General features: G+C 47.7%; 2 protein-coding genes across 3 annotated transcripts; one reads left to right on the forward strand and one right to left on the reverse strand.

The window, feature by feature from the left end:
- The first annotated feature begins 7397 nt into the window (after positions 1-7397).
- On the forward strand, positions 7398-55736 carry clybl (citrate lyase beta like). 2 transcript variants are annotated; one of them, XM_040200926.2, is made up of 8 exons: positions 7398-7791; positions 33337-33550; positions 42568-42756; positions 47343-47444; positions 48511-48604; positions 49409-49576; positions 52745-52869; positions 54021-55736. In XM_040200926.2, exons 1-8 carry the CDS (start codon positions 7727-7729, stop codon positions 54123-54125), a joined length of 1062 nt encoding a protein of 353 aa, XP_040056860.2. In that variant the 5' UTR covers positions 7398-7726; the 3' UTR covers positions 54126-55736. The 2 variants fall into 2 exon arrangements, with proteins under 2 accessions (XP_040056860.2, XP_077946922.1); XM_078090796.1 differs by lacking the exon at positions 7398-7791 and adding an exon at positions 28326-28541.
- A 10662-nt stretch (positions 55737-66398) lies between these two features.
- Positions 66399-70581, reverse strand: zic5 (Zic family zinc finger 5). The gene is made up of 2 exons (XM_040200922.2): positions 69067-70581; positions 66399-68108 (listed from the first exon to the last, which is right to left on the reverse strand). The coding sequence occupies exons 1-2, from the start codon at positions 70121-70123 to the stop codon at positions 67639-67641; spliced, it is 1527 nt and encodes a 508-aa protein (XP_040056856.2). The 5' UTR covers positions 70124-70581; the 3' UTR covers positions 66399-67638.
- Between the last annotated feature and the right edge of the window lie 821 nt (positions 70582-71402).

The raw sequence follows: 71402 nt of genomic DNA on the forward strand, positions 1-71402 counted from the left end.
CAGTTGCCGTCATTGGAGTGATCAGTCCGCTCCTCGGACCCCGGCCCCGGCCATTTGATGTATATTAACAATAATTGGTGCCACCGCCACAATGATGTTTGGTAAACCTTTTGTGCTATTTTCCAGAAGGATGCCCATGAGGAATTCCTGAGTGGCTGCCTCGTCTACGCAGACGCCTTCGGAGTCAGGACAGATGGGGAGGACCGCTGTCCTCTGCAGATCAGAGACACCGCGACCTAATCATCGTCACATGCGGGACATACGGTCGTCCTCGTTGTCTCGTTGTCTCTTCCGATCAACAGTATCTACCACGTGCGCTCCAGTTCCATTACTGTAACGGCTTCATCTGCGGGATAACACGCAGCGGGTTGAAGACAACGTGCCGTTTGTTATCATAAACAACAGCACGGACATCTATGGGGGATCATTTGAGACACCCGTCACACGACTGACACATGCTGGGAAGTCATACTCATTAACAAATTGGGTCATAAAGCAGATGATAAATGAAGGAAATATGTTTTTTCTACAATGAATAATGTAATTGGTTTGCAATCACAAGCAAATGAATACTAGTAAATGCAAAATGCAAACATCTCGACACCTTTTTGACGTTGACTGCAGTCAAGTTGTTATTTAATACAATTTGACATTTTGAAACAGTCTTTAGTCAATAGAACTTTTTTACTACTTATTTGAACTTAAATTGTGTGTTCGCTGTTGTCACGTTGGATTCAGTGGTACAAAGTACAAGTTGTTCTGCTCTCCTCCTTGTGATCCTGGCAGCCGGGGCCGCTGCAGCGAGGTGCTGGAGTCTCCGGTTCCAGCATGTAGCGGAGACTCCAGCAGGTCTTGAGTGTGCCAGATCCTACAAGTGAATGAGAGGCAGATGTGTGGTGACAGCGCTACGCTCATTAGGCCGAATCAGTGTCACGCTGTGACAACCGGCCAACTTGAAGCTTCTCTCGTCGCTCTGAGCTTCATGGCGTTCAACTCGGACTCAGACCTCATTTGGAAAGCATCCCCTGCTCGGGCTTCTCTCTTCTGCCCCCCTAAAACCGCACCTTTTAGGGTGAATCCCAGTCTCGAATCCTCTGAATACGCCGTCACAAATCAGGCGTTAGGTTCCTCTTCGACCTTCGACCAACTTCGTCCCTCTACCCACCTTCGATCCCAGTGGTGTCCTCTGCGACGCAACCCCAGCCGTGTGGTCAGCTACGGGGGGGGGGGGGGGGGCCTCCGTCCCTGGGCTGAGGTTGTGATATCTATTTCAGTCCACCGTAGACGGAGACAGCCGCGGCTCCAGAGTATTCCCTGTCCGCCGATTACTGATGGTCGCGCTCCGCTCATATGCTTCAGCATCTCCTGTGTCCAAACGGCTTAGCGTCTGACGGGTCGCTCCGAGCCATTAAGGCCAGTTCGCAATTATAGATGTGTGGCTGCTGGACACAGAAACAGATGTGCTTTGATCTATTTAGGGTAGGTTGAATTAAGGGGGGGGGGGGGGGGGGGGTGTTCATCACAGCTTACTAGCTCGCGTGGGTCAGCTCACGCACCTCTGACATCCCTTGTCTTTCAGTTCACTTGTCATGCGCTTGTGTTTTTCAATCAGCAAAAAGTTTGGTGATGAATGGCCACTGAGAGAGAACGGCGATAGCAGCAGCTGTGTGTGTGTGTGTGTGTGTGTGTGGGTGTGTGGGGGGGTTGGTGTGTGTGTCGCCACACATAATCAAGCACGTGTGAATGTACCGCGTGTGCGTTTATGCCTTCAATCTGCATCTGCCAACCGCGAGCGAGCATGTGTGGAGGTGAGAGCTTACTGAATGGAAATTTCGGACGACCCTGTTGCACTGAATAAAAAAGCGAACCAATTGGAGTCCCATCTGTTCGAGCCCCTTCATCCACCACGGGGCAAAATAGTTAGTGTTGCAGTACATTTTTAACGCCTTGTCTCCTTTTTTTACATTTTCCTCCCCCCTCAGCATGAAGTGCTTTGGGTGGTGAAAAATGGAAAACAAATGTTCTGTTGACAGCTTTCTTATGCCCAGGGTGTGTGTGTATTTATATCATAAAGGTGCCAACACATCCTGTTTTTACAGGCTGACCATCGCCAGAGGGAGAGGAGAAGGGGGACGAGGGTGGGGGGGGGGGGGGATGTTATCCTGTAGCTCATTCGGGTAATTACTAGATCAGTGGTGAACAGGCCTCAATAAGCCTGTGAGAAAATACAACTAGGTCCACTGTGGTGTGAAATACGGGTTCATTAGCAAAGAATGCCGCTTTACGAGCCGAGTACAGGACATCTTCAAGTGGGAAATAAACGCAGGACACTTGGGACCTGGACGGCATCGAGGTGGAGGCTGAGGGTCTCCCGTGGCGCTCGGGGCGCAGTAATAACGCCGGCTCGTTGCGTGTAAAGCGAGACTTGCCTCGGTGATATTCACTCATTCTTCTTCTCTGTCACTTGTCTTTTTGTCGCCACTCTACTCGTATTAAAAAATTCAAGAGTCACTTGCTTGTCTCCAGCGGGCCTCGCGCCCGCGCTAACTAGTCAGTTGTGACCACTTTGCACAGCGGCGGCAAACGCCTTGGGCGAACCCTAATTTCATAAATGTTTATGGTGTCAGCGGCGAGCCCGATGGGGGGAAATGGTAATAACTCTACCAAATATGAATAATGAATGAGCTCATATCGTTTCATAAATCTGACGGGAGGTGCAACATATGGAAATGAGCTTTGCCGCCACGTCCCGCCTACAAACAACAGCGGCACATTTTGAGCCGCTTTGCCCGCCGCGGTGGCCCGGGCGCCTGCGCCGCGGCATCAGCGTCCGCCGTCCCGCCACAGAGGCCGCATTCAGCCGAGCGCACGGAGGGAGTCCGGCATGGACGTTGTGCCGTGGGGAGGCCCTTCCCCGAGGTGAAGCGTGTGTACGCAGCTTTAGGTCCTCTCAGACGCAGGCGTCCCTCAGTGAGTTCTGCACTCTGAGCATTTATTCATAAAGCTTGCCAACAGACTGGAAGGCACAGATCTCGAGAACACTGTTGTTGTTTTTGCGTGCAACCTTTCCCGCAGCACACGCGAGTCTTTTTAGACTTTGAGTAAACATGCTTATCGATTGTAGGATTATCCCCATAACCACTCAAGTGCGAAAGCTCATTCCCTCAACAAATTGACGGGCGCCCAAAAAGTTAATATTCCTGGCTGGTCCTGCTCATTAAATCAGTTAAATGAAGTGAGAGAGGTGGAATCGGGGTTAACAGAACAGGGATAAAAGCCTTTAAAACCATTTCCGGCCATTTGGGTAACGTGCAAGTCGGAGGCTCTGTGTTCGTCGATCCTGTTTTTTATTCTGTCTCCTTTTTGTGGACGCGTGTTTGTCTTGTTGTCCCTCATTCTGGTCTAAAATGGTCTGTCCACAGCATTGCTCCATCCCCTTTTTGTTTTTGCCGTGATTGCCGGGTCAGTAAATGGCCGGTGGATTGGATCAGGGGGCGCAGTCGTGTTTGGTCCACCAGCTTTGGGTTGTGAAGGCTAATGCCTCCTGACACTCTCAGCTCCATCAGTCCCGGACGCATCATTCCAGTAATGCAGAAGTCATCGGGGCCTGGGATTGCGTGAGGGCTCTCATCTGGAAACCCAAACAACCTTAACCTCATTGAATTCCTGTTGAAGAATGCAAAAATTAATGAAAGGATTAAGTTGCTGCTTTGTCTCGTTGGATTAAACAACATTGTTTGGGATTGATGCGCTCCTCCAATGTAGTGAACGCTGAGGAATATTCCGACACGTTTGCTCACAAACGTCCATAACAAACTCCACAGACACACACCACTGAGTGTGCGCATGCCGTTTCGCAATGTATGTTCAAAGGGCAAAGTTTAATCTGGATTGTGTGGCCTCTTTAGCTGGTGCACTGTTCCTTTCCAACCATACTCCACTTCCTTTACAGGCACTCAACTGAATTGTTGCTTAACCTGCGCAGTGACCCTGCCACATGCTATCTGCATCCTTCCACGCCGGATCCAGCGCTGCACCATTCCCCTTGTGGGCAGGGGCTGTTCTCTACGCGACAACCAGAGCCGCAGCCGCGCGGAGGGAAATCCACAAACCGTGTGTGTGTGTGTGTGTAGGGCAGAGAAGAAAAAAAATCTGCGCCAGTGCTTACTCATCTGTTAAAAACGGAGTGATCTGCAAAGTTTGTATGAGAGGGTTTTTGACGGTGCCCTGCTGCTTTGTCAGTGCAGCACATGCTGCAGGCACTGGCATCCCCTATTGCCTTCCAGGTCATTGGCCAGGCTCAGCGGGCGGTGGGCTTCCAGCCCCATGACACGTCCCCGGCTCACAGCTGGATCCGTTACAAGGTATCATAGCAAATGAGTCGGTAAAACATCACTGGTTTGAAGAGCGTGAAAAATTGTCATGATATCATTTGTAATTCCTGATGTGGACCGCCGTTGGTGAGGAGAGGGGGAGACACAGAGCGGGAGAGCGAGGGGACGTGGTAATCATGGGGCTTTATTCCACTTCGCCATCTCCACCAGTCTCGCCTCCCCAAACACACACACACACACACACACACACTATCATCCCCGCCACCGCACACCTTATCCACAAAATTCATGCCTAAGGGGTACGTGAGGGGGGGGGATCCAAGCTAATGTAAGGCGGCAATAATTAAAGATCTGGTGATTCTAAGCCAAGTGCGTTTTGGGTGTTGGACTCGTAACACGGGAGCTTCGTGACACATTGTCCGCTTCTTGAATATGGATTTTGCTCCTCATTGCACTTGACACGGGGTAGTTGTGGAGTGTCAGGTTGGGGGCTTTCTACCGTTGGTGGCAAATATTTGGGGAGATTGGACAGAGCAGTTGAGGGAAATGCTTTGAGTAGCAGTGAAGCTGCTGCAGAAATGAACTGCAAACATGCAAATACAGTGACGGACATGTTTAGGATAGAGAATATATGCTGTATAAAAATGGAGATTTAAAAAAAAGGCCTTTTTTAAGTCATGTGTCTGTTAGTCAATAAAAAACATTACACTTACTTGTTTTATTGCAAAACCATTGTTTGTAAAGAGCATTTTAGTCATACTTCAAAATCTTGTATTTTGTCTGATATTATTCACAAAGAAAAACCCCTCATGAAAAAAGAAAATGACACAAACGCCACTGTATTATGCAATGAAATTAGACCCATAAAGCCTTGATCTTTAACCTTTCAGCATTGGGAGCATGGCTGTGAGGCTGTGTACAGGTTTGATGGATGCAAAAAATGGACAAACATCAGCTCCCTCTAAAACCACAATGGAGACCTTGGATCTAAATGTCATGGTTTCATAACGGATACACTGACATTTGTGTGATGGGATTTAGCCATGGGTTAATATAGCCATTGCTGGCACAACGCATTGATGTCCATCTCACTCAGGCTGTGAAGTCTATCTTACCATTTTTTTTTGGTGCCCTCACAGAAGTTTCATTCAAAGGGAATTGGATTGGATTCTATGCTGGTTAAAGCCAATTATTTTATCAGAAAACAAACCTGTTTGATATTGTACGTTTCTTTTATATGATGATAATGGGCCTCAGGAGCAGTTCAGATCCTTCTTTTTTTGTTGAGTGTTGGTACAGGCGTGTAGGCGTGTTGTGGGGGGGTCGTGGGGGGGGGGGTAGCTGTCGGGGGAAGGCGGGCGATCAACATTAAAATCAGAGCCATGTAAATCTAATCAATTATACAGTTTTTCAGATAAAATGTTAGTAAATCAAAACACATTTACCCAAAAGTCACAGTATAATGAGAAATTTAAATTGGAAACAGAAACCATTTGTTTATTATAAATGCCAGGGTGAGGTGGTGACTCGCCATCCATAAATTTTGTTATCCTTTCATATTGCTTTTATCTATGACTACAGCTTTGGCACTCGTTCAAGATTTTAATGAACCCGGACTTCTGAGGCATCAAGGCCTAGTGATGCATTGTCCATTTGGATCAGGGAGTACAGAGGGGGGACAAGGGAGAGAGGCTTTTTGCCTTTGACATAATATTTTATATTCTATTGCCTTACAGGGGGGTCATTAAGTGATTGCAACATTTAACAAAATAACAGATTGACAAGAATGGACACATATTCAGCATATATCTGGAATTACCAACCAGAATCATTATCGTGTGTGTGTGTGTGTGTGTGTGTGTGTTTGTGTGTGTGTATGTGTGTGTGTGTGTATGTGCATGTGGCAAAGGGGGGGGACTTAAATCAAAAACACAATTTTCTGTGCTTTACAGGGATACAGAGAACCCCCCTGCTCTGGCGCGACCTGGTGTCGGCGGCTTTCTTGAGCTCAGAGGTTCCTAGGGGAGACCAGAATGGAAGTTGAGCATCTCGCTGTGATCCAAAGAAAGTGTGCCAAATGCTATCAAAACTGGATTAGCAGACAACAATTGTGATGAACGGGGGGGGCGAGGTAGTTTCTAAGTAACCCGGGGATGGAATTTTCCAACCGCCTCATATTTATCCCACGTAGGAAAGGTTGCACTTGTAAAATATCTTTGTTTAGGGATAAATTCAAAGCAAGGTTTCATGATGATGGATTTACCAGTTTCTGACTGTAAAAAAAGTGATTTTTGTAAGTTGAACTCATTTCAGATTCTTTGAGGCTTGCAATTGCTTTGGAAGACATCAAATATATGCCTTTTTGTCAAATGACAGCAAATAGTCACATTACATGCACTGTCTACACACAACCCCTTGTTACATGTTCAACCAAAGACAAATGTGTCCCTCGGAGGTCGTTTAAGTTAAATCATTTCACCAGTAATTAAAAAAGAAACATACCACCGATAAATGGTACCAAGGATTTCTAGCAGAATTGTGTCCTGATTTTATTGAAAATAACCCCTGACACTTATTCAGTGACCCATATGTGCTGGCCGTGACTCAAAGCATTGGGAAAATATAGCTACTGCCTCAGAGTACACTTTCTGGTCAGAACACAAAAGTTGCATTTCATTACTAAAAAAAGAAACCTTTTGTGATGTCAATGCAGGACCACTCCCACTGAACCCAACCAAGACACGGTCACCATGGCCTTACGGGCAACCTCCAAACACACTCCACAACCTTGGCCAGCAAAAAGAACCACAAAAGATGCATATGCGCATCCTTCGTAGGCCCTTAGAGCACAACGGCTGACATTTGCAAATCCCCTGTGGACTTAATCATGGTGAATATCATGTGTCGTTTGTGCAGCACACTTGGCCCTGGCTGACGTTAGTGGTAGTAATTCACCACCACTTGTGTTCAAACATATCTTCTCTCTTTCCCTGCAATCCTCATCCCATTTTTCTCTGTTGCAAACTTTCACCCTGTCCCATATGTCTCACAGAGCATATGGGGAGCCGAGTTGCTGCAGACAGAGACCATGTGTCAGGCAAATAGTCATGTCACTATTTGCCTCTTGGAACTTTAAGAATTTTAAGTCTATTACACGTATTGAATTATCCTTTTTTTAAAACATGTTGTCATAACTGACTGTTTCGCTAATCTCCCTTTCAAATCCTCCTCCTCTCTCGGTAACAGCGTCACATCAATTGCTACAACTCATTGTTTACCGTCCCATGTGCTATGAGTCTTTGGTAGCCCGCCCCCTCTCCACGCTCTAGCCAATCACGTAGCTCCCGCACGGTGACGGACCTGCTTCTGCAGCCAATTGCTGCCTGCTCTGAATGCGCGTCATCGAAGGAAACATGGCGGCACACATCATCAGAGCCGTCAAACGGCTAGCTCCTCAGTAAGTCACCTAACGTTTCCTTCCTTCCCTTCTCTCTTTCTCCTTAATGTGCCACCTGTCTTGTCAGGAGCCACACCTGTAAAAACGTAACGGTGCTCATTTTGTTCAAACTGTTTCCGCCGTGTCACCCTAACAGCTGTTGATCCAATGCCACTTGTTTTGCTTGGCTGGGCAGAAGGAGGCTAACGTAACTTCCAGGCGTTTGCGCCGCTGTTTTTGACGTTATGCTGGTGTGTCATCGCCGTGACGTCAGCTCAATGGACGAAGTGGAGCCGCGGTCGTGGCTGCGAGCCTCGATAGTTATGCACATAACTTGTGTCGTTGACCACAGCGGCTCGAAGGGGATTCGATGGTGTCCCGTGCTGCGGGGGCTCGGGATAAAGAGGACGCGCTAATCGATACTGGTACCAAAACACACCCCGGGCACCGCAAAGTGACACGCGACAACAGAGCAGACGAAACGCGTGCAAAGGGGGACGCAAGTGTGTGTGCGCATGATTGCCTATGCGTGTTTGTGTGAAGGACTCTTGTTGGTCATTTCTGGCCAAAAGGCCAATTATAGTGAGATGTGCTTGGATTATCAGCCAGGATCTGAGCCTTCGTTTAAAAATCAGAAATGAGTTATTTATATATACATCACTATGTACCCGTATGTCAAATGGGGAATAGACTGCTCAGTATGGAAGGACTAACCATTCTAGTTTTGGAGCTCACTGTTCCTCTGGAGAACATACCTGAGGAGGCATGTGGAGCAGAGCACTAAGAATATGAAACTTACGAAGTAACTTCCCAAAGGATATTGCAGTATAATAGGTGAAGATAAAACAAGCTATTATTTGGAGTGAATAAACACTTCTGATGAGCCCGACTATGGATTTTGCCAACAATGCAAATGAATTTCTAAAATATTTTATTGAAAACAATTTCAATATGACCCTTTTTGCTCTTGAGTGGTATTATTAAAATGTAAGCAGTGTTTCTCATATATAATCTAAAAATATTCAATGCTAAAAATCGGCTAGAAAATTCTGAAAACTATTTCTCTGTGGTACAAAGGTGGTACATTACAAAAGCTATGTTGGCGGCATCCTCCGATTGAATGTGATTATGATAATTAAGTTTATTGAAATCCTCAACACATGAGTCTGTACAGAAATGCAAATATAAAACCAATTCAACAACTGAGCCAAACAAAAGCCAATTACACGGTTTAAATCCGTAACTTAACGGCAAAGGTCAGTGCTTGAATGGTAGGGAGTAGGCCTGTTGGTGAGACCATTATAAATAATACAATCTACATGTATTGTATATTTATACCATTTCATTTTTTCAGTCATTCACACAGTTTTTTTTGTCTTTCAATCCCAATCTTCTCCAAGTACTTGATGCAAAAGAAAAGATAGAACCAGTCAAGGAGTCTCAGCACTGTGAAGATGTACTGAGGCACAGCAGCGGCTAACTTTAGCATGCTAATATGTTCACAAGGACAAGGCTATCGGGCTGTTTAGTGTGTTAGCGTGCCCACGTGCACTAGACACAAAGGACGGCTCGGGCGTGTGGGACTGTGATTAGTTTTGTCATAAACCAAATGATTGAAGGCGTGTTAACTAATGATGCGTTTACACAATATGACCGACTGCGACAGGGAATTTACGTTCCAGAGCAGCGGTGTCAAACACATTTTAGGGCCACATACCACCCACTGAAATCACAGGCGAGTGTCCTGTCGACGGGGCGGGGGGGGGGCATTGGGGCGCGGATGGTCCGGTCGGGTGCCGGAAATCTCAGTGACTCTGTTGAGTGCAACGCATGCGCTAAATCATACAGTGCAACACCCAGTGGACTGATTATTATTCTCACGGTAAAGTCATCCGCCGGGCCAAACTGGAGCCCCCCCCGCCCGGCAGGCCGGATCCGGCCTTGAGTTACACACCCATGTTGTGGAGTATTCACTAGTGCGGTTGCTCCCAAAGTCCCCTCCTCCTTCATGTGTCAATCATCCCAGTTTGCCTCGTCCCGGTGACTGGAACAAGTTGTCAAAAAGAGAAGCCAAAAGTACACTTTCATTCCTACCCAAATGTAATAACACGTTTCTTATGCACCTGCTTTTCATTTTGCTTCTCTGGAACAAGGTAAATAAATATTTCCTGCTGTAGTGTAATGTTTTAGTTTTGTCCAAAAGTTCTATCCATCTTTGAATGTCTTGTATCGGCTTGCCTTCTATCGCTGCTTCTTGGCCACGTCTTATTTGTTATTAAGAATTGGTAGTCAATTGACTTAAATAATAAGGTCAAATAAAAATGGATTTAAAAGTGATCACTGTGGTTATCGTGGTGCAATGCGGCTGTGATCTATCTGAGACGTTAAGGCATAGTTACTAAAATGGTATTGGCCCTTAGTGTAGATGAATTAGTCATTATATGTCAGGGACGCAGTGTTTTTAGAAACATAACTTATACTGATGACTAAAAGTTGTAATTTAGCGTTTGCTGCTTTTGATTTTATTTTGAAAATCTCAATTCCCCCAACTTAATGGAACTGCAAAATGCTTCTGCTGGACTACCTCTTTGAAAACCAACGAGCGCTCACATTGTGCATTAGTCTTCGCCATGGGGTTCAACGGCAGATGGTCAGCAGTCAAGGTGGCCTGCGGTGCTCTTCTACCTTTTCTGTGACTTCTCACGCAGGTCTCATTATCTGGCATAATTAGAAACTTCCGGCACTCTGAGTGCCACAAAGAAGAACGTGAGCGGGTTTGATATTCCAGCAACGTGTCCGCACCGGTCAACTGCGTTGTGACATGTGGCTCTAATTCAGGGCGCAGGAATCTCCAGAGGCACAAAGCTGATGATCCTGCCAAATTAGAGTGTGAAGTGATTGTCACGCCGGTCTGGTGTGCTGAACAGAGAAGAAAAAAAAGACACAATGTGTTCTGACCTCCGTAATCCCCCTCAGTGTCTCTCATTGTTCTTGTAACATTTACCAATTCTTTGCAGTGCACATGAAATGTCTTTACGGATGTCCTACTGTATGCAGAACCCGTATTGCTGTAGCAGAACCCAACAGGAATCCCATTAGCGGGGTTGAGATTTCATATGCCCCACGCATGAGAAATCTCCACCCCCGCTAATGGGATTCTTGTTGAGTGTCTGTGGGTGAAGCGGCGCCTCCCTGGTTAAACGTGTCTCTCTCAGAGGGCTGTGGGACCAGGGGAGGAATGTGTGCGCTCGTTTTATGGAAAAGCCTAGAGCCCTCGCCCTGGCATTGGCGGCAGACTGCTCTTTGTCACAAACACCCCCGTGTCAAAGATGCAACGGCATCCTGGAGGAAGCATTGACTGCCGCTATGAAGTCGACAAGTGATGAAAGTAGCCTAGAGGTTGTCAATTAAGCGAGCCGAGGCCTGGACCTTATAAGTTAATGGGAAGTTTCCCCTTTCAGGGCCTGCTAGGACTTTATAGCACAGCTTATAAAAAAAAACAAAAAAAAACCTAGCGTAATGCTCCCCTATAACGTTTTCAATTAAGAGAAGGCGCATAAAGCAGTGCAGACACTTGGCAGTCATGCTAGAATGTTTTTTAAGTGGCATTTGCCATAAATTGGGAGGGGAATTTTTCAATTCCCTCAGTTGTTTTAAAGCAGCAGCTACTGTGCAGAGTCTTATTCTGATGGTATTTCCTGCTGACTGGAAGCATTACAGACTTCCTGGTGTCTCCCCATTACCGGCTCCTTCAGCTCGCTCACATGGCGAGTTTTAAAAGCTGTGTGTCTTCGCAGTTGTAAAGACATTAGAAACAAGAGGGAAATTTAATATACTTATGTTAAACACTTTATTTTTGTCATAAATCCCAATGTAATTTCACAGTATATTGGGAAATTACCACTTTAACCTTAAGAGGAATTTCCATGTAATGCAATTAAAGACAATCAGATAAGAGTATTGTTTGTTAACATAATTGCCACTTGAACAACACAGAGCTCTTGTTTGTGAGGCAAACAGAAATAAGCAATGCTTTCAAATGCCCCCCCCCCCCATCATCTGGTGTCCTCTGTGGCGGCGCTTGCTTGGGCAGCTTCCGGTAGATAAATAACTGAGTGTTGAATAAACAGCCGTGTGTTGACACCTCATTTCCTCATTGATTGGTGGTGGAAGCCAAAGCTTGAGGTGTGTGGCCATAATCCAATCAAGCAGGAAAACAACCGCGGCGACTGTGTAACCAGATTCTTCAGGCCCAGTAGCCTCGAACCTCGCGCTCGCTGTCGCATCGTTTTTTGTGATACCTTTTTGAAAAGCCCATCCTCCTATTCACTTCGTAACGGCAAGGCGAAATATGCAAGACTGGCAAAACACACAATGGGAAAAGTAAAGACACGCCTCGATGTCGCCGCCTGTGGGTGTGTCCAACAGGCTTTTTCAATTTGAGATGTTCTGTTGGACTCTTTGAGCCAATTAATCAGTAAATCGCTCTATTACCTGTCGTTGACTCGGCTACAGTCCTGCCTTTGAAATGTGTTACCGAGCATTAAGCTGACACATGTTGCCGTGTGAAAACAAAGCGGGTCGTGGAACGCCAGCTGAGTAAACGCGGCCCTCGGGATGGCAGCGGAGAGAGCGAGAGGCCTACGCTTGTCCTCGGCGCCGACGGAGGCGGGACACACACACACACGGCCAGCAGATGGATGCGTTACCCCGCATCCCCAAACCAAAACAAGTGTCTCTGCTCCAGCACGGAGCGCCTTTGATCCGCGGCGCATGGCTTTGGGCTTCGGAGCGGGGCTTCTTTTCAGGACCCCAGAGCGCACATGGAACCGCATCTGTATAAACAGGGGAGGAATGTGTGAACAATGCAGCGAAAGAATTCGGTTCCAGAAACGCGGGGTGTGCTGGACCGAGGGGTGGTTTGTGTGGTTTGGGAGACGGAGCGCGGTGGTCGGGGTGAGGGAGAAGCTGGGGAAATATGCTCTGTTTTTTGTGATAACACGAGTGAGGAACCATCGTGCCAAGTGCAACGAAAAGATCCTTCTCGTACGTGTGGTGCGTGGCGTCAAAAGATTTTGACACAGCATAGGTGACGATTTATTATGTTGCATTTGTAAATGCATTTTTTTTGTTTCTTGCACGAGCTGCTGCGAGAGGTGTCGTGGTTATCCAAGGCACCCGTCTTTAATGACTCACACGTCATGGTCCTTATCTCTTGGCATCAAACTAATAAGACCTCCTGTGAGACCACCCAATATCTTCCTGATTGTCTTGACAACTTGTAGCCGGTGTTGATCTATTTATTGAACTGTATATTAAAACATTCACCGTAGACAAGATTAACAATTTCTCATAAAGAGTGTGTTGGGGGGCTGCTACAGTTCAGCCCATGCAGAATTAATTGGGCAGCCGTAAGAGTTTTCTGTGTGGGCAGGATATTGCTTCCAGATTTGGAGTCAGCGTCACCGTCAAAAGGCCGAAGGGGCTCTCGGGCTATTAAGCAGATACTGATTTGGGTTCAGTTTACACCTCAGGAGCCTGTTGGGAGGACACTCCCGTCACCGACACCGGACCGGTGTCATCAGTCGCTCTTCTCCTCGTCCGCCACAGTGGTGTTGTGGTCTTTTCCCGCGGCACCGTAGGTTGGCCCATCGCCATGGTGACGGTTGTTCCTGGGCGATGAGGTGTAATTTACCCAGCATTTCCTGTCTGATACACAGCACCTTAATGAGAAAGAGGCCTGCTTTTACAGCAGCATGTTTGTTAACCAGGCACAGCGGGGTTTCTGTCTGTGTGTGTGTGTGTGTGTGTGTGTGTGTGTGTGTGGTTCTCTCTCTGCCACTCTGCCTTGGTCGTTTAAGCGCACGCACACCTACGGGACGGTCCGCACAGGGGCGCGCGCTGTGGGCACACGGCTGCAGTTCCTGCTGTGACCCCTAGGTGTCAGTGTTGACAGTAACGGGGACCTTGAAAGCAGCTGAAACTGTTTGTACAGCACCCAGTGAAGTTTCACCCCTTAGATGTCCCTCATTAAACAGTCCCACACTGTCACTAAGTGACTGCCAAGGAAACTTCATTGGGAACATTAGCAACTGCGTATGCAGGAAAAAAAAGAAGTTAAAATGACTTGGTAGGATGCATCTTTTTTAGTAAGTAAAACTAGTGTGTAAAGTGGTAATACTGTTACAGCAAATTGAATTTACATTTAATTGAAGATCAGTGAAAGGATTAATCAGGCTCATGTAACAAACAATAAGTCTAGTTTTACAAAGTTTGTTATCTGCCGAGTTTCATGTCATTTGCCCATTGATGGTATTGACCTTATTGATGCTGATCCGATCATTACCACATGAAACACGGCCCCTCTGAATTGACGGTGCGATCCGGTTTCTGATTCGTCGCGGCGTGTTCAGAGAGCAGTCGGCTGCTTCTCTGCTGGTCTTGCCATGTTGTGGAAGTGGCTCACGGCACGAGTTGCAGACCGGCGGCCTCGCTGTCAGCTCAGGACTTCATTAGAGCCGGGCTGCAGCGGTACCACACATCCACTCTCCCCCAGCATCAAAGCACACTCTTTTAATATGAAGGCTCGTCTTCGTGTCCGTCTCCCCATCAGCGTCTGCTAATGATGCACGCCGCACACGTTTTTCTAACATTGACTTACTCATCTGCCCGTCACTCATTTTGACACTCGATCTCTGCCTCCCTTTCTCTCTCCCTCCCCCACCTCTCTCTCTCCCTCTCTCTCTGTATTTGTTTGGCTGCTGGGTTTTGTTTGTTTATTGTTTCCAGATGGCAGACGCAGACTTCATTTGTGCTGCTTTCAAGTTTCCAGAGAGCTTTTTACTGCTTTGGCTCAAGCGCTTATCCTGTTTCCTCTCGTCGTGCTTTATGACGGGCCTTTTTTTAATACGTAGCAACTGGAAACAACTGTCACTACCAGTCTGAGAGCAGGAGAAATCAACGGATAAAAGCCACAACTCTCCATCTGAACATCACCTCTGGCGACATGAGCAGTCGATCCATAGCCGAGAACCATAGTCCATAGTGTTTGCTGCTCCCAACTTCAGCATCAGGGGTCCCACAGGGAGAAAGGCAGTGCACAAAAAGTGATTGTTGACTTGTGTGTGTGTGTGTTTTCTTTTAGGACCTTGCCGAGTCTAGTCTGGGCATCATTAAGCGCTGTGACATCACCTATTTACAGGAACACAGGAGGTCCACCGGCCTCGTAAATGTGTGGGGGAGGAACCATCGCGCGTCTTTACTCATCGGATGCGGTTTTTAGGACGGAGCAGTAATCAAAGCTCTCGGCTGTATTACCCCCCCACCACCACCACCCCCCCTTCTCCTTGAGGAGGCCTTTTCTCCACGCTGCTGTTGAATGAGTGATTACTCTGGCATTCCAACCTGCTTAATCACATTTAGAGCTGTGATTTAACACAGAATAGCGGAGGCCAAGGTGCCCCCTCCAGGCCCCAAAGAAATACTCGCTGGAGGAAAACCAACCTGTTTGGTTTCATATTTCTGGAGCAAATAAGTTGACCAAGGAGGACTTTTTTTTATCAACCTCATGTCCATGTCCATGCAGAGGAGTCCAGGGTTGTTAGCTGTGTCACTGTTACATGAAGTCCCGCAGTGTCTCCAGTGACATCAGCCCTCATCACAATGTCACTTCCGTGCTCGGTTAGGACCCACCCGGCTCCACGGCGTGAAAACCCAGGGAGCAGATATGACGGGAGTCACAGCGGCACTGTCCTCCCCCTGACCCGGCCATGACCCCTGCACGAGGGGATCCGAGCCGAAGTGTGAGGGGATCCGACTTTAATGTCCACCTAATCGGTGGTGTTTATGCTTTGCCACCACTGAGCGCCTGCCCGGACGGCTAATCCCATCAGCATTTGGGCTCCTGTGCCGGGGTGAGGGAGAGGACAGCCTGGTGTGACCCACATCTTCGTGCCAGGACGGCTAACAACACTCGGGCTCCACCGAGCAGCTCCGTCAGGGTTTACTACGAGGGCCTTTGCCAGGGTGTTTACTACTGGACTGTCTGGCACAACAAGATAATGCCCCCTAAAGACACAGCCACTCTCACTAAGGAGGGTGTGCGCTTTTGCATCATGTCTTTGCAACTACATAAGAACAATCTGGAGCAACATCGATGCTGTCGAATATTATAAACAAATTGACAACCAATTAATAAAATGCATTCAGTGTAATTCCAGTGTGCAGATATGCTTTTGAAATTATGTAATTAACCAATCGTCATCTTGTGAGGAGCTATACGGGCGGCTGTGGGCGCGGCCCAGAGAGGAGACTGTCGGTGGCTCCTAAGGAGGTTAGCCTAAAATGTAGCCGCATCAGTGATATCTCAACTAAAGAGGATCTCTGTGTCCTGACTGGCTTCTGGGAGAGTTTGATTGACAGGTCTGACGGGGATTTGTTGATTTATGATTGTTGAGAAAAAAACTGACCTTTTACATTTTCCTACACCGTTAACGTTCCAGTGGCGTGCAAACTGTGAGCGATGGATCAGGGTCGCTAACGGTGCTGAGAACGTGCGGCTGGGTGGTATGGCCGAAAATTCAATTCACGGTATTTTGTAACCACGGTTATGTATTTTGCACAGCGATGAATAAAGTTTATGTTCATTGTCAGCTTGTTTTCTTTGGTAGAGAAATTCCAATTGAGCACAAATGATTAACAATAAACTAATTTACTGTTAGACGATTGTGTAAAAGTCCGGTCGCTTGTACTGCCATCATGAAATACTTTACTTCCACCGTTGTTTCAGTGAACTGACACCATTGCACTCACTCTGCTGCACCCAGAGGAGGTCAGAAACCTGCTCGGTCCACATCCAACCTCTGCACACACACACAGGAAACAAATGAGCAGCTGGCTGTTTGATGGTCTAATTTAAACCAGTGGATATTTTTGAGCCGTTTCAATCCCCTGCCCTGTGTGTGTGTGTGTGTGTGTGTGTGTGTGTGTGTGTGTGTGTGTGTGTGTGTGTGTGTGTGTGTGTGTGTGTGTGTGTGTGTGTGTGTGTGTGTGTGTGTGTGTGTGTGTGTGTGTGTGTGTGTGTGGACACAGGGGCATAATAAAGGAAGTTGCTTTTATGCGAGGGATGGATAGTTTTCCTATTTTGCTGTTGAGATTTATTCTAAATATTTAGTTTTCCATTTAATAACAAGGCTATTCATTGATATGGATGCCAGGAATGGCTGCACCACCCTTTCTGTGAGTGCCTCTTGATCTGCAGTTCACATTTTACGTCTGTTTCATCTGCCCCGCTTTCGCCTCCAAGAAAAGCACACAGTCAGTATCTATTCACACCCCCCCCCCTCCACACCAAAAAGTCAAGAAAATCTTTGGACGTATTACAGTAAAGATTCAGCTTTATTTGTGAGACCTGCTTATTAAACTGTCTGATCCACATTGCAGAGGCTTAATTGGCCTTTAATTTGCAATCGTAATTAATGCAGGACACTAACATCCATCTGGGATCATGGGTTCACATCAAACAAACCTTTGAAAAGAGTTAACATCATTGCTGGGGCCTAATTAGCACCTAATAGGTAATGTGGCAACAAACAATTACTATCTCCTTTTGCTTCTATTAGCCCAGCCAAGGACTGCAGACACCTCCAGCTTTGCTAATAAAGTAGTTGGTGTTTGCCAAAATTGGCCACGGGTGCTAAATGCAAAAAATGATTTCATCAAAACCTTCAACTCGGGAGTTAGAATTTTGGTCCGACGTTGGTCTTTGCAAGTACTTACTCTCCCTCTTCATGATCTAACCTAAAGAAAAAATAGTTTGACTTGCATTTAAAAAAAAGACAAAAAAAGCATTGTCTTTCTCAGCAAGGTCTCTAGTGCTCCTCTAGCTTTTTCTCAAACATGCACCAGGTTGTTGGGCCGGGGGCTCATTTGTTTAGCCGGCTAAGCTTATTGAATCAATACACGTGCGCTCGCCTCCACACAGACGCTGTGCAAAGTTTGGCTTAACTTTGATGTGTCTCAGTTGAAGAAGAGACCCCCCCCCCCCCCCCCCCCCATCAAAGGTTTGCAGATGGACTGATGGACGAAAGGTGGCCCGCGTTCCCTCCGTCTATTTGTTTGAAACAAAGTCTGCTGTGAATTACTTTGCGTTTCTGCCTCTGATCTAAATGTAACACATGAGGGCCAGTCCTTCTTTTCCGTTAAAGACATCCTCCCGGAGTGGTGTTTGCTCTGGTGGATGTTGCCATGAAGGTGTAGCCCAATTAGACAGGAGCAAATTGCCAAAAGGTGTCGGAAGAGGTGCTTTTAAAAACAATTCAAAATATAAAGCGAGAATAGAGACGATTCTTAAGTCCCATCTTCGATGATGCGGCACTTCCTCTGGCTTTTGTCTCCAGTCTTTTTTTTGGGGGGGGTGCAGCTGTCGGGGAGATGCGGAGAGGGGGGGGTTGAAGGTGCTATCCACACTTCCCCCTCCCCGAGGAAAGAGAAAACCTCAGGCCACGCGCCACTGCACCCCAAACACTAAATAGGAGCATTAGACACACCGTGTTAGCGGCTGCTGGTGTTTGGAGCTGTGGTCGTGGGTGCGTGTCTAGAGACGCCCGCATTACCGCAAACACACACACACACACACACACACACACACCAACAGCTGCACACCACACCGCACAGGTCCTACGCCCTCCACACCCACCTACAAAGACAATGGATTTATTCTTTTGTGCCCCATCGACGATTTCTGCTTCTTCCTTTGCTCGTTGACCCCTCTCGGCTTTGAGTACCCCCCCCTGCCCCCCCCCCCCACCCCGCCTGCTACAGATCTGCACTGTGAAAATAGCCACAAGGCCTGTTTTCTTTTTTAACCCATATGTAGCGTAAAGGAGTCTTGATTGTGTGGCTACTTGACATCACACCTCAGCAGGGTTCATCCAAACATGAAAATGAATTCACAGCTAAATGCTGCTATATGCAGCTGTGTTGAGAGGAAAAACCAAACACAGGTTTACACCGGGGAACGGCCTTGTCATTAACAAATAGAGCCTGAAGGCAGCGTTCATTAATGTGCAAAGCAAATGGACCCCCCCCCCCCCCCCTTCCCCTCGAACGCAACACACAAGTACACAATATGAATGCAATGGTCATTCCAATAAAATTAAGAGCCTTTTGGATCGCGGGGAATTTCAATTGGCATAACAGGGATTGACCTAAATAAAGTAGATGTAGAATATTCCCGGTGCTGCTTAAAAAAAATCCAGTTATTGAAGGAGGCAGAATAAAATCAGCATAATGAGCTGTAATTGTAAACAGAGCCCGACACTCACAGGAGAGCCGCATTGATCAGTCTGAAATGAGAAGCTTGGGTTCCTGTTGCTCGCCATGTTTGCGAAGCGAAATGCCTTTTGGGCTTGTGGATGTTGTTCACCAACTTAAGTTCGAAGTACTTGGAATTATTGAAAATGAAACCGTTTGAAAGTATTGTGGCCTTTTTAGCTGCAGCCACGGCGTCCTTTTAGACTGTTATGAACTTCAGCACAAAAGTACTTTGGCATGACTTTGTCTCGCAGCAATGCAAATGGAATTGCCCCCTGATGCTTTTGGAATGCACCCAGCTGGCCTTTAAAAGGTGATAATTGGAAAATACAGGATGAAGCCACAGCCGAAGTGGGGACCTTGTGTTAGACTGGTTAGCCGTAGCAAGGGTGGAGAGGAGAAGACGGCGGAGGTGTTGGAAGAGATGCATTGTCTTTCTTTTCTGATTCAACTGCGAGCAAAAGGCAAAGAGAAGCAGACGCCTTCGACAAATTGTGGTTCAGGTCTTCCTAAAACAATTGTCAAACTGATTTGCCATCGGTGGCAACCGCTTTGCAAGCAAAATATAACCAGAGAATATTGTTATGATCCTTGTTGGCTAAAGGGTCACTGCACATGCAACATAAGCAGAATCCCCCCACTTAGTTCAGGCAACAAAGGGCTGATGGCAACCACTCATAGACGTCAGTAGCGGTTCGATGCAACTGTGTCCATTTTGATATTTAACAGCGGAATGAGACCGAATTGAGCATTCAGGACAAATTGAATGTAGACTTTCCCTTCAAAATACCGCTTGATCACTGTGGGCAGCAAACGGATCATTGCAGAGCTTCAAATTGTTGCTGCTGGAAATGGTTTTGTATTTGGAAAATTGTCTTTTGGAATTTGGGAACACCTGGAATGTCCCGTCCTCATTTCTAAATCCTGACAGCATTCCTCTGCTTTTTGGGAAGGAAGTGTAGATGGAAGGTCAGGAGGTCTAAAAAGCAGCTCTTCCCTGTTTACAAGGCAACATTCGGAGCACGTGGTCCGTGGTCTCCCTGTGTTGGCCTAACATAGTGTGTAGGGCTTAGAGGATGTGACGGTGATATGAGAGAGAGAGAATCACGGTGAAAACAGTCTGCATGTCATACGCCATCCCCCCCCCGTGTCATTCAGCAGACATTTCCAACGACAATATGCCAACACCCCTCGTGCCCTCTGTTCAGGAAACCTTTTACTAACTCCAGATGGAATGTCCTTAATGACTTCCCGTACCCGATGCCCACGACACAGTCTCACACACGCGTCAGTAATCGCCATTCCCACCAGCACTGGGTCCTCAGCTGTACCTCACGAATCACTGGTAGACATTAGAATTAAACAAGGCTCTTTCATTTTCGGGTATTTTGGCACACTTAACATACAGTTTGAAATCTTCAATTACATTTTTTATATTTCTGTGGAAATTCTCATTACATCCCCAATGTGAATGTAAATTCTATGCATACGTGCCAACAAATGGAGTTGTCGTGATCATGGATCCCAGGATGAACTCTACATCAGCGTGAAGGGCGGTGCGTTTATATCTGTCTGTTAGAACACAGCTCACTCTGGAGAAAGTACCCATCGCCTGAAAATGTCCTCCTCAAATAGGTATCAGCCGCTTCCATACGCGGGTTCAGTCTGGTCCTGGATCACCGCGCCGCCAGACACATTTCCACGATCCTCCCGGGAAGGAAAGGAAGGGGCGCTGGTTAGTGCCTGGTAGCCGGCCCTTGCCCACGCCACACCCTGGGTGGAGAAAAAGGCCACGGTGGGGTCCTGCTCTCTCCCGTCACTTTCCACAATGTGGTCGGGTCTGTGTTTATGTTTCTGAACATTTCAGCTGCGAACGCACGGGAATGTCACAGGAAGTGTGACGGCACAACACCCTCTTTTCATCCTTACACCAACATCGATCAACCTTTCTAAAGCTATCACACTGCACGGGATGGACGCGAATAGTCCATAGTGTGGAAAACACAGGAGTTGTTATCTGGTGCCACTGTATAATTAAAAGCTCTAATTTGCCTCAGTAAATTGGAGACCTGCAAACTTGTTGCTTTTTGGCGAAATCGGCCATTTTTAAATCAAAATATGTCATCCATAGTAGATCTGAAGAGTTTTTATTTGGGCGTGGGGTCAACTGGCCGCGAGCGTGTCTGTGATTGGAGTGAGACGAGGAGAAAAGGTGATGTTGTGATCTCTGATGTGACGTGACGAGCGTTTGTCACTCAGCGTTCAGATCTCCTCAGCGGCTTCGTTTGCCTCCAACATTTCATCCGTCACTCCATATCAGTGTTGAGCTACCAAACCCTCTTTTTCTGTCAAAAGGGACTTGCAAACAAATGTAGTGATTCCTTTCTGGTGTTATTGGAGCCTTTTGGGGTGTCTGACGTGAAAGCGTGTGTCGTTCTGCAGTTACTGTCCTCGCGTCAAAATGGAGCGCGAATGCCTCAAAGCTGCAGCTGGTCCTACAACGTCCATTACAGTTATTTCAGCGTTCGGTGTCACGTTTTTCACCACTCATGAGTTTGCAGGTCTACAATTAATAGTTTCAAGTTCTTTTCAATACAGCATGATGTTCATTTAGTAAACTACGGCTCATTTAGACCCTAAAGCAGCTTATGGTTTGGGGCGGGGCTACCTTGTGATTGACAGGAGTGTTTTACAGGAGTTTTCAAATCGTTGTTGAAAATTTTGGCAGCCTAAAAAAAACAAAACTCAAGACTTCAAATTGGTAGTCCAAAAACAAATGAGTGACTACATCCACTTATTATAAACAGACGATGATTATAACACATTTTAAATTCCGTAGTTAGTGGTTTTGTTGTCCTTTACCACATTATCTTGTAACATAAGTGTAATGTAGGATTCTTCAATAAGAAGTCAATTTACTGGCCCAGAGGACCTTAAAAACACTCGATGGAAAACGCCTCCCCAGGAGAAACAGCAGCTGTTGATCATACGACCCGGGACTGTTCCGTTACTCCGCCGTGGTTTTTGGCCTCTGCCCAGGTTGAGTTTTGTTTTCACGCACAACCTCCTCTATCGGCAGCACCCGTTAACACCTCCATGGAATCCTCCTGGCCCTTTCTGGAGACGGGGAGACCCGTAAAAAGCCAGCCAGTGTTTGTGTAGCTTCCACGGGGCTCACCGGCTCGCCGCGTCAGCCGTGTTGCGGTGAAAGCCGCTACAAGAATTCTCTCCATGTGGCGTGCAACAGTCTGACAGCCCCAGCCTCCTACTCGCATCGCAGCTTTTGCCACAGGAAATGTGTTGTTGATTTAATGATGTGTGTGTGTGGGGGTGCGTTTGTGGTGGAGACCCGTTTACAAAGTGAATTTAAACTCTGAGACAAACAGCTCTACATAAGTAAACTAACATGAATATAATTACTGATGTCGAGCAATTTTGTAAACGGGTACACATTTATTGTGTTTGTTTACGACGCACAAAAGGGGGATAGGAGTGCATTTTCCCCCCCCCAGCAGCGCACCTCCTATAATGCCGGGTAATTCATGTAGAGTTGTGTAGCAGCTAAGGGTTAAAGCGCGATGCGAACAGGCATACCTCAATCCTGTAAGGCCTCATGGACCGACTAGAAGGGGCTTTGGACTTCCAATCCCTTCTTTTTTCCCTTTATGTGGGCCGTGGGGAGGGGATCTGGGCTCTGCTATGGGGGGTTGTGGCCTATATAATACTTCCATGGTTTTGGCAGTGCGATTTTGGAGAAACTTCCTGGTGTGTCAGGATCAATCGGGCCTAAGCCAGTCTTAATTAAAGGCTTGGGGCTGGGCAGAAGTCGAGGGCAAAAGGCAACCCTGTTGGTTAGAAGAATGAAGCTTCTGTCATTACGACACTATAGGGAGCATCAGCTTTATTAATTCAAATTCCTCCTGCAGCTCAGTGACGAAGCGCAAATCCGGGTTAGATTCTGTTTGTGTCGCCCAATAGGAATTTAGAGGGGAAAAAGGAGAACTCATTTTTTTAAAAGTGACCGCGTATTTAGATTACGTTCGGTAAACCTCAACAAATTCAGGATGGACAGATTGCTCAGCAGTTTGTCAGCCCACAGATTTGCTTTCACTTGATAGATACAATTAACTGTAGTAATTAAAGAGCCAAATATCCATTCTTTTCAGCTTGCACAATTTGTGTATGTACTTGTTTTGAAACAAAAAGAGGGATTTGATGAAGGACACCATCAAGGCATCACTTATTTATTGTCATCTACTCACTGCTCGTGAAAATGTCCAAAAAGTAGGTTTAATAGCATTAGAAGCTTAATTTTAAATGTAAATTTAAAAGCAGCTGTGTAACAAGTTTTAAACTGCAGTTACTGTTTTCAACCACTCGGGGGCACAGGCAATGTACAGGGAAGAGAAGAGGAGCCCTGGGCTGTGTGTGTGTGTGTGTGTGTGTGTATTTATTAAATGGAGTATGATCCAAAAGGGGCCACGCTCACTCGTGACACATCATGTAGCACATGAGAGGAAATAAGACGAAGGCCACAGATGTCTGTTTCTCCCTTTGCCTCCAAATCCAAACGACAGACAGACAGACAGCGCCTTAGTATGTTTTAGTCTCCCGAGCGGATCTCTCCAGCACACCCATCTGTCGGATGGTTTTTAGCCTTTTTGTTTTTTTCGCGTGGGTCTGAGGAGGGGTACGGGGGCGGTGTTTGTGTCTGTGCCCGGCTGGGTGGTTGGCTGGGTGGGGGCAAGAGATCAGACACGGGCGCATATCGCATCGCGGGCCAAATATCCTAATAGTCTGATGTACCATCTGATCTGCTGTCCCGGTCACATCCATATCCAGGACTCATCAACCTAGATTGTCCCATCTAGTGCAAGTTAAAAGCCGTTTTTATTCCTTTTTTCTCCTCCGGCCCGTTCCACACTTTCTCCCTCGATCCACTTCCGACTTAATCACTGCATCTGCAGTGACCTGTTTAATCCCCTTCGTCCACATGCACCTTCTCTTCCCCACCAGAGGACCCGTAACACCTATAGAGGCAACCAGACAGGCCTCACGGGCTTCTACTCTCAATCTAGAATTAGGTGGATTTTACAGTTGTTTTACACTTGGAAACAAAAAAAAAAGAAAAAGCGTTTATTAAAAAGGTACTTGTTGCATGTGTCCACCCCGGATAATTACCCACGGGGTCCAACGTTGTCTGCTGTGTAAATGCGAAGGCCACCGGTGAGCAGTGAGGAGGGTTCTCACCTGCAGGCCTGATGCCGTTAATGCATTCACATCGCTGAGGGTCATGTACCTGTGCCAGCCCCCTCGCTAGTTCTAATGCATTCGGGCCTCACGGTGTCAGATGGGCCCCCGGTGATCCAGCTGGTGTGTGTTTGTGTGGGCGTGTGTGTGTCCATATGGTTCCGTAGCAGCATGTTGGAAACGTTCTGGTCTTGTGCCAAATGAATGCAATGGACATAAATGTGTGTCTTTATATTGAACCCTCCCAAACTGTGTGTACTGGCGGCGAGGTCACGTGATCTATCCACTCGATGGCGATGGCGAGAGGGAAGGCCGGGGCCCACTGCAGGCCATTGGCGGAGTTGTTGCTTAAAAGTAAACACAGAGCAATCCTCCCCCAACCCTCCCTCCCCCTCTCCCTCCCCCTCTGCTGCCACAGACGCAGCTACTGGACTGGAGGAGAAAAGCTCCCCGTTTAACTCCGACGTGGAAAGCAACTGCCCCCCAGAGAACAAGTGTCAGCCTCAGAATAGAGCGCTGGTGATATTGCGTGGCCCCCCCCCCCGGTTTTATGGTTTGCATGTTAGCGAGTGCTGGTGTTGATGGAGGTGACAACTAAGCATCCGATGATCACAGGCCTCGCAGCCATCGCTAAAGAGATAAGCGATCTCGGCCGGGCAGACGGCGGCGGATAAGTACATAAAGGCCCCGTTGCTTTCTGTGTACCACAGTGTTGGCATCCCCCCCCCCCAGATGTTCTGCAAGCTTTATGCTTCATATTTGACTTGCTAATGTCACCCAGCCTGTTTTTTAGTCCCCGGTGGTGCTTTTTGACACCCAAGTAGAGTTCTCATCTTTGTATATCATCAACAATCTCTGCGTTAAAGGCAATTCGTTCGGAACGTTTGAACTGTTAATGACTTGCGTTTGGGAATGGGGGACCACCTGAGATATCAACTGCCTCTTGCCCCCCCCCCCCCCCCCCCCGAAAAAAAGATATTTGCATGAAATGTTTATGTTTATGCTGCTTTTGATTTGGTTGAAGGGGGTCAAGTGGTCCCTCCACCCTGAGCAAACGGGGACAGTGGGACAGCCGTTGGGACAACAAGCCTCCACCAAAAACGGCCGTCCTGCCAACTGCTCCCTGCCGGCGAAAACCCCCCCACCCCCACCCCTAAGCCCGGGACTGTGATCCGTAGCCGGCATAATGAAGCCATATAAGCCTGTTATTTGCCACTTTACGGCTTGTTTTATGAAGGTGAGCCGACAAGCAGCTCCAGAATGGTTCCTGTCGCTTTAACAGACACATTACCAAGAGAAAAGGAGCGTTTGGGGTTTGGGGGGGGCGGGCGGCCGGAGAATGGGCCGGGGCTTTGATGGGTAGCGGTCTGGCTGGAGGCTATCACTGGTACATTTTATGTCTTCCACCTTTTGTGTGTTTGTGTGTGTGTGTCTGTGTGTGTGTGTGTGTGTGTGTGTGTGTGTAGGGGGGCGGGGGGGGGGCCCTATTGACGTTTGACCTATGTTCTCATTCCCGCCTCCTCCTCACTAATCAATTACCACATCGATCCATTAATCAGACCGGGTGATGGCCAGTGAAAGGGGCCCGTGGGTATGTGTGAAGAATGGTGGGATCGGCCCCGGGCTGTCGTGGAGGAGGCCCTTCACCTGTGGAGTGCACCGCCGCTCGGCTTATTGCACGTTATTTTTATTCACCCGACAATGTGGGTTTTTCCTCCAACGTGGACCAGAATAAGCTGATTTGTTACATTTTTTTTTCTTTTCACACTAAAATCCTCTCCTGTGTGAGCAGAATGTCACGGATAGATGAGAAATCAAGCCCATCCGTTTCATGTATCACACACACACACACACACACACACACACACGTGTGCCTATTGACATGTTTTCTACAATTGTAAATAACTCGTAAAACAAAGGGCCGTTGTCCTGCAGCCCAGAAGCCAGCAGCAGGACAATCGGCAGGAAGTGTTCTCGCTAACGAAGCTTTATTCGCCGTGACCTTGGCACAAACGCCAGCAGCCATTACAGTGTGTCAGTAAAGGCGAAGGAGGCCTCCTTAAATCACAGCGAACGTGTCTTTTGTCCGGCGGACGGTTTCCATCGGCGGTGCGGCGGGAGCGCACAAACAGGAACAGATCAGACACACAGATGGCCAGCAGATCACAACGGAAGCTGCGGGAGCAGAACCCACCGCGCTCTGATTAGGTTTGGTTTGTTGTGTTGTTCGGTTTGGCGTCTGCGGACTAAAGCCGCCACCCGAGTCCACAACCCACCCCCCCCCCGTGCCCTCTGCCAAGTGGCGCTGCCAAAATCAGGCCAAGATTTGGGGACGAAAGTACGAGAGTAAGCGAGACAGAGAGAGGGGAAAAAGCTGTGCCCCCCCCCCCGCCTCAGACTGACTGACCAGGGCCCAGCCGACAGTCACACAGCTCTTGTGGGTTTAGTGAATTGAGAAGACACTTCTTGTGTGGATTTTTCAATTCTTCAACTTGTCATCTGGGCCCGGGACTGCCATTGTCCCCCCCCGGGCCTTTTCTCCCTGCTCCTTCTGCCGAGACGAGTCGTGTCATCCCCTCGTGATCAGCACTTTTGTTGCCTTTGTTTTTGGCCCTACCTCAGAAGTCCATCTTGTCTTTTATGTCCCTGCCTTTCATGCATAAGGGAACAGTTGTGGCCTGTTGTGGGGCTGTTCCACTGCATTTCCACCAGTGGGGTTTCCTTTCATTCTCTTCAAAGTACTACAATGGGGCTCTGAGGGCCTGAATGGCCAATGCAGAGCGCACAATCCTACAGAGCCCGCTCATTTTGTTTTGCCAGAGTCAATAAAAATGCTAAGTTAAGAGCTAACCCCCTTGTGCCCTCCTCGAATGGAGCGACTTGTTTGACCTCCCCTCTCAATTAACTTTTAATGATAAATTCATTGATTTTCTTTTTTCTTTTTCAAGCTCTCATCTAAAACATATTATTCTGCACACATTTAATGCTTATTATTATTTATTTGTTTATTTCAAAGTAATATATAGTAGTGTGTGTATATATATATATATATATATATATATATATATATATATATATATATATATATATATATATATAAATGTATATGTGTAAATACACCCACAGCTTGACCTCATAAATTTGAGTGGATTCATAGAGCGGTGTGCAGAAAGGGAGACATGGCTGGACATTCAACTACAATGTCAACATAAAAACGACCTCTCACAAATGATATCTTTTTAATCTTTTACATTCTAACCCCCCCCTCGCACCCCTTGGTCCTGAGATGAAGACATTTCCATCCTCCTGCAGAAAAGGGATTAAACTAGTTTTATGTTGAGGGATGAGAAAAGAAAAGGGGAAAAAGTCTGCCGTTGTCTCCGGGCATCACGGCGGAGGCCTTGCATAAAAGCATTGTGTGCCGATTTGTGAGCCGCGAGAAAGCCGGGGGACTTTGGGAAGGATTACAGGTAGGCAGACATTGGCTGCCGAAGATATCCGCCATGACTTCATCCTCATTGTGTAGATTAAGGCATGAAACCCAAACTAATGAGACGGGAAAGGGGGGAGAAGATGTGCACAGGGGGAGAAGTGAGGGGTATTGTTGATGCTGAGGGACATCATTGTCGCAGGAATAAGCTTCTTCCTTTTTTCTTTCCTTTTCTTTAAAGCGAGAAGAGGAAGATGTGGGCCCAGAGGTGAGTGTAATCTCAGGAAGTGAGCTGAAAAAGAACTGATGCTCCAAACCAAAACGCCACATTAGGTAAAACGGCTGTAATTCAAGTCCCAAGGATCTCCTCGGCAGCTGGCGTTGCTGTGACGGCGTCAGAACCCACTGACGGAGGCTGCGCGCTAGTTTTAGTTTAACTAGTGAATCAACAGCTTAGCTCGGTATGGTCAACTCTGCATGAATGTATCAAGGTCCAGTGGGCTCGAGGGACCAGGCCCACCATCTCGTCCAATGGCAGGGTTTGGTGGTGGCGAGACTGGGGGCAGAGAAGAGAGACACAAGTGTTTGATTCTCTCCTTTCGTGCCTCTGGTTAATTTTTATGCATTTCTTCGCCGTCCAATTGTGTCCTCAGACCCGAGGCTGTGTGAATCCAACAGCAAAAAAACACAGCATCACGTTCAGTTCCCCCCCCCCCCACACACACACACACGCACACACAAAAAACAAGACAAGACAGGCAGGTGGACACAAAGGCAGGTAAATATTGATGACTTTTTGACCATCTTATTTCCCACCCGTGGACAGCTTTCTGCAGACTGTTCACGCATCAGGAATTATCGATTTTCCCACCTACTCTTTATTCATTCTTTATTTTCACCAAATTTGATTTGGATTCTTATGCAAACCACATTTAGTGGTATGCGGCGCTTGGTAAGAGGCAGCTGATTATTGCGGGGTACAAAGCCAGATCTTTAATTTTGTGCATTTTGGGCACAGCTTCGGCCTTGGCCCGCCACGCTGGAGATAATTGTGGAAATCTACATATTGAGAGGGAGGTCGTCGTCGGGGTCTGTTTTTGGAGTGGGGCCTCTTGTTATCTGCTGTAATTCATGTGGTACGATGAATATTACCACTTGAATTATACGCTATTATGCTGCCTGGTGGAGGCCAGCGGAGTTACAGGAAATGATTATCATCGTGTCATGATAATGGAGCAATTACTAAAGGCTATCGCTGGTACGATATTGACCACCAGGCCGCGATCAGCGGTGGCTAGATGTGACAGTGGAATATTTATTAAGATGTAATTTACTCCTCCTCCCTGTTTCTACTGGACAGACTGTGGTGCAGCCGAAGAGGCCTGAAGGCTTTCTGCCTAAAACCCCCAAAACATACAAACTATGTCAATATATTAGTCGGTTACGTTCCATAATGACTAAAATCTTCATATAATTTCCACCCTCTACCTAATCTACCGTAGTTTACGCATACACACACACGCGGTTGTGTTAATAACAAATCATGAGGCTCTATAGTGCGCTGGCTTCCTCGGCTCGAAGAGACACTGACTAGGTTAAAGTAGGTGTTCTTCACCAACTGTTCCCTAATTGTTTGGTGCTCAGTGCAGCGAGCTGCTCGTAAACAGTAAATATTACACATACTGCAATGTAACCCGATAATATTATTATTGCGCTGTGCAAAGAATGCTTCTAAAAGCATTGGCGTGACTCACTTGTTTTACTCAGTAAAAACTCTCCATTTGGAAATGTGCTGTTGATGTGATCCAAATCCAATTCACAATATGGTCTTATTCCGAAGGATACAGGAATATGAGCGTACTTTTTAACTTAGTCATAGATAGACACCCGAGGGCTTCACCATTCACGCGCAAACCGATGTCGCACTGTTCAGCGCCATTCACAAGGCTTTAATTTAATCTGTTTGCAGTATCTGGACCATCTAACCTGCATCATGGGTTTCCCATATCGCGACTTATAGCTAAGGTATGTCTGTGGACTGCGAGAAATAACTCAATGTTACATTTTGTGGATTCAAGGAAGCCTGAAAATGCCAGGAAGCACGCGTATTATAGGTTCAAAGTCCTAGATCCTTAGCGACAATAGCTGCTACCTCGAGGAAGATCGGTGCACCTCTCTGGATTACATGACAGGGGGATTTCATAGATAAGACTCGTGGCAGACGGGAGCTGAATATTGCTAAAGTTGTGTGACAGCGGCAGAGATAAGACGTGCACTTGAAGGAGATGTGTCTCAAGGTGGATTTATTGTAGTCGGGCACTACAGAGGACGGCGCAGCGAGTGTCAGATCATCAGAGGCCGTTGGGTTGGATTGAAGATCAGGTGATGGCTCCTCACCAGGCGACTCCTTTGTCCAAGACTCTCACACATCTGCATGTACAAGAGAGCCGGCGCGTGGAAGTCACTGCTCGTGTTCTGTGAAGGGGTGTTTTGTGAAACTCGATTTTCAAATCGCATAAAAAAAATCCTCACCAACCTCCTTCCGCATTCCAGCCCGCCTTTTAATGCCATTGGGCCCGAGTCTACTGCTGCCTCCCTGCTAATGAGAACCAGCACCATATAAACCCACCAACGCACACGTGCCTCTGATCTCAGACCAGTAAACGTAGTCACTGCGGCCAGATCCCACCACTTCACGGCTGCAGGCTCCGCCACACGGCCCCGTGTTATCATAACCTTTCATGTAAAAAGAAAGGAGAAGGAGCCGGCAACGTAGGTGCATATGGCACCTTGGGGACCGTTAACTATGTAGAACACACATATATATTGTGATCTAATAATGGGGAAATGTCCACCAGCTGTGGGACGGTGTGAATCCATATCCATACTGTGTGTATTGTATGGAAGCGGTGTGTGTATTGGTGGTCTCGGCAGGGATCCCGGGGGGGTTCCAGATCGATGTATCTGTGACGTTTATCGCTGCGTGGCTTCGCAAACTGCTCCTTTGGGGTTTTGTGGGGTTATTTAAATGGTTTAAATTAGCCTTTTTCCATTTAATCTATAATTTGGGAAATGCCAATGCTAAAACAAGTAAGATTAAAGTTAATTAATTAATTAAATGGAAAAAAAACAAAAAACTTCATATAGACGTTTATTTACTATTGACCAGACATGTACACACAAGTATTATCACAGTATCATGAAGAATTACGTTGGTATTATTACTCTGTCAGTAGTTATTTCCTTGTGTTACCGATTTAATGATATATTTATTATTTATATCAGTGAAAACAGGAACACATCCATGCAGGAAAAGAAATCAGCAACTATTTTGACGACAATCTGAAGATTCTCCGGTTGCAGCGTCTCAAAATGTGACGACATGCTGCTCGTCCTCGTCTTAGTGTGAAGACGTCTGTGGGGTTTCTGCAAAACGTCCCCCATTTCTACACGTTATGACGTGAGAGTTGGAGGTCCGGGATGCAGCGTGTCTCATGCTGTCGTCCTGCCTGCACGTCATCTTTCCAGGTATGAAAAGTTATTGACCTCTGCTCCTCGTGTCTCTTCTCTAACATCAAGTCGCCCACGCTGCCATTCTCATCTTTCCTCATAATAAAACCTCGTCCTGGATTTCACCCGCCTTCTCATTGTCTGTGCGTCAATCACATTCTAGTATATATTTGCCTTTCTAAGTGGCTTTTTAACGTTTTCCCCCTGAGCGCTATTCTCTCGTAAAAAAATGTATTTTCATTTATGTCAGCTGTCTCGACACTCTGTCCTCCCACCCGCTATTTTCCTTCCTAATTTAGCTGTTTACTTTCTTTTTTTCTCTCTTTCATAGCTGAAATAACAATTGCGAGCTCTTTTTTTTTTTTTCTTTTTCCCTCATCCATCCATTTCCGATGGCGACCTTTTTGCTGCTTTCCGTCCCGAGGCCTCCAGCAAGCCCTGTCCTCGGTCTCCATTTACTCGGAAGCTCTCAAAGGCTGGGCGGGGCGAACCGAATGAGGTTTTAACCGTCCGCTGCAACCACGACATCTCAGCGCAGATTAGTCCCGATGGCGGCTGGAGGGCGCGTGGAAGCGTAGTTGACGGGATTAAGTGGCTATTGAAGTGACTTTCTGCTCCTTTTTTAAGACAAGACAAGAGACCCATTCAGCCCACCCTCCCCTTATCTCAACAAAAGACCCCCCCCCTTCCTCCTTTTCTCCTGTCTTCCTTAGGAGGACACTAATTACAAATATGGTCCCTGGAAGGGCTTCCGATACCCGGTGAGAGTTTGCTGGTGGGAGAAGCTGCTCCTCGCTGTAATTAGATGCATCTGATGGAAGGAAACTGCCGGTCGAGCCGGCGTTTTATTGTGTGCGGTAAATACCACTTTTATTTTCATGGACGCGAATAACTTGATGCCCGTATTTTGTGCCCCCCCGCAGCTCAGTTACCGTCCTCAGCTCCAACAAGAAGAAATAGTTTGGTTTGTATTAGTTTCTGAACTTTTCGGAGGTATCTGCCGAAGAGCAAAGACAGTAGAGCAAAGCACGGGAATGGAAGAAGTATAAAAGGCTTTACTCCGAGAGGGGATGTTTTAACACACTGAATTCAAAGGTTGAAGGTGAAACGTTTTCAGGCTGGTCCAGCGTTGGTAGGTACGCTCATGAGAAAGACTTTTAGATATCCCCACAAAATGATATAGACCGCCAAAGAGAAGCTGTCTGGGTGGATCCCACATCTAGAGGTCTTCCAGCCAGGAGACCACCATTCATTCCACATCAACGTTGACTATTCATCAAGGAACTTCCGTACCTCTCTCACAGCACTTCTGTAGTTGGTTTAACCTTATCAAGGATCTTTTGACCAAGTAGCTCATTTCTTGGTAAGACGGGAGTTTAACAGGCGTGTTGCTGGCTCTCGGAATATATCATATATAATCCTGTATGAGGATATGTTGAAGTTGCTGAAACTATATGGCTCAGAGAAGCTCTGAAGGCAACGTTGAATTACTGTGATACTCACACTCGACACGTTTAGAAATGCAGCAATTTGTTATGATGATGTTTAAAAGTGGTGTGCATGAAAGCGTCTACGGATAATAAGGTTCTTCTCTCTCATGAATGTACAAAATGTGGCCTTTTTTTAAACGGGAGACTGTGACCGTTTGAATGACTCGGCACCTCACTCGCTCACTTCCTGCCCTGCCAGGATACTCGGCAGTGTGGCGGCATTAGCATATGAGTGGCTCGGCGTTTGGGTGAGTGTGTCTTCGACAAAGGCCGCCGAAGCGCAGGTCAGCGTCTCTCTCACACACACTTCAATGGACGGCTGGAGGGCAAATGAAACGCTTCCAGACTTTCGCTCGGGTCTGGAGGAAGCGCGCCTCCTCTCTGGATCCCCCCCCCCCCCGCTCATGATCAAAACACTGCAGACATATTATGAAGATGTATGCAGCGGCCACCTTTTGATTATTCTCCGCCCTTAGCCCCGCGCGTCCGTGCACACGGTCCCGGCGTGAAACGCACCTGAACTTTATGCAAATGCCCGTGTGCTTGTGTGTGTCTTTCTCCCGGTGTTGACAGGGAGAGCGGTGGCCTCCTGCCCTCGGCCCGGTGGGCGCAAGCCGAAGCGCGACGCCCTCGCCATCGCTCGGCGGGCCCCTCGCCGCGCTACACGCCCCGCCGGGCGGTTCTCTACTGCCCCGGCAACGACGAGCGGAAGCTGAGGAAGCTGGCGTCGCTGGATGTCGACTGCGCCGTCCTGGACTGCGAGGACGGCGTGGCCCTGGGCAAAAAGGTACAATGCGCACATGCCAAAGATCTTTACCTGAGAGGGAGATGTTTGACATAAGCACGTTTGCCACTTATTGTCATGTGCATGAAAGATAGCGTTTCCCACCCCACCCCCATCAGTCCTTTTTAAAACAAGGTGACCACGTCCTGCAGGGCGAGCAGCAGGAAAGCACCAGATGCAGCAGGTTAAAAGCATTCCCCCCCCCCCCCCCCCCCCCTCACTGGACCTCCTCATGAAATCAGGATTGGAAAGTGGGATAAAGAAGGAGGTCCCGAGTAAAAAAAAAAAAAAAAAGTCCAACAAAGGTTTTTAAGTCATGATAATAAAGATGATTGATATAGCTGGAGGCCGTTCCTGTAGGGGACAAAGGCAATGAGACGGTGGCCCCGTGTGACTGACGGGCTAAGGCTGTGAGGGGGGGGGGGGGGGGGGGGGGTGTCAGGGCCCCTGTCTCGTGTGTGAGAGGTGGAAAGGTGGAGAAGAATGCGCCGCTGGAGGAGAACTGGTGACGGGTCCTCATCTTGTTCCCGCCAAAGGCACCCTGCTCCAAACCCATTAAAACAAAAGAAATCCTTCACATTTGAGGTATAGGAAACTATTTGAAAATATGATGAGATTATATAGTTTTCTTTTCTATGTTGGCTTGTGGTCTGTGCATGTGGAGGATGCCATTTAGGCCCTGGAGCATGCTTTTAGAAATAAATGGTAAAATTACATAAGCAACATGCGCCTTTTTAAAGTGCAGAATGTCCCTCAGCGGGCTTGCTTCTCCCTCTTCCACCGGTAGCAGTCAAACAATACCAACAACACGTTCTCGTAGTAGTTGCACCATCAGTTATCCGCCGGCGTCCATCACAGCGCGCAGTAATCCTGTAACCTTTCATGCGCTCGCTGCGTCACACTGCGTAATATAAAAACGAGTTATCAACTCAATAACGTAATGCACTCTACCTACTGGCCCCCTGTCTTCACTTCCCACACCCGCAGCAGCTTTCTCCTTTGGAAATCGGTGGGCTTTGTTGTATACCTGGTTTCAAGATGGTGTTTTTAATTTGTGTGTGACATTTGCTTTGGATATCAATCATCAATTATTATTATTATTTTTAAGGCAACTTAAAAAAGGAAAATGTCTTTATTGTCTCCTTTGTTAGATATGTCTTGTGAGATATTTACAGATGCTTTAGCTGCTAAACACTGCATGTGTTCATATTCGCAAAATTCAATGCACTAAAAATAATAAGTATTTTATATTGAATGTTTCCCCTATTAGGAAATGCAAATCGGGAGCAAGGGAATCACAATGTACACAATGTTTGCTCCACCTGATTAGTTGAGTGTCTAGAATTATTCCCTCAAGTCACGCGTTTGCCCGTTGACCCCTGACCGCTGATAAAGACTTGAGATTAGTCAAATACAGTAGGTGACCAGTAGGCTCCCTGGTTTGACGTGCTCCAAATTAGTCTTATCTCAGTGTCTTCATTAAGGACATAAGTGCCCAAGGGCTCATAACATGCAGCCATTCTTAAGCGTGTTGCAGTGACAACATCCTCTCAATAGATGGAGTGGAGACAAGAGCCCCAGACGTGCCCAGAGGCTTCTGACTGACTCTCTCTGATTGCACATCAGAGTATACGGTCTGTGTGCACGTTGGCCCTTGTGACACCGTTGACATGTGTAGATTAGTTAATTACCTGTTTCTGCACATTGCAAAATGTGGTCGGCTAGTTGAGGGGTGGCTGTGCAGCTCAAATTTTTGCGAAATCACTGATATTGCTGTTATTTCATTCTCCTTCAATTTGAGCTTCAGTAAACTTCTTCTGAGTTTTTCCAGTGCCAATGAGAGGGTTCTGGGGCAGAGGACGACGTCCTCTATATGTACAGACACTCTGATACATATTTGGGATTTGGGGCTATACAAAGTAGTCTCTTCCTTTGCCTCCAGTTTTCCTCGTCTTACTTTATTGTGTGTCGCTGTGATCCTCAGCATCTTCCCAGATGAGTTGAATGTAAAAAATCCAACGTGGATAATCTGATGCACATGTTGCAGGAAAATCTGCTGATTGAAAACTTCCATGTCTGGCGATCAATACTATGCGTCCTTTAATGTAAGACTAAGATTTGATCGTGGACCAGCTAGATCATAAATAAACTAGATTTAACTTTTACACAGCGTGTGTTTGCACTGCGTGTACCGTGGCTGCGATTGTGTTCGCCATGGCAACCTCACAGTCGGCAGTGTGTGTTTGCCAAGAGATGCCAGGCCTCAACAATGGTCTAATATTGCTAGTTGTGTAGCAAGAATGTGCTCGCTATGGGCCCCGCTGAAGCGCTGTGGTTGTGCATGCGTGCATCGGCCTTAAATGGTGCCACTGCCCACCACCACCCTCCTATTATCTGTTCACTAATGTATTCTTTTCATTATCTATCACCTTCACCTTAAAACAAGGATGGATATTCATGACAAAAAAGGTACCCTCTGAAGGTCATCCCGCCCCCTCCCCTGGAAAATTGAAATCCGGCGGTGGCGGCTTTAATTGCCTGCCGCTTTGACTCCGAAAAAAATGTCGGCGCTCCGGCTGCTCACGACGCAGGGAGATGAGATGAAGGAGTTAAAGGGTAGGAGCCACCTAGAGCTCGCTAACTGTCACCACAGACCCAGAGGCTAGAGGAGGGGAGGCGGGGGGAGGGAGGGGAGGGAAGACGGGGCTGACTGCTCTAACACTCTTACACATATCATCATATCTGTATGATCAGTGGGGCGGAGGAAGAGGGAGGGCAGGTTGAAACCCCGGAGCGGAACTGACGGCTACACCTGTCCTCTCCTCCTCTCTCCCTCGCTGTCTTGTTCTCTCTCGTTGTCCCCCCTCTTTTGCTCATCTCCCCATGCCGGGGTCCTCGGGGTGAAGATTGCTTGGCTCTCTCTCTCTCTCTCACGTTGTCTCTGTCTCTGCGTGCCCTGTGGTCCTGTGTTCCTCCTGGTGTTCTCTCTCGCCCTCCCTCCCTCCCTCCCCTTTTTTCCCCACATGGGTCCCTCCATCCTCCCCGACTCCCCTCCTCGCCTCCCTGCCGTAGAGATTCTCCCCTAATCCCTGGAAGTTTGGAACTAATGAACTGACTGCTGAGCCGCTGCCACGGAGCTTGGTCCCAAACTATACTGTACTTCACACTCGATTTCCTCTCCAGATGGCATGGTGGCGCGGCCGACGCGACGGGGAGCACCTCTCACACACCAGCACGCGCCCGCAAATGCACACGGGTGCACGAGCTGGGCAGAACACACACACACACACACACACAAGTGAGACGCATGCAGACAGACATTCACACACAGATCCACATGCATGCAAACGCATACACGTATTGTTACAGTGTGCGGCTCACTGTGCATCAGACAAGTGTGACGGAGGGCCGGGGTCTTTCACCGTGAGCCTAGTCGAGAAGCCGGACCGCTTGTTAGTTACTTTAGTTTTTGTCCATCTGTAGGTGATAAATCCGTCCAAAATAATAACTTGAGTAGCATTAGCTTTTATTGGGCCCAGGTGGAAGCCAGAGACCCTTGACTCCTGAATTTCACAGTTTTAAGAGTACACAGGCATTACAACCACCACACACACACACACGATTCACCATGTTTAATATGTGCAATTTGTGGAAAATCGTCAAGCCTCAAGCAGGCGGCAACCTCCGCATGTGAAATCTCACGCCAATACGGAGTAGTTTTAAGTCTGGGACCCCTGTGGTGGTAAAAGTAAGATTGTATAGAAGTCGATTGGAAAATGGCTCTACTTCTCTTTTGATTTATTCCCCCAGTAAATATTCTCAATCTCTACTTGCAACGTAAAATGATGGTCCAATCGGAATCGAATGCACGGCCAGCGACTTCTGATGCAGAAATCTTTTCTAACATTCTTTTCATCCATCAACCTTTGTGGAACCGCTGCCTGTAACAGTGAGCGTCACAGGCAGCAGCCAACATCTCTTGACCAACTTGACGAGTTCTCATCAGGACCACAGAGAGTCTGTACATCTTCCGCCGCAAACTACAGACACACCTCTTCAGACCTTGACTAAAAATACGTATAATGGCGAGTCGGCTTATTTAATGAAATTGTCACTTTTATTTTTTTTTGCATGTAATGTACTGTATGTGGTAGTGGTTGATCCTGACTGTACACCCTGATGTCCCTCAGAGTGGGCGACATTAACACGGTCTATTAACTTTTGCTAGTTGTAGAACAGTCAATATTTGAGCCGTGGTCTGTGCATGAACTGCGCCTGACACCGGAGATTTATCAACTTAACATAAATTATGCAGCCAACTGTCTAAACTGATCCGTGACCTCAGTTCAATGCCCACCGTGTTATTCCAGAGGACACTGGAAGACCTGCTCTCTATTTAAGTGGATTCAAATGACCAATCTCTTGACAGAAAAAGCTCCTGGGAAATAATGTTGGCCAGTTGAATTATGAATACTGAACATTTGTATTTAGCGCGTGTCGGCGCGTGAGTGCGTTTGCGTCCGATGGAAAGTTCTTTTCGTGTGTGCGCACGCGTTTGTGTACTTGAGGCGCTCGACACCTCGGAAGGACCCAGGAGACTGGAGAGAAACTCCCAGTCAGGCTGCCAAGACTCACAAACGGGATGTGAGCCCGCTCAGCCAGAAAATAGACCCCGTGCCCGCCAGATCAGACAGATCTGCAGATCCAATCCAATGTGTGTGTGTGTGTGTGTGTGTGTGTGTGTGTGTGTGTGTGTGTGTGTGTGTGTGTGTGTGTGTGTGTGTGTGTGTGAGGCGGTTGGGAGGTCAAGATTCATGTCTGCTATCGATTGGAGTCCTTTCGGGAGCGTACGGCGAACCGGAGGTCAGGGTGCACAGAGAGTGACGACAGCGTGCGTTGTGGAGAAGGCTTTGCTTGTTGTTGGACCACATAGAAGGTGATCTAAAGAGGGAGAGGCGGCGTTTGAATGTAACAATATGAGCCGTATAGTACATTTGAGCTTTCTCTGGTCTTTGGAGGATCTCTCCGAACCGCCCCTCGTGCAGCGGCTCTGGACACCCCGGGTTAAGGGGCGAGGATGGAGGCCGATGGGGGGAATCTGGAGACGCGGAGAACAGAGAGGCCTTCTCTCCGTCTCTCGTGATCCGGTTACACTCTGGTGTTTTCACTGGCTGCGCCGCTCTGTGCTACGTGAGCCGCGCAACGCAACACTTGGAGAGTAAACGCCCAGTAGGAGGAGTGATGATGGAGAAGGCGATGAGGAGAACATGAAAGAATAGTGAGGAGGAGGAGGAGAAGGAGGACCGTAATGGAGCAGATGTTTGTGCATCGGAGGTTGGGGGTTCGGTAATGCTAGACCTTTCACTTAAACCTGACTATACAGTTATACAGCATCCGCGGTTTAATTTGCCCTCATGCACACGGAGCAGATCCAAGGTCAACGCCATCCAGCTCAGGCGTCATAGCTCCGTGAGGAAGGCCAAATGTAAGTCTCTCGTAAATTAGAGCTCTCGTTAGTAATTACAGTGTTAAAATCAATAACCATTTTAAAATAAAGCTAATAGAGATGTCAAATTAGGTGTAATTGTCCTAATTAGTTCCTAGTTTGTGGGAGTGAATTGGACAGACTGTATTGGGGAGGCGGCTGTACTGCAAAGTTGCAAAATAGACCTTTAATCTTTGGAAAACAAATGCATAATCGCATAATCACCAATGAACAATAACTGTAAATTATTTCAATTATGCAGAAAACATACAAAAAGGAAAGCCAGGGATGAGCCTAGGGAAATGAATTCCCCCAAAACATTGCAGTGCAGCTTGTAACGAACTGTAACCAAAGAGCCGTAATGAGCTCCTTTCATGGCTAATTACTGTGAATAAACCGTGTGTAATAAGTAGCTGTTCCTCCAACTCCAGCTGTCAATATTTACCCGCAACAACAAGCCGTAACGCCGCTCGTCGGGTCTCGTCGTTTGTCCACGGCAGACTGACGGGATTGAAGGCCCCAAGTGTCCTTTCTGCCGCGTCTCCGTCATCTCGCTCCAGCCTTCGGGAGTGCAGCGCGACGCTTGTCAACACCCATCCTCGATCACTTGAAGCCTGCTAACACACACACACACACACACACACACACACTGACACACACTGACACACACTGACAGAGACAGACGAACAAATGTGTACACAGTCACTCCTCAGGCAGGCAGCACTTTGCCTGCGATAGTCTGCAGCTCATTTTAAATGGCATCCCGAGTTGCACAGCGGGACGCAAAACGGCAACGACAAAAAAAAAAAAAGAAAGAAGGAAAACCAAGTACGCTCATTGCGACTCGTGAGTTCCTCACTCTCATCACGCAAAACTACGTCGACTTGCAGAAGAAGCGACACATCGCTCCACCCCGTTTGAAGGCACAAAAAGTGCCACATCAGATGCTTCTGACTGAATCCATCTCATTAGTCTATTATGTGCTTTTCTGCTTCCCAGTCTGTTGACACCCACATTTCCCTTTGGAAATAGAATAGATTCCACCCTTTTCTTTAGCCTTAACACACATTTCCTGTCTTGTTATCGTTCCTCCCTTTCTATTGTGTGTAGACAGTGAGAGTCTGCACCCAGTGGCTCTCGTTTCGGGGGGCCAGCCGTCCACGACCCGTTGCTGGAGAGCAAGGCCGTCTCATTTGGGGGTCTACAAGGCGGCGGCCACCCTGCGTCCGACACACACACACACACCCGGGTCCTGAGCGTGCCCTGGCCCCTCTCAGAGGTCAGCCTCTTGGCCACACTTGAAGAAGCTCCTCGTCCAGGTCTACGCTTTGTGACGGCCCCCGCCTGCCCCGGCCGACTGCTCGCCCGCCCGCTTGTGCGCCGGCTTCTAATGAGGAGGATGATGATGGGCAGAGTGTGGGGGGGCGCGTAATCAAAGAGGAGATGGTGCGGACGCCGGGGCGAGCTCTCTGTGGGACACCTGGTGATTGGGGAGGGAGCTTTGAAGCAACTTGTTGGATGGCTGTCCATTAATGTAAAATATTTGCTTTTCAAAAGGCTTTTATTCAAGCTCGGGGTAGCGGAGCCCATAGGGGTCAAGGTGTCTGTCGGAATAATATCTCACCTTTCCAGAGACAATGAGGATAAAAGGAAAGCACGGCCTTCTCCTTTTTTACACCGGCGCCTCAAAAGAGGAAAAGCTTAGCAGACAATTCTTGCAAAGAGCGGCCTCCAGTTCCATTGAGATCATTTGGTACGGAGCGGGATGCTCGGCCTTCCCCAGTCTATTTGATCCCCTGGATGTTATGAACCATGCTTTTTGATCATTCCTGGATCGCTATTTATTTTAGTTTGGCCGGGGATCAATGTGACTGGGTTCTCACAAATCAATTTTCTCCAGTCACCATGGACCGTGGGGGGTGAGGGGAGGGAGGGGGGGCACAGACATAATGTAATCCACCAAGTAGCAGGTTTATGAAGGAGTGAATTACGGCCGCGTAAAGCGCCCCGTCCGTTTTGGGTTACCGCGGTGCAGTTTTACAGGTCCGTCTCGGCAGGGCGAGCGGCGGCGGCGGCGCGGCACACACGTGGTCAGAAGGATCACAGCGCCGGGACAGTCCCTCTTGTCTCATTCAATGAGGCAGAAGGCGCGCACAGATGGCACAGCCTGCTCGTGACCCCCCATTAAATCCGTGCAAATCTTTGATATGTACTTTGATACCGTGTTTTTATTGATACTGGAGGGGCGTTGGTCATATCAAGTGCAGTCCTGCATTCCAGGAGATCAGAGCGAGGGCTGTTATGTCTCAGAAGCTCGTCCCGTGACCCCTGAGGGCGCCCCACACGCCCTCGTACAACCCATGCTGCTCCGCCTGTAGTCCGCTGTAGTATTTAAAAACTTTTTTTTACAAGAGACTGTGATGTATGAGCCCTCTGCGTTATATTCCACTCAGATGTTTTTTTTGCAGTAAATCCGAAGCGACTGCAGGACGATTGTATCCATTCCATGCATCCATTGTGCAGACTGTATCCTAATGGCTGAATGCACTTATTGTAAGTCGCTTTGGATAAAAGCATCAGCTAAATGACATGTAACGTAATGTAATCCATCCATTGGCGACGGGTTTCATTTATCACCCCAATTCCATTTCACGGAAAGAAGCATCTCCTAAACCTCCATCAACCGGGTGTTTCTCTGTATTTCTTTTGAGGGAATTGTACTTAGTCAGTATAAATGGAGATTGAGGGGTGGAGGAAAAGAACCCAGTCCGATCTTCTCCACAACACACTCCTGCACAAGCACTCAGAGGCTCGAGCCTCTGATCCAACCTGACATCTTCTAAGCTACCGTTTCCTCGTTGCCGCTTAACTCGGAGCACATTTCTGCCGGAGTCTCTCGCCGCTCCGTCCCTCCCTCTCTCCCCTTCTCCCTCTCGCTGTTCCTGTGGGCCAGCATCTGGTTTGAATATAGCGGCGTGTGCTACCGCGTTAGCGATGGAAGTCGGGCTTCCCGTTTGATTCCGTCCTCCTCGTCGCTCTTCCTGCGCCGCTCACACAATGCCGGGCATTGAGGGAGCCGCCGGCTGTCTTCTTGACTTGTGGCTTCCTGCATTAAGAGAAACTGAAGTTACGTTTGGAGTGTTGTTGCTTTTGTTACTCATTTTTCATCTTAAGTTACATTAGACTGTCCAGATTAAGGTATGCTTGGTCAATGATGACGATGGCACATTATTTGTGTAAATAGTCGCATTTCCTTTCAGGTAATTGGACTTATATATATATATATATATATATAAATTTCTCCACCCGTGTTTTTATTCATTTTTTCTTGGTCGATGGAGCAGATCCGCCTGAGTGCATTTCTTGTCTAACATCTCCATGTTTCAACATTTTGCTTGTTGACATTTATGGCCTGTCACCTTCCACGACTACCTTTTTTTTTTTTTTAAACGTTCAATTTTGAATCCAAGAACATGCTGCGTGAGATGCATCTCATGAAACATGTATTTCTCTCTGTGGTTTCATGGTGCCGCAGGCGGAGGCCAGGGAGCTGATTCCCAGGATGCTGGCGGAGCTGGACCTGGGCCGGACGGAGAAGTGCGTGAGGGTGAACTCGGTGTCCAGCGGACTGGCCGAGGCTGACCTGCAGGTCATCCTGCATGCGGAGGTTCTCCCTCCGGCCATCATGTTGCCCAAAGTGGAGGACACGCAGGAGGTGCAGTGGGTGAGTTCCAAATATTGGCCCCACATTAGAAGTACAAAAATAAATAAGCGGGCTGAATGAAATAATCAGACCTCTGTGTAAAGACGTTGCTAAAGAGGTATACAGATACCCGTGAGTTTTCTCTTTCACCTCCGGGTGTCTTTATTAAAAAAACGCACTGGGGCTCCTACACAAACTCATGGAGTAAGAGAAAACCACAGGAGTCTTCAAAGCAATCATAACAAACTTTTCCATTTCCCAGTAAAAGTGGGAATCGATCCCTGTGGCTGGACTCGGGGACAGACGGGGTGTTTTTCTTGGCCGCTGCTCAAGAAACGCATGACATTTCTTTGGGATTAGCTTCAGAAGCCCGATAGCTTTCTGTAACAACACATTGGAGCCTTACTACTTACTAACTTACTGGGAAGCCGCCTCCAACGGTGCCGCGGTGTGGCTGAGAATGTATTTTATCGCACTTTAAGCAGAATCGAACCGAATGGAGAAGAATGTGCCTCAGATACGAGTTCCATTATGGTATTCACGAATGCCTTTGAAGTGTCAGTGTCCGAGGACGACCACAAACCGATACCTTGATCTACAAAGTCAAAAGCAGGTGAGGCTGAGCAGACGTTTTCGACGGTGCTTAAAAAGATGTTCCACAACCCGATCCGACGTCGGACACCCGATGCTTTTGCCCTTTTAGGTCACAAGAAATAACGGTTAAGCAAATGCAAAATGACGGCTCGCCACTATTGTTGCCAGCGAGCGTATGATTTACAACTGGTCCTCACTAGCCGGGCCTGCGTGTGCGCTGGTTGAGGGGTTCGGCCGCGCTCAGCCAATCCCTGTGGCTTCCTCTGAAAGGCCGCTGCACGGATGTCAGGTCCTGAAAGGTCAGGAGACAGTGGCATCATTAATGCGGGCCGTTCTGATGGGCTCCATATGGTTCCCTTAGCAGGAGGAGCCCAGCTACTGTCCGCCCCCCCGAGTACAGTTCAAAGGTCCCATATTAAAGCACTTTCCGCTAATTCAAATTTGTTTTACTCGCTCTCTTTTTGCATGCACAATAGCTTCTTCACTTATTTTTAGGAAAACACACTTTTATTGCTCTTGTCGAGGTGCAAATTCCAAACCGCGCTTGGTGATTACACAAGAGGAAACGGAGAGAGAGAGAAGTGAAAGGAGGGCGTCTCGTCCGGCCTTTCCTTCAGTGTTTCAGTGCACATGCACACTCCCGTACGGGGTCTCGGGGCAGGAAGTTTTTAACTAGTGCTTTTAATTAGAACACATCTATTTCCTGCGGCCCCTTTTCTTTTTTCCAAGTCTAATTGCTGACAGGTGTTCACAGCCGCTCCTCCCAACTCTACTTTCCTTCACTCAAGTTCATTTTATTCTTCTAATTTCCTTTAAAAAAAAAAAAAGCTAATCCACCTCTCTCCTTCTGCGTGTGTGTGTGTGTGTGTGTGTGTGTGTGTGTGTGTGTGTGTGTGTGTGTGTTGAGGGGCGTTTCTGCATCAGCAGGTGCGTGTGTGCTCCTGAGCCAGTCTTTCTTTGGTGTGTGTGTGTGTGTGTGTGTGTGTGTGTGTGTGTTTGCTCGCTTTAATCTCATCCTCCAACTTTTCTCCGTGTCTCTTTTTTTTTTGTGCGCGCGCCGTGTCGTCTGCTTTGTGTCGCCTGCGTCCGATTCTCTCCGCTCTTGTAAATCCCTCACTTGTTTGTTTTTTCTCCCTCCTTTTTAAATGTTTTTCTTTTTTTTTTTAATTGATATTAGCACAGGAACCTCCAGGACTGATTTGTTGCTAAAAGATGGACTCTCTTGTTTCCCTTTGTGTGGAAAACCTTTAGCTCTGCCTTCCGCCTCTCCCCTCGGCCCTTGTGTGACTGACAGCCCTTATTGGGCTATAACAGGCGTAACTCCCCCCTTTTGTCCGGGGGACAATTCTCACACGGACTCGGAGCCGTGCGCATTCTTTGCCAACCGCACTATTTGGTGTGCACTGGGACCGAAAGAATTGCGCCCCCACCCTGTTCCGCTCCTCCTCCTACTCCTCCTCCTCCCGTCCCCTCTCTCTCTCTCTCTCCCTCTCTCTCTCTCCCTCTCTCTCTCTCTCTGTCTCCCCCCCCTCTCTCTCTGTCTCCGCTTCCCCTCTGTGAAATGAACACTTCAGCAGGCCGGAAACATTTAATCTGGCCCCCTTTTGAAGAAAATTAATTGAAACTTGTCCCACTATCGCCTCCTTTTCTCCTGCTCCCTCTCTCCCTCCTTCTCCTTTCAGGATTGGGTGGCAAAAGAAAATTGTCAGAGGGTCTTGTTTTGTAGTGAGGCTCCGCAAGAAAAGAAGAGGTGTTATTTCTTCTTCCTTTTCTACTTTTTTCTTCTTTTTTTTTCCCATTTCTTTTTCACATTCGGGAGTGAATAACATCTTAAAGGGCCCTGCTCTTTGAGATCCATTGACGGCTAATAGTTGCTGTTTGTGCCAGAGGAGCCTCTTGTGCGCTGTAAGTCGGGGCCCTTCAGAGCGCACAATGGCTGAAGAGGAGAATCACGCTGCCGGACAGAAACATGTAATCAGAGAGGCTCTTCAGCCGCCTCGCCCGTGTTTCCCCACCGCCAAATCCAAGCAGCTCGGCCCGCCGCGGCCTTGTCGAGGGGTTTGCGTGGGCGCCGTCCGTCGCCGTGGTAATCTGTGTGTGTGTGTGTGTGTGTGTATGTGTGTAATCTCAGCGACGGGGCCACATCTATCTGGTCTGCTCCGTGACAGAAATAGGTTTATCTACAGCCTCTTTTTCACAGCCCCTCTCGGACAATCCCCCCCCCCCCCCCTAACACACACACACACACTCTTTCCTGCGTTCACGAAGGAGGGGGGATATTATGCTAAGCTCCGGCGTTAGTTTTTATGTTGCCATAGCAGCCCTGCTCCCACAGGGTTGTGACCTCAGATGATTACAGTACAAAGCCTATTGGGTCTTGAAAACCTCTTTGAAGATGAAAAGTCTTTGATGGTTTGTATTTATGCAAATCTCTCAGATATGATTCATCCAACTGAGATTGAATGGAGAGATGATTAAAATTGCCCCTATTTATTTTTTTGAAATCCTTCAATGGAGGCCCCGCTCTTTGGGTTTTCATGAGAACAAGAGTGGTGAGTGCCGAGCGCCGGGTCGCTTTGCTCTTCATTTAGAGAAATGGCAGCGGTGCACCTGAGGTTATTTATATCTGTCTTTCTTTCCCGGTGTGTCAAAGAGGGAGCTAAGGAAAAGGAGAGGAGGTGAGGAGGAGGGAGGTAGGGTGGGTCGGGGGGGGCATGGAGTTAGACATTTCTCCTCTGAGCTTTTGCGCCCTTTCCTTTTCTTTTCTTTTCTTTTTTTGGGGGACTGGCTTTGAAAGGAAATATCTGACGGAAAGGGAGCTTTTGTGTGTTTCCAGATGATAGATTTTGGAATTTGGGCTTCCCCACCGGCAGTCCAGGGCTCGCTGTGAACTGGTCTGTTGGAAAAAATGGAACCGCTTTGGTCTTCAAAGAATTAAACTCTGGTTTTAAAGCCCTACTTAGGTGAGCTTGCATATTAGCGGGAGTTGCTTGGAATAAAGGCCTCGGCAGAGTGTCACATCGCACTCTGATTGTTGCTCCAGCCTCCCGATCCCCCGCCACGGAAGGGTGTGTGTGTCTGTGTGTGTGGGGGGGCAAAACCGAATAATGTAGGGCGTAAAACACACTCAAAGACATCTCAAATCTTGTTTCTTCTCAACCCCCCCCCACCGTACACACACTATTTTGTTTCTTCTTCGGTTTGCTGTGTGCCTGCGTGTGTGTGTGTGTGTGTGTGTTTGCACACTCCCGGGGGAGCATAAGCGGTTGTGCGGCAGCCTCTGTGGAAGAAGGTAGAGCCGAAGACTTCAGACGGAAGGGGGAACCCTGGTGATAATGTAAAATATTTCATTTCACCCGCGTTTGTCGGCGACGTGTCTCTCTGTCTCGGTGTCTGTCTCTCGCTCTGTCTCTCGCTGTGTGATATTTCAACCCTGGCAGAAGTGTTTTTTTCGGGTAAGGACCAAAACGGGAACGCACAGGTAATAAAGGTGTCGCGACTCAAATCAAAAGTGAGCCTGCGCACGTTAACGGAACTATTTTTACTCCCCTCCTGCTCCCCCTCCCCCTCCGCCTCTCACCCCCACAGTGGATTTTGAAGGATTCCATATCATTTATGTATTTTTTTTATTTTTTCCCCCCTCCACCTTTTCATTTTCGGTAAGTCAAAAGCTCAGTGTCTCAGGAGGAGCTGCCGGTTTCGGCTCATTTGTACAACTAACAATGGATTTTAATGGATTGTGTGTATGTATGAAAGACAGATACCTTTATATGTATGTAGGGTACCTTATACAAAATAACCCCAATTGATTCAAGCTTATGTGGAAATCTTATTTTTATTTTGTATTTTACGGCAGATAATACACGTGAACCAAAACACGGGCCTGTGATGAACGTCATCCCTGCTGCAGTCGGAGAAGCGGGAGCAAATGGCTGCGCTGTGATTGCTCGGAGCTTTACTGTTGTCTCGGTGCTGTTAATGAGTCGGGCCTGACGTGGTCCCCGTGTGCTTAGTTCGTTGGCAGGTTTCAGCACCACTTGAAAGGACGGCCGCTGACGGAGCCCATCCGCCTGGTGACCTTTGTGGAAACCGCTGTGGGCCTGCTCAATTTTAAGGTAAATCCCAAACAAACCAACACTCCCCCCCCCAAAAAAAAAAAAAGCTGCTCGCGGAAGACATTTCTCTGCAGTTCGTCCATTGTTCACCGCGGATTAAAGAGCGCGTCAGTGAGCAGAAGCGCCCCACGCGTCCAAAATGAAAGGGATTCAAAAGCTCCCAAAATGAGCTTTGTTTCTTTTCTCTTCCTGTCCGCGTGAGTCTCCCTCCATCCCTCTCCAGACACGCTGGCATTTGTTTAATTACCAACTCTTCTGATTTCATCATAGTGGAAGAGTTGTTAATGACATTTTGGCAAGCATCAAAGCGGTTCCTTTCCCGGTACGCCATCGACCTTCAGCGACGCGGGGGAAAGGGCACGGTTCTGGGGCATTCTGGGAGAAACAAGCTGTCCCTCCTCCCCCCTTTTTTTTGATTTGTCTCTTCGTTCCCCGCTCCGGTTCTGTGACGGTCTGTCTTTTGATGGCAGGGGGTGCCTCTGTGTGCTTCCCTGGAAACGCCCCGTATCTTTGCCCAGACTGAACCGCAGGTTTCAAGCCGGGGAAAAAAAAAAGAAGGAGGGGGAAAAAATGGCTTTGGCACAGCTAGTGGCCAAATTAATTTGGAAGCAAATAAAAGCCAAGAGACGCGTTCTCATTGTTTCCAGCTCTTCGCCACAGACTGTCACATTCTACTTGCTTTTTCTCTTTTTTTCTCATTGGACAATGGTTGTGTCCAGAAGTCTGTTTGCGGCTCATATTTGTTTCATTTTGTTTTCCACAGTTAACAATGTGATCGCTCACCTCCGTTTCAATCAGCAACAGCAAAAAATCCCAGGACCTCTAATTCAACAAAAAACAATGCTGAATATGAACAAACAATCACTGGTTTTAGCGCTCGACTTTTGCAGAAACTCTCGAACAGCATTCAGGTCCGATCGTATCTTTGGAAACTCAAAAATCCACATTATTCAAACCCCTGTTTGGATATCGGATTAAGTTGAACTCCGCAGCATTGGGGCCGATCCGTCTTCCACCTGCGTCACCTCAGCCCGCCTTTTGTTAAACTAATGTACATTCTCTCCAGGCGGTGTGCGAGGAGATCCGTCGCCTCGCCCCAGAAGCCGGTCTCCAGCACGACGGCGTGGTGTTCGGCTCCGACGACTTCTGCGCCAGCATAGGTACCGATTACACCGGCTGCTCAGCCAGCTCACCCCAGCGCCGCCACACATGGGCTTTTTACCTCGTTCAAATTTTCCGATTTTGCGTCAGGGAACCCAAGGCTGTAAACCCGGCCTGTTAGTAAAGGAATGTCTCACATGTCTGAGCAGTGCTTACGAATCCACTATTCAATGATGCACAAATGACTTGTTGCTGTGTGATGAATGAGATGGGGGGAAGCCTTTATTCTCTATATCAACACACTAGAGTGTTTCATTTAAACGTTCCCACAAGTAACAAGTGGCTGCATTTAAATCCTAGTTCATGTGTTGGATTTAGTTCACGGGTTTAATCCATGTTTTTTAAGGTGGTAATCTCAATAGGTATGCAAACAGTGTTTGCTGCTGGTCCTCCCCCTTTTTGATATTTCATGGCATATATTAGATGAAACAAATGTTGAAAAACTGCAAAATTTGCAATAGATTGTAATAGATCGCAATACACCCCAAAGTTTAATATTGCAATACTTCAGCATATTGCAAAATGTGTAAAAAAAACACTAATTTGATATTATGGTATTGTGACTATATGCCACGATACTATTGTATCATTATATCGTGTTGTGAAGTATCATAATATTGCATCATGGAGCCTCTGTTGGTAGTCTAATGTATCTTGTATAGTAAACTAGATTTAACAACAGAATATATTGATTTTAAAGGATCAAATCCACTTGTATTAGTATTGTTATGCCGTAATAATTGTAAAGATGTAATTGCTGTCCTGTTTCACCACAAGGTGACCTCTCTCTCTCTGTTCTCAAGGTGCCACGCGGACTGAAGATGCCAGGGAGCTCCTCTACGCCCGGCAGAAGGTGGTGGTGACCACCAAAGCGTTCGGCCTGCAGGCCATCGACCTGGTCCACATCGACTATAAAGACGTGGAGGGTCTGCGGCGACAGGCCAGGGAGGGGGCCCTCATGGGCTTTACAGGTGAACCTCTCGCCATCTGGGTCTCAAGATCCGCCTCCTCTCCCGTTAGCGACTGTCCTCTGCGCTCTCGGTGGTTGCTCTTCATTCGCATCACGTTTACTCTTCACTTCCCCCTGTGGCACAATAACAGACTCCCCTCTACTTCCTGCCGCTTTCAGGCAATCCGACATTTCAGTTTCCACTCCTTCCCCCTCCGTCTGGCTCTTCCTGCTTCCCGAGTGAGGATAGGATGCATGAGTTAGTTGAACATCTGGCTTTTCGTTTGACATGAACTCACTTGTACTGTTCTTTGTGGGGAAGGTGTCACCTCAAAATCACCATTGTTTCTGCCTTTGCAAACGGCTGCTTTGTTATTGGCCAAATTTAAAATATGTTTTAGCACCTCAGGTGCTGCTAAAGGGAATTGTGAACAAGGCCGCTTTGCTTAAATGCTTTTGTGACATTTCCGTTGCGCCCACTGTGTGTAGGTGTGTGTGTGTGCGTGCGTGCACTCAGGTGCCGTACCTGATTGTGTGCAAAAGTGTGTTTTGAGTATGATTAAAGGGAGTTTAAGTAGTGGTAGCGTCTACTTTAATGGTGCTCTGTGTGTGTCTGTAGCCAGGCAACGCTTTCAGAATGAGTGTGTGTGTGTGTGTGTGTGTGTGTGTGTGTGTGTGTGTGTGTGTGCGCCCCGCAGACTGCCTGTAACAGACCACAGAAGGCAGGACAGCCTGCTCCAAACTGGATATTCCGGTCATTCTGGCTTTGCTGCAGCAAATATGTTTATTTCGGTTTTCACATCCTTTTTCGCGGGGGTTTATTTAGTACGTTGTAATGTTGAGCTTGTTTTTTCTTTGAATATGAAATCTGGAACTGAAGCAGAACAATGTCAGCAATAAGTCTGATTTCAAACTGTCAAAGAAAAAAAGAAAGCGCATTTTATCTCATTCCTATAAAACCCTGACCGCGGCCTCCGTGTTGCACAGGCCTTGACACGCACGCATTTCTGTGTGTGTATCTCCAAATTATCGCAGCAATAGTACTGTTTTTAGACAACCTGCAACCTTTTACTGAGCAGTTCAAACAAAGCTGGAGGTTTTACTCGAACGTGGTTGAAAAGACACAAAAGCTTAACGTTGAAAGCAGCCAGTTGATGAAATAATTGTTTATATTTGATATGGAACCAAACCATTTGGAGCAGTGGATTAGTGGCTTACAAGCCGTGGGCACTCTGCATAATCTAAATTAGTAGCTATTACTGGCCCTAGTGTGCTTAAGCAATAATACGGGGCAGCCAAAAGCCTCTACCTGCGCAGTAATTGACCTTGGCAGTACCTAAGCTGTGCACGGCACCCATTAGCACCGAGCACAGGACGCGGTGCTGCGTCCCGGTCCACGGGACGCGGCACACAGGAGTCTGCAAAACCTACCGAGGATGAGGGTCCTTTTGTGCATTCTATTCCTACGAACGTAAACTCCATAAATGTTATGTTGGGTAAACTCTGCGTTGCTGCACAGACTCTATGAAACTTTGTGTTTCACTGCCAGAAATTACAAAACTAAAAATACATAAAAACGCTTCCACAAAATAACCTGCTCTCAGGGACCCCGCATTTCACGTCCATCTCGGGGACCCTGCCCATCACTCGCCTGAGAGCTCTTTGCTAAATAGCAATCCTCCAATGAGACGTGGGTACCACATGGCAGCCCGGGATTGGCTGCAGGGCACGAGTGATGCCTGCTCAGGGGAGCCAATGGGGTTGTAACTGAGGGCACCTGAGTCACCCTGTCTCGTCTCTTCGCTCCGTCATTGTCCTGTTGTCCGACGCACACGCAAGGACACGGGATTCGTCTTTCCTCCCTTTTTTTTTATTTCTTTAAAGAAATTAATCCAGAATAAAATGAATTTAAGGAAAATACAAGCTGCCGTCTCCGGCTCAGAGGTACAACAGGCGGCGAGGAGGGAACACGCTCCTCTTGCCTGAATCCTCATAGAATGCAACACACGAGTGCGTTGCCCACATCCACATTACTGCTGGGAGCCCTGAAACACCACTTGTTAGTACCGCACTACGAACGAGGTGGTGCGTGCACAAATAAACACGCGCGCTGCACACTCTCCTTTAGTAGCCGTGGGGAGTCCTCGGGCTGTTAGTCCACCACAACGTGTGCAGTTGGCAGTCTCTCTGCCGCGCACAAACAAACAAACACGGAGGCATTCACGGAGTCACAATGGCCGACTAACAAGTGTCACATTTTGTGTCGTGCACGTCGCCCTCTCAGAATCTATTAATCATGAGCTGCGAGTTGATGTTCTGTCATTAGTGGTTGTCTAAAGCTTTCAACTGCACAGTGTGCTGATTGTGTGCAGGGCTCTGTGTGTTTTTGCAAAGGTTAACTGGGGTGAGGGGAGCTGCCTTCTCCCCCGCCTCTCTCTCCCTCTCCCTCTCCTCTCGTTCTCTCTCCAGGGCTGAAAGATTTTTTCGGCCACCTTGAGGGATTTGTCGCCGGCGACGGAACTAAGCCCATAAAGTGTAGAGTTCCTGCTGGCTGAACGCTGAGCCGTCGTTTCTCACCAGACGTTTTCATAACCTTAACTTATCGCTACAAGTTTGATCTGCAGGCGTACACGGGATTATGTCTGCAGCGTTAGCCCACGTCTTAACTAGGGGGGCGTGGGGAGGGGGAGGAGGGGGTTTAGCTTTAACTCCATGTTAAGATTGTGCTTCACTTCTGGAAGGAACGACTATAGATTGTATGGAGGCGGTTTAAACTGTAAAAAGGGGGTCTCTTTTCTGTAATGACGACGCATCAACGTGAGTTTAAACATGCTGATGACCCCCCCCCCATCCGACTCACCTCGGTGACACAGTCTGGTGTACTTCCTGCTTCGGCTTGGGCCTCCTCTCTGGCAGGAGTGGGGCAGCTGTAGTCCCTCCCCATTTCTACATCCTCATTTTGATCTTTAAAATGCAGCTGTTGGGGCACATTCCATTGTCATGAAAAAAAAAATAGGTTTAGTTATAATCAGAGAGGTCGTTTGGCACGATTTTGTTTCTGGCAAAATTGCCACTTTAGTTTGATTTCATTTCAAACCACTGTTGACATTAGCGTATTTAACTTTAGTGTGTGTGTGTGTGTGTGTGTGTGTGTGTGTGTGCGTGTGTGCGTGCGCGTGTGCGTGTGCAGGTAAGCAGGTCATCCACCCAGGGCAGATCCAGGCTGTGCAGGAGGAGTTCTCCCCCAGTAAAGAGAGGGTGCAGTGGGCCGAAGAGCTCATTGCTGCTTTTGACCAACACCAAAAGGAGGGAAAGGTAACGTTAACCAAGTAAAATCACATTGTTTTACCGTAAAACCTTCTTAACTGAATCGTTTTCCTCTGAAGTTGCTACCTCTAGTTCAACTGTTTATCTTTTTTCCATATTTATATTATTAACATTGTATTTCCAGTAATTTTACGCCAAGGCAACAACCTATTTGAGATGTCACTTTATTCCTTAAACAGACCAACTCGTATTGAAGAATAATTAATGGTAAAATGTACACTGACGTTATAAATCAGCCACACATGTTTTTAGGGGGATACCTCGAAGGGGCCTGGATATCTTATATATTTATTAAAATCTAAAACATGCCCGGTGTTGAGATAAGTGGAGTCTTCCTGTGCTCCGGGGGCCCGGCCTGATCCTTTTGTGTGTCCTCTCACACACCTCTGTAGTTCCAGAGAATACATACTGTACACCCCTGGGTGACTCTCTGAAGACGACATAGGGGACGGAGGAGTGGGGGGGGGGGCGGAGGGGTCGGGGCCAATTAAGTGTACAATATTATTGTTCCTAATTTAGTGCATGGCTGGACCTTGTGTGCTGAGCTCTGTGGGCTATCTGCTGAGGTAACACACAATCTGCCCACACCTCTCTCCCTGCCAGGGCTGCTCCCACTAAGCATCGCCCGAGGGATTCATGTCCGCACAACGCGCCTGTGTGTGTGTGTGTGTGTGTGTGTGTGTGTGAGAGCAGGGTCAGTCCCTTTGTCTTGCAACACGACAGGTGCTTGTTTTTCATAATTCTTACCTCTAGCTATTGACTGCATTTGCTCGTCTGACCCGAGGTTTCTTGGAGATCTTTCAGGGTGGGACATGTACCAGATGATGTGTAATTCACAGATTTTCATTCGGGTTTTTTCTTGCCATTCTTTTAAAGTCACGATTGACTGCGTTCGGGCACTTTCACACTGCAACTTTTTTGCTCTATTAAATGAGTTGTAGTATAAATGGATTATTTAAAGCATATTTCCAGGCTACATCCCCATACACACAAAGCACTTTGCATGAAGCTTTGTGCTGTTTTTTCAGCACCGTGATCTGCTTCCTACATTTGGGAACCCCGTCCTTCCTCTGAGAACACCCCGGGCTCCGCTCTGACGCCTCTCCTTGTGCCCCCTCCCCTGTTGTGAATCTGTTCAGGGCGCGTTCACCTTCCGCGGCAGCATGATCGACATGCCCTCGGTGAGGCAGGCGCGGAACGTCCTCACGCTGTCCGCCGCGGTGACGGAGGAGCGGCGCGACTGAGAGGAGCGGCTTTGAAACCCGGACGGCCCGAGAGGGAAGCAGCGAGCCGTGCGCGCGACGACGCTTCAAGCGCTTCATGGACTGTGCACGCGCTGGATTTCATTTGAAGTTTCTAACAAATGTGGAAATGTTTTGAGTTGCGGTTTTGAATTTGTGCTGCTGTCGCCCCGTTTGTGTTTCAAATACACTGTGAGATGTTTTCCAGTGGCATCACATCTGCACATATAGTTGCAGCAGCCTCTCAAAAGTCCACTTCGGCACAGTGCGGTGTGTGTGTGCGTGTTTGTGCACGTGTGTACGCCATGATGTCATTCTCCTGTGTGTGTGTGTGTGTGTGTGTGTGTGTGTGTGTGTGTGTGTGTGTGTGTGTGCGCCCATGCCTCCCATCTCTCCGAGGTCCTGATGAATGCGCTCCCATCTCCTCGGCTGTGGCAGCTGGGCGAAAGGGTAAACAAACACAACAAGCCACTGTTGTGGTTCCATTCATTAAGCCTCCAGTCGGGCCTCAGCCCCCCTGCCGGTAGGCCTGACTCACAGACATCAAAGTCCTGAAAAACGGCCCCAAAAAAAACCTCCAGATGGAAGTGCGTAAGGTCACGATTTAGCTTTTGGTGTGTGTGCGTGTGCGTGTGTGTGTGTGTGTGTAGGCATGCTGCTCAGCCTGAGACACGCCGCTGTACGAAAGGTAAACACCGCATACGTGACGCCAGGCTTCCTCAGCTGATTCCACACAAAATACTCTTCTTCATCAGCATCTTCAACCGCTTTAAAAAGGTCACTTTTAGTCACATATTGAACAACAAAACCAAATCAAAGTAGCACGAGAAGCTCGGCGGAGGACTCGAGCACGTTGTGACTCCCAGAGACAGTGAAGTGGGTGCGATGTTGGAGTGAGACAGATTAGTGGCCATGTTGCTCCAGCAGAGCAGAGCCGGGCTTTGTCTCTCCGACTGGATGGGAGGATAATTGAGGGGGTGTTGAATGGTTAATAGTGCCATTGGTGACCATGGTAATGAAAAGGGACTGTGCCTGTACCCCAGCTCGTCCGTTCACCCCCCCCGCCCGCTCGCTCCCTAGTACTGTATGAGCTATTGTGTCTGGGGCAGGGCTGCGGTCTGGGTCGGGCCGGGCCAGGCCAGGCCAGACAAAAAAAAGAAGAAATCGAAGCCACTCCTGCTCACGACAGTAAGCTCTCTATTTGGCGCCCGGCCACATATTTCTCTCACATCCAATCTACCATTACGCCAAGAGTTAGTGCACAAAACTGCCATCACTGGTGACTTTCATGAAATAAATCCAGTGTTTGGGTACACAGACAGCTTGAGGATGTCCAGAACTTTTGAAATAGACGTCGGAGGAGCGGCATCTCAAACCCTGGTTGACTTAAATTAAGTAAAATTTCATTTAGATGTTTCATCCACTTGTACATAACATCATTTGCAGGTTGACTAACCTGTACGTATCGCTTAAGTCATGTGTCTTGTTTCCAATCTGAAGCAAATACAGAAAGACGTGCAGAAAAAAATGTGCAATGTGATTTGAAAGAGAATTAAGGCGCGGTGTAGATCGTTAGGACAGACAACATGTGAATAAAAAGCTTCCACATTGCTACACCAGGTCTTCCCTCCATCATTGTTAAAACCAAGTCTCACGTTGAAGATGTTGTTCCGTATACGACAGAGCCGCAGGAAGTGTTTTGCCTCACTAGCTGCTGTAGAGGCTCGGCAGGTGAAGTCCATGCAGGGGAGGAGGAGGAGGAGGAGGAGGCCCTGAATGGGACAACGGTGCTTTCTCCACCGAGCCACTCCACAGGTGTCTCCCACCCCACCAACCACCAACCTGAGCAGGAAGGGATCGGGACAGTTAAACTTTAAAAGCATGCTCTTATGCGATATTTTTAATACCCCCCCCCCCTGTTATACAAGTGAAACAAAGGTCCATTGGGCTCTGCAGCGTCGCCATTCAGTCAGCGCTCGCGGATGAAAAAAAAAAAAAAGACACGCGAGATTTCCGGTGACATCTCTGTAGATTAGAGGAATGCGTCCTCCTGTCCGCCTCCGCGTGTAATTCTACATGACATTTCTATTATGCGTGCTGGAGCCCGATGTAATCTCCAGTTCGGCTGCGGCACTTTTTGTATTTAAACGCATCTCTCCGGTGCTCACCGAGAGCGTCAATTACAATTAACGCGATTAGATCCTCTCCAAAAAATTGTGACGGGAATCAATTAGGCTGCGAGCAGTTTTTCATAATGTGCTGGTCGAGATTGCTTTCATAAATTACGGGGAGGGGGGGAATGCATGTATGCAAAACACTGTCAGAGGAAAATTAAAACGAAATGTTTTACATATTTTTCCATTAATCTAAATGGGGCCCGTGTGGCAAAGATGGTTTTATTCTAATTCCTCGCCCGGGGACTCCCGAATAATGACTTGATGTTTTAATAGACTTCTAATGACAATATATGACAGAGTAATTGCAGAGGAATAGTATTCCAAAGCAATGAAAATACCTCGTTATTGCATCTGCAGCACAGTTTGAGAAGTGCAAACCTATTAGCCCAAAGGAATGGCTTGAAATGCGACGTGCGCGGATCCAATACAAATTAAAACATTTAGTTTAGGCTAATTAACTCTGTTTCAATATTTAGATGTATTTTGTTTTAATGGGATAGGACTTTTTCAAAGTGGCTCCAATAAGCCGTCATCTTCCGAGGAGCTGTGACTGCTCCAACCCGGAGGCAAGACCGTTTTTTTAAATTAATATTATTATCAATTACTGCTTTCCAAAATAATAGTAAAAATGGGATTTTCTCTTACACTTTCTTTTGAGATAAGCCCTTTATGGTTGTAGAATAAAACAGGAAAATAATGCAGCTGCTAGAAAACCATTTTCCACTATTTTCCTAATTTAATTGCAGAATAGAAATTACAATATTAAAGGTGGATTAATTGCAGTGTTAAAAAACCCGCAAACCTTTACTTTTATTCATCTCGTTTGGGTCATTTTGTCCCTTTCAGTGACAGACACGCGCTCCTACACACTATTCGTTATTATCTGCCACTTTCTTCTGATGTTTTCCCCAGAAACCACAAAAAAAGTAGTCAGTCTTAAAAAAAATGTATGTACATATAATAAACAAATACACACGCAGAACCTTTTTATTTCCCCTCTGATGACGCGCAGCTCCAGCCTCCTTTCTTTCTCCTCCACTGCGTCTGCATGATGTGAAATGCCGCGCGGCCTGTCTGCGCCGCCTGAGTGATCGCGCACATGTGGACCATCACTAACTTCATTTGAGAAAAGCCTTTTGTCTGAGTGTCCCCGCCTGCGAGCCGGTCCGACACATACTATGCTCATGCCAGAGACACAGATTGTGTCTTCGTTGTTGTTGACGCATCGAATGCGCCTTTGCGCTCAGACAAGAATCGTCTCACCAAAAATATGCATTTCCCACTACAGATCCCTCATCCTCAGACTGATGTATTAATGTGATGCAACGTGCATATCACACCCCGCCTATAACTTGTCCAGGCCTCTCTACAAGTTTGAAGGCCCTGCAGCTTCTTGCACGCTTCACTTCATGGAAGGTCTGTTCCCTTCTTAAGTCGGCGCAGCCCGGTCTGTGTTCAACATCAACGAAGTGATGAGCACCTGCGGCCGCTTTTTACCTCACCCTCAGTGTCGTCTGCTATGTGCAAAGAGGATTGATTTCCTTCCATTGAAAAGTCACGTGTAAATCAGATGAAGTGTCATTCAAATGTAAGTGAAATATTCTGAGGTGCGCTTTACCTTGCTCCTCAGCCCTCCTCTTGGCCCGACTCCCCCCGAGACTCCCTCCTCTTTAACGGGCTCACATCAAAGGCTTGACCGGCCCCACTAAAAATCCGCCCGCTTTGTCTGCTGTTGCCTCGAGTGAGGAAGAGTGTTGGGGAGGAGGAGGAGGAGGAGGAGGAGGAGGAGGACGGATGGCGTGGTAATGAGACTCGTTACGCAGCGCTAAAAAAAAAAGTCTCTGCAACTTTTCTCCCGTTTTGTTTTTTTTATTTGTATTTGGTCCCTCAAGCATCCGTCTGCCGTCGCGTCTCCCCCTGAATGTCTTCAACTTTTCTGCAGCACAATCTGCGTTCTCTGCTGTATTCCCTGTGATGGCAGCGTTATTATTTGCGCGTTGGTGCCAAAGGACAAACACCAACCTGTCTTTGATCGAATTGTTTAGAGCCGCACATATAGACTTCCACGTGAGTCGTGCTTGGCTTGTTTTGCGGTCCTTTGTTGTCCCTGAACGCACCAGACATGGCAGACTAATATTGAGTTTATGCGACCAACGCAGACAGGTTCAAAGGAGAGAAGAAACCCCAGAATTAACAGGAGCTCATAAAGTGTCTGCGGAGGTCTGGTCCCACGTGAACCTGCCTCTAGCTGCTAATTAGGCAGTGGGACGCTGAGCCCGCGACCAATGGATGGCGACGCTTCCACATTACGTCTCTAAATTGATTAAACACCATTGGTACCAGATGCTCACTCTATAAGAGGCACGCATTGTGTCCAGGCCGCTATCCGGTGCGCGCGTCTCATCCAGCTCTCTTTGTTCTGCCATGTTTACCTGGACCTAATCGATGGGTTCCTCCGTCCTCCGTCCAGCCGTGGCGTCATCATATCTCCACCTTTTCTTTGTAATACTCCGATGATGTTTCGGAGCAAAGTGGGGCGAAACACCAGGTTTGTTTTAGAGATTCTGGAACTTTCCGTGCGGTGCTTTGAGAACAGGGCGTGTCAGCTGGGGGGGGGGGGGGGGGGGGGGGGGGGGTCAGAGTTTGTCTAACCAAACATTGAATAAACGCCGTTTCTCTTGAACCTTTCAGTCGTATTGTGTTTCTCCCAAATATTTCCAGCTCGCGTTTGCGCGTTTAATGGTTGATAAAACACGACGTGAATTTTGGCCAATAATCCCATTTCTTCCCATCAAAAAAAAACCCAAAAAAACACCAACGCCTTTGAGCTGCACCCCAACTCTTGTCTCTCCCTCAGTCCTTTCATTCCCCCCTCCCTCTCTCTCCACCCTCTCTGTGCAGTTGAGCAGGTGGAGGCCGCGCACCTGCACACGCAGCTGCGCGCACCTTGTTATTGCTGCCGCTGCTTGACGCACAGATGAGCGCACAACAACACAAACCTCTCCGGCGCTGCCGCTCCCCGCCGCCGCAGCGTGTTCCACTTCTCTTTTCCCTTGTTTGTCCTCAGATTGCAGGAACCAACAACAAGCTCTCTTCCTGTGAATGAAGTCATATTTATCATCAATATCATTACAATTTAAAAAAAAAAAAAAAAAACGGCAAACGCATCATCTGAAACATTTGGTTCTTTCAAATATTTTCCAGGCGGAAGGATGCTGTATAGAGGTGTGTGCGTGTGTGTGTGTGTGTGCGCGCGTGCGTGCGTGCCAGCCGTCTCGCCCTCTATCTGTTGTTTGTCATGCTCCGGACTTCAACATGACACCATCTAATCCAATTAAACACGATAACCCCGGACTCCCTGTTCCTCTCTTCCCCTTTTCCCCTTCAAGTTGCTGACAAGCGCACTTGGTTTTGTGTGAAAGGGAGTCAAGAGCCTCTCTTAATCCCGCGCGCGACCACGAGTGATTGAAAAGTGAAAGAAGCCCCTCATTGGTCCTCGAGCTTGGATGCTGTTTTCTTTGTCCGTGTTCCTCCGGCTTTTTGTTTAGTGCGGCCATCATGCATGTAGCCGTCCATTATTTTAAGTCTTTGAAAAAAAATGAAAAAAGGGGGGGGTTGGGGTGGGGGGGGGGGGGGGGAAGTTTTACATTTGTATATCAGGAAAAAACTGAAACACAAGGAGACATAATCACAACTGAATTGGTCCTCTGGTTGTAATCCACGCAGCCTGCTAATTGGGGTTTATAGGAAACAATAATAAACCATTTTGTTAATTTAAAGTGCCTAATTAATCGTTTTAAAAAAAGGATTTAAGCAGATTAGTGACTGCGCGTGTTTAAAAATAAATAAAACGATTAATTCCCCAATTTGTATCTCCCCATCCCCGTTTCCCTCACTGAGTTATAGTAAAGAAAATGACCGAATAAAATAATAACACTTCACAATCAGACACTACTAAATGGATTTTTAACTTGTATTGTTTTAAGAATAATCAACATAATGCAAAAGTCCTTGTGGGTATAAAATGGAAAGTCCAGGCCGTCATATGGAAGGTGCTATAAAATGACAGGTAATTGACATTAATCCGCTCTCTCTGAGACTCGGGGGGGTTTAAAGTAAACGGGGACACGGTTAATGAAGCACCACTTGCCCTTTGAGTCTCGGCCACAGTTTGAAGCGGGGAAGTTTGGGGGAACTTCATTCGTTCAGCATATATTTCCTGGGTCCTCAAACATGATTAGCACACCGAGAGTAATGATGGTTGTTTTCGAAAAGGAACTGTTCCCATGTCACAGCGGATACAGTCACAATAATCAAAAACATCTGGAACCCAACTTTTATTTTAATTTTAAGTTATCCGGTTTTTTGTTGACATCTCGAAGGCATCGTCAAAATGATTCGTTTCTCACTGGCTGTAATAATGCGCCGCTCCCAACGTTCCTCCTGGCCTTCCTGCAGCCGCGAGGTTGTTATTATGCTTATTATAATTCATATTGGGAGTCCTCCCTATAGGAGCTGTGACAGGCAGACAGAGGCCAGGTGGGAGAGGTAGACTTTGAGCGCACCGAGTCGCGCGCCTCCTCTCCATGCGCACGCCGCTCGGTGCTACGGGGGACTGCGTAATGAGGGCACCTACGGAGCCCTCCTGGATGGAGAGGGGTCCGAACCCTCGCCACGGCCGGTCACAATTGAAGCCCCGACATCTGCGCGTCACCCCCGCCGCCGCCTCCTCCTGGATCCCCCCCCCCCACCCCCCCCCCCCTCGGGAAGCGCCCGCAACAGCCCCCCCAGTTCATATACTTCAGCGCACAACTTTTGTCGATAATGATGCGCATGTTGAAGCTGAAAAACCTGAGGACGGGTTGAAGTAGGGAAATAAGCAAATTGCGTGTCTTTGCAGGGGAGGGACTGCATTTCTCCTCACGACCACTTCTGGAACTAAATGCATGAATACATAATATGCTGGCAACAAACAAATATCTGCATTGAAAACCATAAAAAACAGTCTGAAACAAAATGAGTTATTCTATTAAAACATGCTGCTAACTTGATAAATACAGTTGCATTAGATTTGGGCTGAGCTATCAGTCATGTTAATATAATATGACCATCTCGCAAGGCTCAGTGTCATTAAGATGGATAAGCGTTGATGGTTTGTGAGCTGTACTGTCATTTACCATGGCAAGTGTCTGAGAAGGGCAAAAGGTGGCCGTCCCCGGAGCTGGCCTAATTATACAATTAGTCTTGTGATTGGGACAGTCCAGAGGAGTCCTATGGGACAACCAGATGCATTATGGCTGTCATCAGTATCTTCACAGCAAGGGAAAGAGCTGAGCCTAATACGTGCGCTGCTGTCCTCAGATGAGGTGGAGGCCGGTGTTTTCTCTGGTTCAACATGTTTCCCTTTCTCCTTCCAGTACAGAATTTCTTTGGCACCAGTGAGGGCCAAGCATCTATTGAGGGAGAGCTGCTTACTGGACGGCATTGATACCATAGGTCATCTCGGTACTCAATCGTTTATGCCTTAAGCCTCGTCTGGGGCCTCGGCGGACCAACACCACGTCTCTTTGAAGCATCGGTCAGATGGAGACCCCCATATCTCGATCTCATTGCCTATCCAGCCAAATATCCTTTTTGGCTTATCCCTAGTTGGAAACATCAAGACACCACATTTCCTCCTGCCCATCCAGAGCCATATCTGCCATTTCCAAGCCCAGAGTTTGTTGAAGAGAATGGGCGTGAGGCTTGTGATGTTTGGCATCAACGCGTTTGCCTCCATGGAGTCGGAGGGAGGTCTCGGCTCTGCAGGTGGAGGAGGCCGCCGTGCCTCACGGGAGACTTTACCGCTGGGGCGCTGGCTTATCACTATGGATTAGGTGGGAATGGAAGCCGAGGACGTCTGGTGACCATCTTCACCGGTTGGTCCACGATGAACAGGACGGTCAGTTGTTGGTGTGGGCAGAGCAGGAGTCAAACCGTTATCTGTTATTGGCACAGAGGACCGTTTCTTGTTCGCTCGAGTTCCCTGCACCTGGACTCCAGCCCTCCTCCATTTCTCCTCTGTCTTTTCCAAGGATGCCCCCACCCCGGCTGTGATTTCCAACCATTCTGAATGTTGACCTTTTTCTGCAATGAAGCTATGATGCACTCAGGGCCCGCCATGTTTTGCACACACACTGATACCAATCTCGACCCACAACACGGACCAAGTGAGGCTAAAGTAAAATATGAAGGTGGATTAAAATGGTGGACTGGCACTATGCATTTGAAATAGTTTTGGATCAATCATAGATTGGATTTGACTTTGATTAGAGGGTCCACTGTGGTGAAAATAATCCCTGAGACCTCAATCTGTTATTATTGTCCTCGGGTCAGCCGGTCCTCAAAAGCATCAATGCAGTAATTCTGGTGCTCATTGTTCTGTTTTATTTTGTGTCTAGGAAAAAAGGCCACGATTCTTCTTATTCTGAAAACATTATTTTTTAAAACAGCTCCGGTCATACAGGATGTCCTTTGTGTGCCAGATATGAAGCCCTCTATTTTAGTCCAGTCTAGAGTACCTTGTAATGAGTGACCTCCCTGGATACAAATAAAAAATATTCTACACGTAAAAGGTCCATCTGCTCTTTTTGATGGAGAACATAGTTCCCCGTTCCCCTCCACCCGGTCGGGCCTGGTTTCCCCGGTACACCGAAGCCTGCATCATGCATTCAGAGGCGTTTAGGAAAGCCCTGTCGTTCAGTCAGACACTAGTGAGGCAGCATGCTCGTGCTCATCTGCACTTTAGGTAGCAGCGCCTGGCTCATGCCGCTTGTCCGTGGACGACCTTGCTCTCCTCACCTACTGCCTTGGAGTGGCTCCCAGCCCCGGGATGGGGCTTTGGACCAGAACCAAGTATCTACCCCCACAGATGTTACTGAGCCACCAGTTATTATGTCAGGTTGTGAGTGATGCTCCTCTGAAGAGCAGTGCATGACTTTAAAGCAGCCGGGATGCACGTGACGACACAGAGGCCCATCCATTAAAGGTGTAATTAGCATGTTAGCTTTATATTCAGTATTTCTTTGACCCGTCATTTCCGATACTTTCAACTCTTTTCGATTTTTGAGCAGGAGGTGTTTTTTCTACTTAATGTTACCATAATAAATAATCAAAATAATATTATGATTAATATATAATTAGTATATATATAAATCTCTGTGTGTGTGTGTATATGTATTTATGTAAATAACTATCATTTTGCCACGCATATATTTTTTAAATGGTTATTCTTTAATCACAATGTTCTGTTCTTTTGTGTTTCTTTTCGTTTGAGGTTTTCACTTTTTTAGTTTTACATTTGAAACACTTTAATTACAGGATCCTTCACGAGTGCAAAGGTCTTTAAAGATATTTCTCGCAGACACATATTCCAGTTCTGCATCGATTCAGAAACACCTGTTTTATTATAAGGCGTTTTAAAAATAAATTCTGAAGACGTATTGGAAACCATGAACTGCTGTGTCTGCCGAAATTATATCTCACTTATCTCGAGATGGACGGTGAGAAACGACACTTAAATGTCACAGCAAGAATAACCATCCTCCTCCAACACGCGGTGTTCTATGCAGGTTATGATTACATTTAATCTTAGAAGCCTCAAAGAAACTAGGAGCAAAAAAACATATTTCTGAGGTCCAAAATTCGTGAATCGTGATGTGCTGACTGGGTAATTGTTTTAATGAAGCAGTTTCACTCAAACCAGCAGGTCGGTGGAGTGACCCCGCCCAGTCATACGTTTAACTCCCGCACTCCTTTAGAGGGACGTGGGGAGCAGAAGGTGGACCACGGCCGCTAAAGTAGCGCCGGTTCTTCCTCCAAACATCTAAAACCAACTTTAGAGTCGCTGCTTCAACTTGTGTGCGCGTGCAGAAAAGGTTCCGATTAAAAGCCCAGTCCGTGCGCGTGTTCCCGACTGGAGGAATGTCCCACCCAGCTCCGAAAGGTGACCGGGGGCGAGTAGAGAGAGACCGGACAAACCTGCCGGCGGAATGCGCGTGTAAAAAAAAAAAAATACATGGCCGTTAAAAAGGCGAGTTTATAAGAAAGAGCGAGAGGAGGTGGCCGGTGGGGGTCAGACGTGGCCAACAGGTGTGTGGCCTGCACATCTGTGCGTAAATGTCCTGGCGTCACCTGACGCAGTGAAGCCTCCGTTTGGGGCGATTTACGGTGTGTTTGGAAGGAGAGGGTGAAAACCAGCAGTGCAGTATCACAGATTATTTTAATTACCCGCATTAGGCTACATGAAATAAGAGAAGCCCCCCCCCCCCCTACTCCTACAACATAAACACACCATATATGGAAAATCCACTTTCTCTCTTTTCTCCGAACTAGAAGAAACAGCAGAAGCTGTCACAAGGTGCTGCTGTTTGGCTGTGTTAGCTTTATTGGGGGGGGGGGGGGGGGGGGGGGGGTGCATCTTGCTTTCCTGTTAATAGAAATATAAACGTTAGTTGAGCCGAGCTCGCTCACCGCGGAGGTTCAGGTGCTGTATTTTCTTCTGGGACATGAGCAGAGCCTCTTAACTTTAGTGACCGCAGCAGCGTCCATTGGGCGGGTGATGCTTGTAAACTGTGACAAGGAGCCGCTTGTTTTGGTTCCACGCTCGTCTGGGAAATCATCTTTCAACCCTGAGACTTTGGAAGACGCGGCGGCGGCGTTTTCACCGCGACTTCTCGCTTTGTCCCCCCCCCCCCCCCCCCCCCTCCTTCTCCCCCTCTCCCCCTCACCCCGCCGCCCTCACCCCCGCACTGGCGTCTGCATGTCTGACTCCGCCGGTTACTGATTTGCGGGCAGTATGTTAAGGTGGCCCATGTAAGTGATTTCCACGGGCATCCCACTAAAGGAGAACAAATCGCTCACAAAGGGAGCGCCTTCCCCTATTCAGCCGCGTCGTTGGGACAACCAACAAGTATTCCTCACATAATAAGTTCTACTTCAAAGCGTTTCCCGCTGAAGGGTGACCGCTTCACTCCTGTTCTTTTATCTAAAATAAGTCTCTCCTGTTCGTTTTTTTTCTATGCGCGGGGAATCGTTTTTCGCCGTGTTTATTTTGCAACATTCATGGAGCACTTTGTGTCCGAACAGGAGCTTTTCTTGGGGCCCGAGCCCCATGAGAGCGTCCGCGCGCAAAGAGGCCCTCGAGAGCTTCTTCAACGAAGCGGCAGCCGCTGTGTTCTTTTTACAAACGCTTACAGAGAGCAGCTATGAAACGTATAAAGACACTGCGCGTGTCACCTTGTTTTCCTCCTGCAGAACGCGCGAGATGTTGTTGTTGTTGTTGTTTTTAACACAACCAATATTTATTGTTTTTGTATTTTATTACCACAGACCCTGCGTGGTGACCTGAGTCAGGTGTCATAATCGCTCCCAATAATCTGTGTGTTGGTGAGTCTGTGTGTGTGTGTGTGTGTGTGTGTGTGTGTGTCAGATTAAACCCCTTTTCTCGTTTGCATTTGTCAAATTCCAAGCAGGCAAGTATGCAGCTCGTGTGTTTTTTTTAAGCAAGTAGACACATTCAAAGGTGAGCGTCCCATAACCGGCCGCCATGGAGCCCCTTCCTCTCCCGGAAGCTGCAGCCTTTGAAGGTGCGCGGGTCTCGCGCCGGTCTTGGCAAGTTTTTTTTATTTTATTTCTATGGACTTTGAAAGTGAGATTGTGGGTTTTAATGGGGGAGATAAGAGGCTGGGGGTGGTGTTGTTTTACACACTACTATATGAGGCCCTGCGTGTTGTCAACATAGCTTTTTGAATCTGTTTGTCCATGAATGATTCATGCCATCGTTTGTTCTTCCGTGGGCCTGTTGGGCCTGGCTTCTTTTTTTGCTGAGAGAATATTTGACAGAAATGTCTGGACAGGAGGTGAACACTATTTCATGTAATTTAAGAATGATATTGCACTTTTGTTAACTCTTGTTTCCATTCAAGAAGGTCATATTTTTTTTAAGGAACACATGAAACCAGGTGGAATTATAATTAATCCTTCCTTTTGCACTCTTTGATTCTCTCATCTTCACAAAATCTCATCTCATCTCTCATTAAGCATAATAATTTGACACTTGTTAATTATTGACTGTATATGTCCTGCTTTTTTTTATTATTTTTTTAGCATGAAATTTAAGTTGCAAATTAAATTTTTTAACATCAAGGGTCTGCACAATTATAGCTGGTTCATCTTTTCTTTTTCTTTGTTTCATCCATCATATACAACGGCACCATGAACCCCAAAGCGAAAGACCAATCACTACAGAAGGCATGCGAGAGAGGGACTTTTCACATTACACAGCCTATTCAAGTAAATGTTTCTTCTCTTACAGAACACAACAAAAACATTTTTTTTAAACCCAGAAAATTAGGATGGAATTTACGGTTAAAAAAACATCAGCAGGGTAGGCTACGATGCATCACCAAAACTGATATTATTATTCTTTGGTGTTCCTTTAGTTCCAGTACAACAATGATACCAGCAAATAAATTACAATGTACAAAACAACATTTTTTTCTTGTAATTAAAAACTACACAACATTCACAAGCATCAGTACAATTACATAAACAAATCCTATAAGGCCAAAGCCTGTCAGTGTAGACATTTAGGGTCTCATGGGGACTCGTACGCTTTAACAAGCATGACACTTTTGCATAAAATATAGTCTTAAATAGTTCTTAAATATTACAAAATTCCATCCAAATACATGTATAAATCTGAAAAGGTAAAATAGAAACCCCTAAGACACTCAGATGTTTGCCTCCTTTTTTTTGTCCTTATTGTTTTATCAAAGTTTGTACCACATCTTACAGAAATCAAACGGAGTAAAAAAAAAATCATCTCATCCTCTAAAATAAGTCCATGGACATTTGCCGTTGTCCGGGGCTGTGAGCGGTGCCATTTGTTTTCCTTAAATGTTTGAAATACGACAGTGATTGATAGCAGGCCAGTTATTAAACTGTTTGGGGGGTTGGTGGGAGGTCACTTGAAACCTGTCCTCTCAGCACACCAGTTGAGACTGATTAAACCCTGCATATTGCTCCACTAAAATAATGATAACTGCCGAAAAGCCCTACTGCGTCGGCCCTTTCATAATAACACTGCATTCCAGTTCTAGTGTATGTTGTTACATTTCAGCAGTTTTGATCTACATTTCAGGAAAGGTCAGGGGTCACCTTTGAAAAAAAAAGAAAATCTGCCACATGTAGTTAGACAGATCTGCTGCATGGTTGGATAACGTGACCGATGGGGATCTACACACTGCAACGGCTCCCTACGTCTGACAGTCACGTGGTCCAAAACGGGTCGCGGGTCGTCAGAGCATTGTCCTTGGGTCTGAATGTCTGAAAGAGTCTTCGTCCGAATCCGACGTCGGCACGTCGCTGGAGGGGGTGTGGAGGTGGTGGGGCCCTCCGCTCCCCTGGCACACGTACCACTCGTTGAGGTTGGTGACCTGGGGGGAGAGGTTCGCCGAGGTTCGGTTCCTGTGCGGCTCCGAGGTGGGGGACAGCGGGTCCCCGAGCGGGTTCGTGGAGGATATGTAGGGGACGTTGGTGGTGGTGGTGGTGGTGGTGTTATTGTTGGTGGCGGGGGGCGGGGAAGACTTGCAGTGCACCTTCATGTGCTTCCGCAGCGAACTCGGGTGCGTGTAGGACTTGTCGCAGCCGCGCACCTTGCAGTAGTACGGCTTGTCGCTGGTGTGGACGTGGGAGTGCTTCTTCCGGTCGCTGCTGTTGGCAAATTTTCTGTCGCAGCCTTCAAACTCGCACTTGAAGGGTTTCTCTCCTGGAGGGGGGCGAGAGGAGGGGGGGGGGGGGGGGGTAGGCAAAAAGACAGAATTCACGTTACTCGCAAGGACTGAGGTGGACGAGTTTTCTCATGCATCTGAAGGCTGAAGCATGCAATGCATGTTCGTTTGCACCGCATTAAATAAATCCAGACGTGCAGCCCTGGAGCACCTCGCCCTCCTCCACTGGGAGGGTGGGGGGGGGGGGGACACACGAACACGCGCGCACACACACGCGTATAGCAGCCACGATGGCTGCATACCCACTTGTTCCAAAGCCGTTTCCACAAACACGTCTAACATGCCTTTAGGCTTTCTGATTACACGCATGTTGGGGGGGGGGGGCTCTGAATACAAGCTAAGCCGTTCATGTATACCGTAACTCCGCGCACAGCGCCGTTGTGTGAGGTGCGGAGGCCTGTCGAAGCTGGTGGTTTACGGGCAGAAAATAGAGCCACGTCAACAAAAACACTACCGATCTCCATCTGTGTAACGAAGACAACAACAACAACAACAACAAGAGCAAACGCTCGTGCGCTTCGAATGTTGCGGGAAAGCGGGCTGCGTGTTTACTGCCTGTCGTGAACTTTTCTGCGCTGTGCAGCTCTGGCCAACAATTACTCCCGTGGGTTGTTTCTGGATCATCTTAGTTATGTGGATATCACACGCACTATATAAACTCGGGCAGACGTCCCGTGCACGAGGATAATTACAGTTACGCGGTTCTCCATTGCTGCCCCGCACGTATGCGTAAGTACGCATCGCACATAACATGCCCCCAAGCCCTCCGCGCGCACGCACACCCGGCGTTCCGGCGGCTAGTAAAGTCGTTTATATGTATTTATTCACATGTCGTGGAATAGAACAGTTCGTCCCGAGTGTGCATTTACGCGCGGACCCCATTGGTTTAAGACATGCACAGCAACACGAGGCTTCGCCCCCCCTCCACATACTGACCTGTGTGCGTCCTCTTGTGAATCTTTAAATTCTCCGACCTCGCGAACACTTTCCCGCAGCCCGGGAACGGACACGGGAAGGGCTTCTCCCCCGTGTGAACTCGGATGTGGTTTATCAGTTTGTACTTCGCCTTGAAAGCCTTCCCTTCCCGCGGACACTCCTCCCAGAAGCAGACGTGGGAGCTCTGCTCCGGTCCGCCGACGTGCTCCACCGTGACGTGGTTCACCAGCTCGTGCATCGTGCTGTACGTCTTCGAGCAGGGCTTCTTCTGGCTCTGGTCCTGGTCGATCCACTTGCAGATCAGCTCTTGCTTGATGGGCTGCCGCATGTATCTCAAAAACGCCCCCGCCGCTCCGTGAGGAGCAGACGCGATGTTTACATTGAGGTTCATGGAGTTGTAGTTGTGGAGTGAAGACGGTCCATAGTGCTCCGGCCTGTGCCCGAAGTGCTCCGGCCTGCCGTAGATGTCCCCCGGTATACCCAGGCGCATCTGCCCGTTGAGGGCATGGTGGTGGTGGTGGTGGTGGTGGGCACCCGGGGACGCCTGCTCGTGGAGTCCAGTGAAAAGCGAGTGGGCCCCGCTCTCCGCGTGCCCGTAAGCACCTGTTGGGGAGATGAACATGCCATGGTGATGAGGGGAGGAGGCGGAACTATGCTGGTCGCCAAGTGCATGCATAGCAGAGGCTGAGAGTTCTCTCCTGAGGATGAAGTCCCTGCTGCTCGAGTAGCCCGAGTGGGGGTGGGCCACGGGGAAACCGACTGTGGGCTGGGCAGGAGCGAAGGACGCCGCGGTCTGCGCTTCGTGGTGGCTCTGAATGTGCTGAGACGGGCTAAGTTTGAGAGCGTTTGTCTGTGCCATGTGCTCTGGTCCGAATGGAGTGAGTGCCACTCCGGGGTCGTTGCCCAGCTCCCCAGGGTGGAGGTGGGCATGGTGGGAGAGAGGGTGATGCCCCCCTAGCCCCGGGAAGCCTGTCATATTCTGATGAGGAAGGGGCTGAGTCGCTGCCAAATCCGCTAGTCTTAACGCCGGATTCCTCTTGCTCAAAGGGGGCTCCATAACTACACCGACGAGTCCATCCGCGCTCGCCGCGATTGTTTCTCACCCCGCCGCGCCCTCTAAAACATTAGGAAAATATGTATATAAGGGGCTCTATAAGTTCTTTTGTCCGGCTTCTAACTCTGCTTGCTCCCCTTTCCCACTCTGTCCTCAAGCGATTGGCAGAACACACAACAGTTGGAGGACACAGTGGGGAATACGGTTTAGAAATGGCACCACGGGTATTGGACGGATTTCGGTGACTGGCAGTTAGGAGAACGAAGCGATTGGCTGTCGTTCAGCGCAGGGGCTCAGCAGGGTTCCGCCCCCTCGCTCTCTTTATCGCGGTGGACTCCGAAAAGTTGTATTCACAAAGTTACCGGCGGATTGTTGTTGGTGTTTTATGTTTCTCACTTGCGCGGCTCTCTTTTTATGCGGTAAATGCAACTCAGTTTATCACCGGTTCGTTGTCTGTACATAGAGAGAGATGGGGGGGGGGGGGGGGGGGGGGGGGGGGGGTAAAGAAGCCCGCTGGTGGTGGAGAGATGTATGTGATCAGTGTGGATGTGGAGAGAGCACAACGACGGCACCTTTATTTTTTTAATTTGCATGTGGATATGAAAAAATGTCTGTGTAAATATAAATAGACCTCAGACGGTTTGTCAGTAAGGTATAAAACTATTTAAAAAATGTTAATGCATGTATAAATTGTACAAACCGTTTATAAATTCTATTTGTAACCTAATACCCTGGAATGGTGATTGGATGTATGCAATATATGTATTTCAATCCTCAGAGAAATATTTGATATTGTTTGCTGTTTTTATCATGAACTATTAATCATTCGATAATAGTTATCAATGAATATCATTCCGTTCCCCAAAAAGCACCAAAACAACATTATTACAGCACAGGAATCCAAAGAAGCTTCAAATTGAATTATGCTGTCTGCACAAATGCTGAAGTTGGGAAAACCCAATAAACATTTCATAATTTCTTATTAGTTCAGGCCGTTTTTCATAGAAATCCCAATAATAGGAATCTCAAATATAAAAAACAACAACTCAGTGAAGGCCGACCTGAGCGCGTGTACACTAAACTAAGTATGTTAGTTCAAATAAACGGCCCTAAAAGGTGAAACGATTATTATAATTTATAATTCCCGGCATTATTTACCGACCATTTGCCATGTTGATTATAATTGAGGTTGGCAGTAGCAACTTGTATTTAAGTTGCCCACTGGACGGATCACGCCGTTGAAGAGCCCCGTTGACAGCGGGACGTGGATCTGTCATGACAC

The sequence above is a fragment of the Gasterosteus aculeatus genome, chromosome 16 (genome assembly GCF_964276395.1).
Source record: "Gasterosteus aculeatus chromosome 16, fGasAcu3.hap1.1, whole genome shotgun sequence".
NCBI classification, from domain to species: domain Eukaryota; kingdom Metazoa; phylum Chordata; class Actinopteri; order Perciformes; family Gasterosteidae; genus Gasterosteus; species Gasterosteus aculeatus.

Excerpts from the sequence above, each read along its gene's own strand:
- clybl (XM_078090796.1), top strand. The coding sequence starts at position 28,384 with ATGCATTTCTTCGCCGTCCAATTGTGTCCTCAGACCCGAGGCTGTGTG. Across the intron at positions 42,757-47,342 it reads ACACGCAGGAGGTGCAGTGG|TTCGTTGGCAGGTTTCAGCA; the intron begins GTGAGTTCCAAA and ends CCGTGTGCTTAG. Across the intron at positions 48,605-49,408 it reads CGACTTCTGCGCCAGCATAG|GTGCCACGCGGACTGAAGAT; the intron begins GTACCGATTACA and ends TCTGTTCTCAAG.
- zic5 (XM_040200922.2), bottom strand. The coding sequence starts at position 70,123 with ATGGAGCCCCCTTTGAGCAAGAGGAATCCGGCGTTAAGACTAGCGGAT. Across the intron at positions 68,109-69,066 it reads TCACAAGAGGACGCACACAG|GAGAGAAACCCTTCAAGTGC; the intron begins GTCAGTATGTGG and ends GCCCCCCTCCAG.